This window comes from Struthio camelus, chromosome 1 (genome assembly GCF_040807025.1).
Source record: "Struthio camelus isolate bStrCam1 chromosome 1, bStrCam1.hap1, whole genome shotgun sequence".
Taxonomy (NCBI): Eukaryota; Metazoa; Chordata; class Aves; order Struthioniformes; family Struthionidae; genus Struthio; species Struthio camelus.
The window spans coordinates 5,632,577-5,704,665 of NC_090942.1; the positions used below are offsets into that span (position 1 = coordinate 5,632,577).

Consider the following 72,089-nt stretch of genomic DNA (forward strand, 5'->3'; position numbering starts at 1 on the left):
CTGTCATGCGAATAGGAACTGCAAGGCTGCATGTTTGAGGCGACAACAAGAGAGTTGACTAGGCCTTTTCTCAAGTCCCTGAGCCACTGATACTGGGGGTGATAACCTCAGCTCTCCTATAGCCTGTTCATCTTACACAGGGCTGGAAAAATAAGAGACCTTCTTGCAGATGAGACTGCTTAGCAGTAGCTCTGATTTTGTATCTATATCCCTGCTCTCTCCCACCTCCCCTCCTACGTCCCTTCCTACCCTTGGCCCCTGGAGATGAAACACACAGCATCTAGGCCAACTCTACCCCAACCCCTGCGCAGCTGAAGGAGTCAGTTAGGACTTGCCTTTTTGCCTCTTGCTTTGCTATGGGGTAAATCTCAGAAGCTCTCTCCATGAGCCTCATTTCTCTGCCAGGCCCTATAGGACTAGCTGCAACCACAATGCTGTGAAGGGGAAAAGCTGGGCCACCTCTCCCCATCACATAAGGAGCAACACACCTGGCTTGCTCTGGAACAACTGCTCGGTTCTTGGCTGGGTTTGCACAGGGGCTTAATAAATCCATCCGAGACTGCCCCAGCTCCCACGTGTTTGCAAGCTGAACAGGGAAGGGAGGAATTCTGCTTTCTTTTTGCATTAGGAGAAATAGGATATAGAGAAACAAAGGGACCTGCCTGAAGTCACATCCCAGCCTAAATCTCTATGCCACAGCCAGGAAATCAGCATCTGAATTCCTTACATTTATATTAATCCATCTGGGTCAGACATACTTGGTGTGTTTCTACAGCACCTAGCACAATAGGGCTCATATCCTGAGTGAATGCTGATAATACACTGGAGAACAAAGTAATCCTCCGTAATACTATTGAGGTTAATGTGGATTATTTTTCAGCTGTTGACCTCATTATCTGTGAACGTCTCCCCTCATCATGTGTATTTATCTAATATTTCATTTCAGCTAATTTTTGTCAAGGGAAAGGTTCATTCTTGGCTGGAATTCCCTGTGGGCTTAAGGGATTTAGGAGCTTGTTTCTCAGTGCACCTCAGTGGGATCTGTGTACTCCTAAATCATCCTGTGTGCTCTTGTCGGTCTCCCAGGGTTGGATCATCCATGTCAAATATGAGTAAAATCTATGTACGATTGAAATGACCATCCTGCAAAGAAATACCCCTCTATTTCATTTAACCACTTGTTTTTCCATTTCATTTTTTGCATTGTTAATCATAACACTAGCAGGAAATAAAGTGTGTCAGAGAAATAGTTATATCACTTGTCAAGGAGGCGCTTGTTAAGAACAACAGGGCTCTCCAGCCGTTTCTCTGAACCTTTCCTATACAGCATCCTTCATCTGGACTTCTATCATGTTACCCAAGCTCACAATATACATAAGCCCTTTAAAAGACTGGTTCAAAACATGCTTTATTTTTTATTTGTCATTTTATTTTGAAAGGTTGAGAAAGATTGCCATGAAAAAGGGACAGCAGAGTCCCTGAGCCATTCTGAAAACTCTTGTTTTTTTAATTTTCTTGCATTTGCAAAGCAAAAGCTCAGAGTAAAAGTCAGCTTTAGGCCACCAGCTGGAAACTTTAGTAGCGGTGGGTACCATGCACAATAAAATGCTGCAACCCAAGACTGGAGAGGGACCATCTGTGGTTGTCGGACTATTTCCATTCAGCCTTTAAACAGCCCAGCAGAGATTTGTGGGTGTGCGTGTGAGGGCTCTTTCCTTATCAAAGAATATCCTTGTAGTGTGTTTGGGGCTGAATAATAATAGGCTGCATTGGTGAATGCTGTTTTTTTTTTTTTTTTTTTTTTTTAAGTGCATGTCTTCTAGTGCGTGATTCATCAGCTGCTGTTACAGAAAGTATATTGGGAAGCTTGCAGCTGTGGGCTTAGGCTGCTGTTTCTGTGTCGTTGCTAGGGATTCTGCATTAAATATCCCAATTCTCCGCACTCAAAACTAGGAAAAATTGACATTTTGACTTCCCATAAGAGAATGGAATACGTGATTCACAGCCCTTCTTCTGCAACATTAATCAGGCCCTGTTTACAGGGAAGAGAGCCAAAGGGGGTTAGAGCCAAAGAGGTATACTCAGAAAGCCAAATGGTGATGTCATTTAGGGCAAAACAGTAACGGCAAGCCACTTAACTGGCTTAGATGGCTTGTAGTGGGAGCAAATCCCAGTTAAATGATGGAGAAGCATTAGGATTTCTTGGCCGTGCCATTGACGGCTCTGATTTTACTATGAGTTGTTTATGGAGGAGCATAACCAAGCCACCAGCTGGAGCGGCGAGCACTTAAAGTTCACGCTGGGCAACTTACTCCTGCTATCTTGCTGTGAAACCAGGGGCTGAAAGGTTCGTAGTTCACGCACTGGGCTTTAGAGGCACATCAATTTCTGTGCATTGCATCAAGTCGGATCAGCAGTTCTTTCCACAGAGGTGTGATGCTCCATTTTTCTCCTTGTGGCAGGCCCCCTCAGGATGTAGGTTACAGCTGCAGGTGGCAGTCAGAACTGCTTTCCGGCAACTGGTGCTCCAGGTCCTACAGATGCATGAGAGATTGCTCCTGATCCCAGGCACTTGCAACCCGCACAGGGAAAGGAAGAGTTATGATTGCCTTTTTGCAGATGGAGAACTGCGGTCACACAGGAAAACAAAAACTACATGCCTCAGCTAGGGAAGCAACGTGACTTTCCTTGCTGAGCATGTGAACTGGAAAACAATCCACCAGCCCTCATGTAAAGCCTCTTTTATACATGGACAACACAAATTGTTTCCAAAGTTGGTCTTTGATATGGTTTTCTGCTCCCTGTCAGGTTAGAAGCAATACTGGGGCTGAACCTGTTGAGGTTTTAACAAAGCACGGTGATATTGTCTGAGGAGCTCCATCCAGTCATTGCAAGTTACTGGGGAAGGTGGCAGCAAAGCTGTCTCCCTTGAATTTGGGTTGCGTGCCGGGGCATCCTTCTTCTTGTCTGTCCACAGAGATTTAAAAAGGAAAGCCTGAGCATCCTGTCTGCACAATCAGATGGCATGGAGATCTCTGGGCAAGCTGAGAGCGAGCTGTTGTGTCCACAGGTCTCAGCTTACACCCAGCCACCTGAGGTTCCCTTCTCCAGCCCAGGCAAAACAGATCATTGCTGAGATCAGCAAACATCAAAAATGACAATGCTCTCCCTACTTCCTTGGTGGCATGCCTCCTTTCCAAGGATTTCAGGTTTACAGCTTGAAGTAGAATTTATTGGTCCTCATAGCATCACCTTACATTTTGTTCTGCTCAGTCTTGGGGGATCCTCTTTGCAGCCATGATAGAAGATCCCTCCTGGACAAACAGTGCCTCCCCATGCCATTACTTCAATGCTGTCAGATAGAAAAGTTGTCAGCATGATTTAGTGTGATTTACCCTTAAGCCAAATTATGTTTTTGGATCTTAGAGCCATTTCTAGGCATCACATATTGTCTTACTAACAACTGCTTTCTCCTAGGCCTGCGTACCAAAATTATTAAGCTGTGGGAGACCCAGCTTGATAAGGAAGGGAAGTTCATTGGTTTGCCCAGTGGAAGTTCACATCTAATTCAGACCTATAGTTTAATCTTGGGTTTACAGGGATAGATAACAAATAGCCAACCAGAATTTAGGATGTCATGGATTATCGATAACACGTCTACTGCTCCCCTGCCTGAGGGCTGAGAGCTCACACACTTAGAACATAGGATTGAGGAGCTGAAACGACCTAAAGGGCCCAGCCGGGGAGAAGAGGGAGTTAGTTTATGTCACCCAGTTTCAAGCTGTAGCACCAGGATATAACCCAAAATAGGTATTTTTCTTCATACGTTATTGAAACTGTTGGGCATGTAGTCGGAGCTGAAAATACTACAAACTGTGTGCCTATCGGTGGAAGTGGCAGATAGTTCCTTATACTTCGGGAGTTCAGGCTTACTATGGTAAATCTGAAAGATATCTGTAGGCTTCTCGTCGGGTAGAATTATACGATAATAATAATATGAAAAAATAATATAATAAATTAAAGAGAAGAACACAGAAAAAAAAAGCCACAGTGTCTGGGCTGCCTGAGGGTCACTGAGGGCCTCAAGGGAAGTGCTGTGGGGCACTCACAGTGAGAGAAATGGAAAGTGAGAAGGTCATAGTCTAAACTCTGTCATTAACTTACCATATGCTTTTGGTCCCTTTATTTCATTTTCTCAAATTTCAGTTTTGCTTTTATTCATGATAAAAAAAGAAGAGGGTGGGTGGGGAAACTTAGCGGATAGCAGCAGGGCATTTTGAGCTCTCTGGTAGCACAAGATACCATTAGGAAGCCAAGTCCTCAGCTGACAGCTTTTAGCTTTACTTAGTGAAGACAGTGATTTACACAAGCTGATGACCTGGCTCCCTCTTTTCTGCTATGTCAACACACAACCATCTCTATGCCAGCAACATTCAGGACCCCATTGCAAGCATTTAATAAGTTTAAGGAAATTCCTGTTTTCATCTTTTGTTATAATCAGTGTTATTATGAATACAAACAATAAGTAGAACAATTGTAGTCATCAATGGAACTATTGGTGAAGAATACAGGGCTTTCCTGCTTAGACACAACTATGAAGAGGACTGTTTACTTAGCTAGACTGTCCTTTTATAGTTACCAACAGGAAATGTTTGCAATGTTTGTGTAAGAAGGAGACTTCGAATTATCCCACATGATCTCTTCAAAGGGATCTGAGAACAGAATGTATGTTTTAAATCAAACCTTGCAGCCTTTTTTGCACCTTAAGAGTGAGCACATTTGGTTTTGATGCACTTGCCTACCTGCTGGCTATGTTTTTTACAGCCCAGGTTTGTCACACTCTCACCTCTAAATAGAAAGGCTTTGGATGAAAATCCGCTCTTGACTTTCGGTTCCTCCTGAACTACTTTAAGCACTGGTAAAAGTGTGATGAGGCAAACTTGACTTAAACAGCCTCTGTTATCAAATGCAGAGGCTTCTGTAGTATCTACTGAAGACTAATAGACCTTCACAGCTGGGGCTGGGTGGGACTGGTGGGAGTGAGGAGAAGGCACAAGCACATGTGCCAACATGGTGTCGATCAGATGTGGGAGTGGAGTACAGTGGAGCTCACCTGACCGCTAATAGACTAACCAGGATGTCTCTTTTTAAACAGTAAAGTATTGTGGCAAGTCTAAATTAGGGCCTAGCGAAAAAACTGCTGAGCAGAGTGTTATGGCCTGCGTTGAGGGGGCCATCCTGGCTTTTGAGTGTTTTGAACTGTGAGTATTCTATTTGAATGGTCTTGTTTTTTGTTATGCACAATTGTATAACAAACAAAGCATATTTTCAAAAAGTCTCTTAGCCTCTACCTCAGTAAGGCAGTTCTCCACATGGAGCAAATATCCCATCTGTTCAGACCAAAAGGATTTTGGCATTCAAAGCTTCAGAATTGCCTGTTGAAGCCTCCCTCATCGTTGGTGGGATGAAGCTTATTGCAAAATAGATAACAGAGTTCATTTATGAACATTAAAGCAGTGACTCTTTTTGCTGATCACATGCAGATAAGTAGGGATTGGTCCACACACAACTATTCTCTTGCTTTACAATGGCATTCATAAGCCAATTTAAGATCTGAGTCCCGCCAAGAGCGGGAGTTACTTTATCCACCTATTACACATGGGGGAAGGGAGGCAGAGAGAGAGATTAAGGGACTTGCCCAGGGTCACACAGGAAGCCTGTGGTAGAACCAGGATATGAACATAGATTTCCTGAGCCTCCATTTGCTGCATTAACCGCGAGCTCTTCCTTCCTCCCTTGTTTGGGAGAAGTGACAAGTTTTCTTCAGTATGAGAGGTGCCTTTCAGGGAACTTGACTATAAGGTACTTCTCTGCATGTGGGCAGGGTGATAGAGGCAAGTGATGCCCTTGCACTTTAGCACATCTCTGCAAGTATGTGTTTGTACCAGAAAAAAAAAATCATCACACCTGCAGAGATTATCTTCTTTCTTTCTAGCACAGTGCTTTTTTGGTGAAGTCAGGCTGCTTCTGCATCCTGGATCTGTGTGATCGGATGAGTGGGGACATGCCTTTGAAGACCACAGGCTCTGGCTGCTGGGGTTTACCTATCTGCCCACTTGTGGACATCTGCCATGTAGATAGGAGCTGGTTGCCTGAAGCCCATAGGACATGTGCTTAAGGAAGGGCAACAGGCTAAGTTAACAAGTTACATAAATCCTCCAGTGTGCAGGTGCTCATGTCTTAGCCCCTGCTTGTCCTGATGCCAGCTCTGGGACACTGAGAACTAGGCAAAATCTTAACTTACAATTTCACATGAAAATCTATTCTTTGATCAGTGAGTTCCTTTCTTTCCATATTTGGCTGAAGTCAGACTTTTATCTCCCAGACATTGGCAGAAAAAGTGTCATTTTGTGTAGACAATAGGATATAGAATAGAGAAAATGCTCATGCTGGATGAGCGCTTTGTGTATCAATGAATAGGAACGTAAACACAGCACCTCACTGAGACGATGAAATAACCCCGTTCCCCCATCAGAGAGGTGCTGGGGAAAAACAGGCCAAAGACAGCAGAGACAAAAGAGACAAAGAAAATGCGGCCAGATTCTTCTCAGTGGCGCCCCGTGACAGGACGAGAGGCAACAGGCACAAACTGAAACATAGGAAAATCCAGATGAACATAAAAAAAAAAACCTCTTCACTGTGAGGGTGGTTGAACATGGGAACAGGTTGTCCAGAGAGGTTGTGGGGTCTTCACCCTAGGAGGTATTCAAAAGCCATCTGGACAGGGTCCTGGGCAACCTGCTTTAGGTGACCTTGCTTGAGCAGGGGGGTTGGACCAGATCATCTCCGGAGGTGCCTTCCAACCCCAACTATTCTGTGAGTCTGTGAACATGTCATCATGTCTATGTAATTTTTATGAGATCAGAAGCTCTTTTAGATGGTGCTGACTAATCTTTCATATAATTGCATATCCAAGGAAGAGATCCTTTTCCCCTGGGGTTCACTGCCATAGCTGTATTGGATAACGAGGAAGAGGCAAGCAGCAGCTCCCGTTTCCTTTGTCTGCTTATGCAACCAAACCACCACCGATACAGAATACTTTTTAACTTACGTGCGTGCAAAAGAAATGATATTGTCAGTGGCGTCAACTTTGATTATAAAGTCCAATACACTAACAATTTGTTATTCTCTTGTGCTGTTTCAAAGAAAAGGATATTCCCAAGTAAATCTTGGTGGTTATTTTTTGTGGTCATCTACTCCCTTTCCTATCATATTGCCCCAACATTAGCAAAGGCATCAGGAAGAGCCCACATGCCTTTTGTTCTCTAGGCATCGTGACAAACAGGTAACTGTCACCACTTCCAAATTCATCCAGGTAAGGACCAAGCTGCTGTCCTTGGCATAGCTTTGTGCTGAGCATAGGATCTTTTTTGCTCCTGGGTAAAACAGAAACTTCCTCATCTCACCGCGATATCATCGTTCCCTATCTATCCCTACCTTAAACAGTCAGCAAATGCATCTGGTAACCAACCATGGTGATTTTCCTTCTAGGGAAACATTGATGGAAGAATGCTGCAGTCCCCAGGAAAGAGTGGTTAGAGATGTAATCACCCAGGTAATCACCACAGGCAGCAGTGGCAGAGTAAGAGCAACAGGGACGGTCTAAGAGGCAGCCTGAAAGACCTGCTGCCTTTGTTTCATGATCTGCCTTCATCTGGTCCTGGATAAGATGCTATTATCTGAAACACTGTGACCAGTTTTTCTGCTCAGTTAATGGCAATGTCCTTCAAATAGTCTTATAGGGTTAGCATATGCTGTGAAAGTGCAAGCAAGGAAGTTGTAGATAGATAGTGCTTTGAATAGGTTTTGAGGGTGGAAAGAATATCAAGCATCCTGTTATAAATTAATCTCTAGGGCTTTGGCAATACTATGTGAGCATTACTTCAGTGTTTTCCAGATAGTTATCCATCTCATAGGCACACCCAATTATTATAATTTTTATTGAGCTAGCAAAGACAAACCAAGTTACTATGAAAAATATTTTTGAAAATGCGTCCTCCTCTAGCCAAATGTTTGTCTTCCTTTGGTCAGATGCAGCTTATTCCTTTTTTGCTTAAGGTTTTCATTCTTTTCTTCTTGGGAAGACATTAAAATTATTTCTTGAAAGTTTTTATGCATTTAACATATGGAGTCTAAAGTTTAATTTCATGTCATATTAATTTACATCAGGTCACATCCTAGTGATTTGGGACTCTTAAACGTGAGTATATAGAACTAAATTGGCTGCTAAAATTTTCATGAACAATCATGATAGCCTTCCTCCATTGTTATTCACACAATCACACTCAGTTAAATCTCAGTTCTTTCACTCCAGCTAAATTTTATTGTCTTCAATAGGATGTCCTTGTGGATTTTAATATTGCTAACATGTGCAAGCATAGTAGAATCTATCTCATTTTAATTGATAACAAATTTTCAGACAGCTGCCAATGTGCTGAAACTCTTGCTAAGTCCCAAAAGTTGATTATATTCCCTTGTAAAAGTATTCTATTTGAAAGATATGTCTATACGTTCCCTGGTATTTGTCACTGGCCATGATGCTTGAAGAATTTGGTCAGCCAGTCACAGTTGTGACATAAATGACAACATAGGTTGCAAATATTGATCAGTGAACGGCCTACATTCCTTGCTTTTAAACAAACCCAAAAGAATGGAAAATTATTGGTGGATATTCATGACTGGTTGGGAAATAAGAAATCATGACTTTCTTGAGTTATGGAAGTCAGATGAAAATATCGAAACTCATTTGTTGATTGTGACAGTATAGGATAGCCCGGGTTGTAGGCTACGTTTATACAAATTCCCATAAAAATCACTCACATTAAACACAACAGAAATCCTGTGATACTGCTGCATACATGGTCAGTTGCCCCGTACTGACTATTTGAGATCTCCGAATACACCTAAACGAGAAACAGGGAAGTTTACAGTTGGGGTGCTTTACTTAAGGCCACAAAGGCCATTAGCGTTGACTTCAGTTTCATTCTCCTGAACTTCAGAGCAGGACTGTACAAGATTGTCTTCTCTCTTAGGGGAAGTACAGCTAACCAGTGGCTCTGGAACAGCATGAAGCTCATGAGTAGTTGAGATGGCCTCCCGTGAAGGGCTGTCATACTTGATGGCAGCAATTTGTCATTGGAAGGGGGTGGTATATGGGCAGCTGAGTAATCTGATCCTTCAGGACACAAGGTGATAGGGACTGCTAGGCCCACTGCCCCTGGGGTACCATTTTATACTTATAAAGATATCACTTTTAAGAGGAATCATCCTATGTCAGATGTCCATTTGGTTCAGATAAATCCCATCTATTGAAGTCAGTCATGTTTTAGAGTAGGCCTACACAGCACAATGTAATCACATATGGCAATATAGATATAGTTAGCTACTTGGGTCCTGGAAACAACATTCCTTTGTTAGCATGGCACTCTTGACCCTACTGAGGAGGAGAGCATGTTCACGGGGCTCTGCTCCTTTCAGTACCCAAGCTAGCACTGCACTGTGTAGATACACCTGGTGTTTTTGTGAAAGTCTGGTTGGATATGATAATCTAACAATCCTAATTGTGAAGGCAATTTCCATTCCCCCACCCTCCCCACAACCCTTGACAGCAAGTCAGATTTTGCCTTTTGAAAGGAGCAGTTACTTTTATTCATGTTGCAAAAGATTTTCCAAACTCCACATATATTGTTATGTCTCTCAAATGCATTACATCACACGACCCTTCTGAAAGGTGTCCAAATCCTACATTAAAGCACTTGTGGGAAAAGTTGAAAAAATAAATGGTTTATGTTAAATGGGATTTGGAAAAGGGAATGAAATGTATTGCACCAAGACAGTGAAAATGTAATGTATTAATGGATGCTTCAGTTTTGAGTTAAGTGTTACGGTCCCTCATTAAACTCCATTCTAAAGTTGTACAAACTTACATTTCCCCCTCTTTCCTTCTTCCGTTGGACAGCGTGTAACAGGAAAGTGGTGAATTATGTGCTCTCTGAACATTCTGCCATGAAAAATGTAACCAAAGCAGGTGGTTTCACATTAAATTAGGAGAGAATCTGGTCTGCTTGTATTTCAGATATTGAGTTGGAGAACTCTGTAAAGTAACAACCTCAACCTGTGCCTCATACCTGAGGGGTAGCTGATGAGAGCCATTGTGTATGGCCTCAGGAAGCCATTGCTGATATAGGTCAGGTTGATAGGAAGAACAGTTCTTAATGTTTCTATCAGCACATTGTTGCTGAATGTGGTGGACTTGTGAAGACTGGACTTGGGGCCAGTGAAGATTGGGAACTATTGATATTAAAGATACTTACTAATGAAAATTTTATTCTATAAAGGTTTTTGCATGTTCTTTTATAGGGCTCCCATGGACCCCACAATACTCTGACTATTTGCATTATGGGCTTGGGACACCCTGGAGACAACATGATACACCTTCTTGCACGTCATGGAAGGAACTTTAGGACCTCTTGGTCTTCATAGTGTCCTCCAGGACAGCCTAATATGCTATCTGGACAACTCCACATCTGCAAAGCTACCTGTCTGGAACATCCACCTATCCCACAAAGCCATGTGTAGCTCTCAGCCCTTTTCAGTGCCCCGCATTTCAAAGGGTTGGAGAAAAACCTTGTGCAGATCCAGCTTTTGTTCTGAATCAGCCAAATCCAGAAAAGCATAGGATGATTACCTGACTGCATGTTGTATCCCAACCGGACATATGATAAAAGTACTCTGCTGGCTTTCCTTTGGGGAGAAAAAAAAAAAAAAGGCAAAGCCAAAGCCAAGCTCCCAAAGGTGTGGTCCTGAGATGGGCTAATAACCTAAGCATTGCAAGCATCTGCTGAGCAGTGACCGTGTTTGAAGAAAGGCTTAGAGGCCCAAAAGAGGATGTTGGTTCACTACCTCTAATTTAGAGTTCTCTTTTATGGGATGGATTGGGCTGACTTTAGGAAAGAAAGCAATGTGACTGCATTTTGTGAGGGGTCTGATACTGCTAGCTTGATTTACATTTGCCCTGACCACGTATTTGGGGGATCTGCATCTTCAAGGGATTCTGTCTTTGCTCCGTCCACTTTCAGAGTTTGAGAAGTCTCAGACAGAAGTCAGGCACCTCATTGCTCAGGCTGGGCAATTCTGATCAAGCTAACTCGTCAAAAAGAGTAAACCATCCTCTGAAGGTGCCTATCTCCCAGGAGTTTGCTGGATGGCCTGCATAGACGAAATGCATAACTCACAGGTGGATAAAACTAAGTAAGTTCCCACACTTACCTACCCTGCGCTTAGCTGTTTGGATATTCAAAGTATATAAGAATCCTAAGGTAGCAGGTGCTGGTTCAGGCTTGTGCTATTGCAGGTTCATAAGCATGCTTTATTAGCTGCAACCACTAATTCCTTTACTGATTAATTGAAAATTTGTAACAAAAAAATCTAAAACGGCAAACCACCCTCACAGAGTCCAAAAAGACAATAACAAAGTTGGAAGGTATCCTCTAATTTATTTCAATATAAACACTATGATACAAAAGCCGTTCACACGCAGGGCTATGTGTGCAGAAATTAAATTGCTACCTGCAGAAACCACAGGGGTAATCCAGTCTATCCTTAGCGATCAAACACTTATGGACAATTTCAACCTTTGTCCCAGTGGAAGGCACAGATCAAGGTAAAGTGGAAGAAGAAAAGTTGTGACTTTCTGAAATGACCAATCTACAGAACAAACAAACAAAAAAACCCCACAGAAAACCTGTTTTGAATCCTGGATCAGGATTTACCACTGACAATTCAAGAATACAGGTCACAATCAGCTGCAAATATGAAATGATTAATTTTCCTCTAAGTTGTCCTTTAGCCAGCAGTCCAGCATGCATGCTTTCCTATTGCATTGCTAGAAAATTTCAATAATAAAGTTTTATAGTATGAGTCTTCTTTATTTACTATAGCCTGGTTTCCTCATCAGTATTGATGGATTTAACTGTTATTCATAGTATGCTAATGAGAAAAGGAGCAGGGTCCCAGGTTGTTTGTTTAGTGAAGAACAAAGGTTCATGGATCCTTAGGGAAGTGGACAGCCCGCTGAATACCTTTCAGCTTGAAAGGAGGGTCAGAACTTTTAATACACAAATATATTTTATCTGAAAAATAATGATAATGATGACAAGAAACAATTATTATTCAAAAAATACCAAGGGGATCACTTTTTTTTTTTTACATCCGAGATACTTCCTGGGATTGGCTAAATAAGGAAAGAAAAACCCTCAGAGAGAGATTGTAAAGGTTTACATGCCAAAAAGAGAAAAAGAAATTCGTTTTGGCATTTACTTTTGGCTATGATTCAGAAAGATTCTTTTTCGAGACAAATGTATTCCTTTCTACCTATTGGCATCATCCAGAAAGTTTTGTTGCTGTTATTGGAAATGAGGAATTTTTATACATCCCAGTTACGCCGGGAGGTACAACGAGGAAGCATTCCCATTGCATATCCCCAGACTCAGGCCATCTGAAAGTTAGGGAATTAGTCCAATCTGAATGTACTCCTTAGTTTTGTGGGGGGGAGAGTGATTTCAGGGACATATTAGCATATACATGTCCATAATTGCCTTGTAGGTGTGCCTCTTTCCCCTGACCATAGAGGGAACGCAGACAATTGTCTTAGACTAAGTCTAAACAGGTGAAGCTATAATCTTGCCTTTGTTTCTTAATTTCAATGTATCTTAAATTAGAGAACAGAAATCCAAAATATTGTAACTACTGCTTGTTCAAAACCATCCCTTGCTTTAACCTACAGAAAGTTACCTTTGCTTTGTCTCTCATCAAAACATCTCTTTGAAGATCTCACTTGCTCCTGGCCACTGCATCTCTTTCCTTGTCTTATTCCTTTTTTCAGTGTAATTCCAGCTCATCTGCACTGTTAAGGCTCTAGCTGATACTGCCCGCAGTGATTTCTGTTATCCTCTTTTCATTCCACGTTCCCTGCAATTCTCTAGGCTCTTGGTACTTTGTTGTTGCTGTTGTTGTTCTTCACATTCTACTATCTCTATGCTTGGAGAGATGCATTTCTTTCTTCTTGTTATTTGGGCACTCACCCAAAACTCACTAGCGTGAAAGATTTCCTAGAGATTTTTGTCTTCCCCTTCTTTGAACCTCCACCTCCTCTTCGCTTTACTGTCCCACACAGATACCTTTAGGACTGCTTTCTCTCCCAGCTTTGCACATAGTTTTCAATTGTATTGAGTTGATATGAGGTTAACAGCCACTATGCTGGTTTTGAAAATGCTTCTCAGATTCTAAGTATACTTCTGAGATTTTCCAAAGACAAAAGGGCCTAACTGAATGAATTCTTGCACTGTCGCTAGGCCTTTCAGCACCGAGGGACCTCCTCTACAGAAGCCAGCGAGGAGAGTGAAGGTTGCGATCAGGTGCCTGGGGGCATCAGCCTGCCTGCATCTTCTGTCTAGCTGTCAGGAGGGATTCGGAGGCAACTGTCACAGGAGACAGTTGGTCACGCTCAGAAAGACTGAATGCTGTTTTCAGCAACTGAAAGTATTCATTGGGATTTATTACTATTTCCGTATTATAGCTTTTCATTTTTCTTTCCAGAGCTATTTCCCAACATAGCGGCAATAGCTACTGGTAGCCCACGAGGCACCTGAGAAGGTCAAAAAGATGGACATTTAAAAGAAAACAGACAACAAATTCCTTTTATTTTATCTTGTAAACACATTTGCAGTCTAGTTAAAAACAACAAAGTGAGACATTTCCTACATTTAGTTCCTGAACTGAATGATGGGCCAGAGCCTTGACTGTTGTGATTCTGTATCCTTCCCTTGCAATCAATTTAATGCCATGGGAAATTCACTTTGGAAATCTATTTTTCATGGAAAATATAGACATTTTTTATGTAGTTGCTATCAAGGCTTCTGCTGCTGCTGCTGCTAACGTCATCCCATCACTTGCAGGATCTCTGGGGGCTACAGATTCTCCCATTTTGCTTTTGAGCACTCTGTTAGCGATTTCACTATGACTGAGAACCTCTTCAGCTAGCTTCATTTGCCATGTATGACGGAAAACTTTCTGCCAAGCAAGGTTCAGCAGAGTGTAAGGTATGGCAGGCCATGTGACTGGTTTGCAGATGAGGTTCATCCTTTTTTTAATTCTGATAAGGTAATTGCAATACTTTTTTTTTTTTTAACTGTTTGTATAGACTTTGCAGCAACTCAGCTGGCTCAAGTACTTTTTTTTTTCTTTTGAGGAGACTTTAACTCACTTTTAAAGGAAGTTAGCACTGTTACCCAGGACAACCTTTTGCAATATTTTAGGTATGGTCTTGTTCACAAACGCACACGTTTCCTTTAAGAGATATATGCCTAAACCACAGTGCATGGACATGAGTCAGTAAAGGAAGCAATTCTTGTAAACCTGTAGGCTTCTATTCAGTTTCTTAAAAAAGAGGTAATGACAGTAGGATTCTCTGACAAGACGCTGTCATTTGAAAGCAGGTACTGGTATATCATACTGGAATGTCATGTTGGATCAGTGAGAAAAGTGGTAAAACAAGTCTAAATGCACTGTATTAGTTTCTTTCAAACTTCAGAGTGTCTGTAAAAATATCACTGAGTTTTCACTTTTCAGTAGAAAATCAAAATAGAACCACCCTCCTTATTCTTTTAACTTCATTGTTTCAAGTAGAAGTTGAGGGTTTGTTTGGATCCGTGTAATTTGAACACCTGTGCAAAAATAAGAAAAGGAGGATGGAGGAATGAGAAAAACCTCATAATTTTTCCTCTCCTGCTTTTTGCAGCTATCTCTATCTGTACACAGGTCTCCAGGGAGCTTGAATATCCTAAGGGTGTTCAGACAGCACAGTCTGGCAGATGACTTAAGGGAATGCACCTTTTGGCATAAGAGTGTAATTCTAGGGTGATTTTTAAAAGTTTCTCGGTGGCTGATTTTTATCCTGTCCCAGCATTATGTGATGCAGCGGCAGTATAAAAATGAAAAAGAGAAACAGGAAAAAAAGGGAAGAAATCAAAAAAAAAAAAAGAAAAGGAAAAAAAAAATAATTCGCAGCCTGAAATAGTGCCAAGAAGGGCATTTTCTGCAGGCTGATATAGGGCAAAGCAATCAGAGCTACACCTTGGTACAGTAAGCGGAAAGCACAGCAGCTGCACTATGTTTTACCTCTTTGAAACCTCTAACAGGAAGCAGCCCTGACGTGATGCAAGGAACCAGTCCCTCAAATGCGCGAAGGCTACCAGTGCGCTCAGCGCTGAGAGCTGTGCAAGAGGTACACACAACTTATCCAGGTCGGCAGCTCACTGCGCTTTCAAAAACAAATATCTGCAAAAATCCTGCCCCTCTACATGGCATCTCCCCTTTCAGAGCATAACGCCAGTGGGTGCGGCATCAAAATGCTGGTGCAGGGATGGTGCCCAAGCACCATATTTTCTTGGCTCAGGTTCTTCAGTGTTGGCCCGGAGGAGATGATGACGGCCTCTTCTAAGGATCTCCTTCTCACGGGGTTGATTTCCAGCACAGCCAGCAAAGCAGCTCAGCATTTTCAAGGCCAGCCTCTCTTGTAACACGTTTGGGGTAATCTGAAAATTGCACAAGAGAAAGGGCTAAGGAATTTCTTTGCCATATGCAGCAGCAGCGTTAGTAACGGCCAAGTCACAGCCTCGTGAAAGAAGAAAGCACGCAGACGCGTGTCAGGTGAGATGTGAAATTCAGGCTAGCGAGGTTAATTTATAAGCAAACCAAAGGCCAAACTGTAAGGGCTGCTGAAGCTGTGTTTACATGAGCCGAAACCTAGCTGCATGCAAACACACGCATGCACAGCTACCCATACACATAGGCTTACACATACAAAGAACTCTTTTTTTTTTTTTCCTTTTTTTTTCTTCCTCTTCATATGCATGTTATGGAAAATGTGTGTCTCTGTGGGTCTGGTGACATGCAAATGTTTATGTGGGTGTTTAAAAAAAAAAAAATGGAGAAGGTGTGAGGCATGTATTCAGAGAGCCAGAAAGCCACACACAGGCTTCTATTTATAGCACCCTCGTGGTGAAGTAGAGAAACCAAACTGTAGCTTCTACCTGCTGTTCCCAACTGAAGTTTGACAAGAACGGATAAAAACCTTTTTGGGGTCTCTTTGTAGTTGTAACTGACAACAAAAAGTGATGAGTTAGCTGTTTCCTCTGCGACCCTCGTAAGCAGGTGAAGAAGGCAACCGCTAAGCAAGAGGAGGGGAACAAGCTGACGCGGCTGCGGCGCCTGGAGATGGACCGCTTCCCCCTTCAGAGCAATCGCTGCCGAAAAGCAATAGCAGCTGGTCTCAAAGCGAGGGCCAAGCCGTGCCTCTCAACCTGGATTCCCAGCCCCAGACGCAAGCCTGAGGCCACCTGAAGGTGTAGGGACATTTTGACGTCTTTCTAGTTCCACCCATTAGAAAGAGAAACAGAGAGATCCAGAGTCCCAGTATCAGGGTTGAGATCTGAGGTTATGGTTCAAACCCGCCGATTACTTTTTATGCTAATAACAGAACGGCTGCAATTTTGCCCTCACCCTTTTTTTGGCGAATTCTTCTAATATGGGTTCAATTAGACCTCCTGTTATTTATGCTTGCCTGTTCCTATGCAGTACCTATTGCAGCTTTTACTCTCTTGTGTTCCTGAGGGCACTAATTTATTCAAATATTTTCATATTTGAACCTGAGATGCTCAGTAAGTCAGAGACCGAGGTGAGTAGGCATCTTACCACCCACCTCTTTCCACCACAAAGATTGGTCTTTGCAGTACCTGGTACTGGCCACGGTCAGAATAACTGTTCTGACTCAGAACGAATGTTTTTATGCTGATAAAGGATTTTTTCTCTTCCTCAGCTCCTCACTTCATGTCACCGCTTGATCCTGCAGATCATATCGCATCTGTGCAAATCATGTATTGCTCCAACTGTAATAAGGAGTTGTTGATTTTCCCTTTTCTTGGGTAGCAAAGGTAGGTCCGGCAGTCAAACCAGGATGGGGCTGGGAGCAGAATTTTGAGGTTGTGCCTTAAGTCCTGAGTTTGGCCCAGTGCTGACGAAGCAGGTAACTTAAAGCTCAAAGTTTTGTTTTTTAGTCCCAAATATTTTATAAGACGTAAAAATGCAGCAAATATTCTGTGAACTGGTATTGGCTACAGCATGCAGATCTCTCAGAAGAAATGCTGAATTATTCAGCAGCATAAACATTCTGTTTTTATACTTAAAAATGAAGTATTTTCATTTTTGCTTAAAAAAGGTTTTGATTTGAAATTTTATGCCAGTGTAGTTTTAAAAAGTAACATCTAAAAAGCTGAGGAAAATATACACCTGGGTTCATGTTAAATGAAATCACTACTTTTGGAAGTAAACTTTGAAGTCTATTGACTCACCAAAAATTCAGAATATTTTCATTTTTGAGTCAATCATCTGAATTGAATTTTTATCTCACTCTGCATTTTAGAAATTCAAGTGAACCAAAAATTAGTTATTTGCACAGTCTGAGCATAATATTAAGCAGAGAATTTTGCCTACTTTTATCTCATCTGGAATTGCTAGCAAAGCAATTATTTGGAATTTCTATTTCATTCTAACATTTCTTTGTTTCATTCATTCAATATTAAAGCTATTTTGGTTGAGGAAATTGGTCACATGGTATAGTGTCTGTTCCTGGCCTGGAACAGAGCTTATCTCTTAGGGATGATCAGCCCTGAAGTTTTTTGAAACATGATTATCTCTATTGTTTAGAAACATGAATGTTTAAAAGCAGTAGACCTCATGTTTGGACAGAGGCATAAGAAAACAAAGATTCACGCATTAATATGGACAGTGGTCATAGATGTAGAAATAGAAGCTCTGCTGATATAAGGCACTTTTATATAGCTGTAACTGCAACCCTCTGAAGACCACAGTCCCAAATGGAAATTATGAGATCGATGTTACAATTGTTAGGGATAAAATTTGGATCTAGCCTCTTGGCACAACCATTAGTTCTGATACATTCACTACTAATAAGTTCTTGCCTTTTCTTTGGTGCCTATTCCTTAGTATTTGTTTGAATTTACGTATTTTCTTGTCTGTCAATAAACTACTTTGGGAGATATTTATGGGGAGAGATTACAGAGGAGTGACAAATGCTGCTAAGATGGAGAAACTGAAGCAGAAACTGAAAAGGCACTATTTTCTTCAAAATTCTTGTTTACTCTTGACCACTTTTACTTCTGCCCCTATTGTGTTACTTTCCTTGTGACAAAAATGTGGAAAAAAATGCCACTCTAGAAAAAGCAAAGAACCAAACAGAAGTTTCTTTAAAAGCGTAGGTCCCACGTTAAAGATAAAACTCAGCAGTCAAAACTGCCTCTGTTAGGGAGGAAGCCAGCAAGACCTTTAGAAAAAAGGGTGGAACATGTTCCTCACTGCCACTTCACCACTCACTTACGCAGAGACCAAAAGTCCCCATGAAAAGTGAGGTGTTGCCTTGAGCCCCAGGTCCATGGGGCAACCAACTGTAGACCCAAAGGTGTGGCAAACTGTCTCTGTGGGTGTGGGTGTAGCACACACTGACATTGACTTACACCGTACTTCAGAGACGAGTCTTGCTGGACAACTCATCCCATGGCAGCAGCATGAGAGGCCTGGTCCACGTCCCTGTGCTGAACTGAGACATCGTCCTCACTCCAGAGAGCTCACAACTACAGGTACAGAGACAATGAGGGGGGACAATAACTGAGGACAGTTGCACAGGGTCCTAAAACAGGCCAGCTCTGGAAGACCCACATTTCTCACTCCTTCTACAAGTCCACACTGTGTTGGAGAAGATGCTGTAAAGACATGCCAACTCCTGCAGGTTTTTTAGACGCATTTTTGCATTTGTTATTCTAACACAGTAGTGAAGTTTCAGGTCAGGCACGGTGTAAATGTTAGTTCCTAGCCTAGCGTAAAGCACAGCTAGGTGTCCTTTGGATTTTAAATTTATGTTAAGTAGAACATGTTAGAACAGAGCTAACCCTCTACACTCACTAATCAAGGCAAAAATATAAGCAAGGGAGGTCCCTTGGTTTTGCCTCGAGGCAAACTCAAGGAGGTCAGGGTGAGGTGGGGTTCAGGGACCAAGAACTGACCTCAGCAAATTCACCCCAGTCAAAATAAATCGCTTTCTCTTTATTATAAATTTACTGGGGGATAACCCAGGCACTTCAATCATCCTGAGGTTAAGAAAAAAACCCCAAACCCAGCTTTTTTAGCAGTGACGGCAAGCCCTAACTGTAGACCTAGCTTAAGGGCTTGCTTTCACTAGGGATACTTGGTAGGTTGGCATTGCCAGTTAGCTAACTACTACAGAAATTATCATGGATATTCCTTCAAAGCCTCCCCATCTCTTCTTCTTCCAAACTAAGCTCATCTTTAGTGCAAATCAGCAAGGATTTAGCCTGAGGCAAATGCATGTGTATTGAGGGAGAGGAGAAGGTATCCATTCCTGAGATGAATCGACAGTAAGTAGGAACATATCATCTAGAGCTGCCTTTGCACAGAGTTTGGTGAACTCTCTCTAAAACAGGAGCAGGGAGGATTCGTCGCAAACAGCAGCTTTTCTATAGTCTTCAGGTGCGGCATTTAGACTTTCTTTTTTTTTTTTTTTTTCCAATACAAAAAGCCACCCCTCCCATCCCCCAGCTTGTACTAGATTGAACCAAGCCTGAGCAAAAGCTGGGGCTGGCAAAGCTCCAGCTGAGTGCAGAGGGTATGCTCAAAAGCAGGAAGCTGTGGCAAAGCTGAGTCGCTAAAAAGCTGCTGGAGCTAATATGTTGTGGTCATGGGGATAGGCAGCAGTATCTGAGTAGTGATGGGAAGACTAAAAAGCACCTTCAAAACAGGCTTGAAAAATACTGCTGATCTTCGCACTTTGACTGGGCTTTTGTGCTCACAGTTACGCTTGAAGCGTTTAGACTGACTTTTGCATTGACGGTCTGACATGCTGCGTATAGCCGATCCCTCGCCTGGGAAGGTTCAGAGCGGCGAGTGCCTTGCAGATGTCTCATTTGCTGCCTGTGCACCGAGATGCAGAAGAATGCTTTGAAGGTGAAGGGATGCGTAGGAGCCGAGGATTGCGTTCATCTGGCAGCATTCGTGACGGCATCTGGGGCAAAGCAGGTTGTAAACACTCCCTGGTGAAGAGCTGTCTTCGCCCCTCTTTCTGTGGCAATATGAAAAGCCAGACCAAAATGCGAGGACTGACTAATTAACATTTTTATGGGATGGAAAGAAAGTTACTGGCTGTGGAGCTAATAAAAAATACCAGGTGGTCAACATATCATGGAGCCCCATTGTTCTAGGAGTTTGTTTCATTCATTAGTATGAACTACAGTGATGAGAACAGGATGCATAATATTGCCATGTGAGATAGGGAGCGAGGAGATGGAAGGGGTGAGGTAAGATGTCCTTTTCCTTCTCTAATCGCCCTCGGGAGAGGGTAGGGAGTGGTCTGGTTTCAATTCTGAAGAACAGCTTCAAGTAGAGGTAAAGGGATGACTTCCACGAGCTTCTCGAGCTTCTCGGTGCAGAGCTAACTAATATCAAAATGCTGTAGTTCATTAGAGAGCTGCAGCCAGCACATCTGATAGCAGGGATGAGCAACTGTCTCCACACTTGAACTGTGCTCTCTATCCCTCTGGGTCACACCTGGTAGGCTCCTCTTTTTCGGTACAGCCTGGGAGACTGTTTCTCTGTCTGGAGACAGAGTCTGGAGTAGACACAAGGAACCACTAGTACACTAGTGGTACTACACCATTAGTACAAGAAGGTGGCACAGATATAATTTCTGTGGTTCCTACTCTACCGAGGATCGGAGCATACACAAACATCTAATGACACTGCTGTCCCACTTCTTGTTGTCCTCTTACTGATGTGTGGAGCCAGGACAGGCAAAGCAGGATTTACTGAGAACCTACATGATGTTTCAGCATGTTTTGTGGCTCCTCAAGAGGGCCCTGCTCTCGGGTGGAGGAAACTGTGAGAATGTGTCAAGTGGATTAGTTGAGCTGTGTCAAAACCCTCTCTCAGATCATGCTCATTGCTTGCCCATCGTCTGGGCTGTAAACCCTGAGAGCTACTCTGAGCCCTGACCCACCTAACTGTAAGTGGGATCTAATTCAAGGAAAGAGCTAGGTGCTCGGGAAAGTGCCTGAAGGTGGGTGGGATGGATCTGGAACTAACAGGCCACCTCAGGGCTCTGTAACGGGTGATGCTTTGAGTGTGCTTTGTGTCTTGATGTGGGCTCAAGGCAGGAACGAGTGAGGTGTACGTGGAGAAGGATATCATAGACCCCATCTGCCAACTTCGAGTTTGTTTTTTTCTGGGTAGCGTAGATCCTTTGTGCCAAATCCACAGTCAGTAAGGTGGCCAGGAAGGGAGTAGTGATGGACCTGTTGTGTTCAAGCCGGCTCTTACATCACAGCACAGAAGTAGCCTTGTCCAGCTATGTAGAGTGCAAAACACACAACCCAGCCCAAAATGCCTTCCATGCTCTAGCTCTGTTATGGGGTCACATTCAGCCTTGTACTCAATGTTGTTCTCAGATGGTGGATGGAGGCGACAGCGAAATGAAGAACAACCCTTCCTTTCTTTTTCCTAGAGAGTATACTCTGTATCTTGTCCTAGAAGCAGAGTTAAAGGAAAAAAAAAAAAAAAAACAACACTCATCTATGTTGGCCTGAGCTGTGGTTTGGAAAGAGAAAAAGAGAAAAGAAACAAAACAAAAACACTGTCCCACAAAGAAGAGAAAACAGGAAAGGAAAAGAACAAAACATCCTGTACACAGCAGCCAGTCAGTCGAGGAGGGAGGGTCCATGTCATCTGCATTCCTGTGCTGAAGTGGGCATAGGCAGCCTTGACAGTCTGCATCGCTCAAACTTGGTGTCAGAAAAACGATGTCTCTTATTTACCTCCAAACTGGATCAGAAGGTCCAGCGGTGGCTTTAGACCCTTTCTCAAGGCCTTTTCTTGAGGTGTGAGAGCAGTTTAGCATCTACAGGCTGTCTCATTCCTGGTGCATCTCCTGGGATGAACAAGAAGGAGCACAGGTCTGCAGCTGGGTGCAGACAGACATAAGCTCTGTCTGTCCTGCTGCAAGCTGGCTGGATGAGCGACAAGTGCTGATCCTGAGGCGGTGTAGTTTGTTCAGCACCATATTTCGACAGAATTAACAAAATCAATATGTCTGAACCAGAGCTGGCTCAGAATGCGGGCAGAGAAACTCGGGTCTCACTGCACCTGTCTGTGCAAAAATGCTTCTTGTTCTTCATTACAGCTGCTGGTCTGAGAATGAAACTAGTGTGGCGACGTAGCTTTGGTGTCAGGAAAACCTCTCGCTTAACGGATCCTTTACTAAGCCCAGTTGAACACTACTCAGGTTCCCCTCTCCCGGTCATTGCTTGTGTGGTTGTGCTGGAATGGCTGTGATTTCCTCCAAAGCCCATAAATGTCACTTTTTAATCAGTTCCAGAGTTACTGCCTCCTCCTTCAAGCACACTGCATGCATGAATCTATCAGTGAGCTGCTGGAGCCAATCTCCTTCGCTGCTTTTCCTTCTAGAGAGGGTAAAATTAGTTTTTGAAATAGAGGCAGAGCATTTCCAAAGGGTGGAGAATGTGTAGCTGGGAAGTCAGGGCTCACTCATTCTGCTCCACCATGGATGGAAGGGGAGGATGGACAACTGATGCACTGGCAAGAGGCAAAACCCAAATGAATCCCCAAAAAACTGATCCTTGCTCATAGCGTGGTCCTTGAGGTCAGTTATACTGGTGAAAAACCACACATAGCTGCTCTTTAGATGGCTGTGCTAAAACATAAAGGCAAACTACGAGAGGTGATAGTCAATTCAGCTTCTCCCATGCATTTTTCCATTGTTCTCCGTGGAAAAGTATTCCAGGAGAGTGCCAGGAATAATTTTTTTCCTCTGTTTTTCCTGTTGAAATTCAAGACATCCAGCTGATTAGCCACATTTGGGTGGCCCTGAAATCAGTGATAGAGCCCAGGATAGACGCTGTGTGTCTTCTTCCTCACACGGCAACTACAATGACACCAAAGTTCTCTCTGCTGAAAGACTGAAAGAAATCTGCTAATTTAAGAGGATTTAGGCTTATATTTTGAACTAGCTTCCCTATTTCCCAAAATCACTTAAACTTGAGAAAGGGAATTTTTATGACATTGAGGCAAGGAAATGCCTTGGCACATACGGTGTTTGCAATGATATATTAGATATCGGGGCATTTTAATAGGCACTGCCTTCAGATAATATCATTCATTGTAACTCCCTCCTATTCCCTGTCCTCTCTTTTCCACCCCTCACCATACCATACCTTTTCTTTTCCAGCTTGTTTATTTTAGAGCACAAAGCTACTTACAATTATTTATATTTGGATCAGCTACCGATTCATTTAGTGACTAACTCATTTCATCACTCTATGCCTCATTTTACCTATACATTAAGAAGGATTAATAATACCTGCTTTTCAAGGCTGTTAGAGCCTTAATTCGTTCTTATCATGTTTATAAAGAGCTTTGAGATCCTTGGCCACTGGAGGCTAGGGAGCTGCAAAGTATCTCGTTTTTACTTACTAATGTCTTTTGTGTAACTTTGTGTTATGAAAGTACAAGAAACCTTGCAATTACTTGAAGAGTCTATTATTCCCAGGGCTTAGTTTATACTGTAGTTCAGATACGGGCATTTTGTCTGCGTATCTTTTTCGCTGAGGTTTCAATCAGAGTTCACATTCTGATCCACTTTGCAGAGAGATGTCAGGTGTTCGGAAAGACAGCAGTGGTTGTTACAGTGTGGGTAACAGAGCTGTGCAGTGCTGTTTGGTGCTTTTGCAAAGCTGATGTGTAGTCAGAAAGGCAAAAAGTTAGGCTTAGCGTTAGAATTTGTGACAGTGTGGTGCATTCACTCCAAATATTTTGTCAGCGTTGTGGGAGATCACTGTGAATGTATGAGGAAATGTGAAAGGGCAGCAAACTAGGCGAAGGCATGAAGGAGTGTCTCTGAATGAACCCTGAAATCAATTTGCAATTATCTCACGTTTACTGACTAATCTACCAAATGAAAGTGCCAGTGACTACATCTGCTACTGATACCACGTTCTTATGCAAACATTACTTACGGAAGGGATGTATTTGAACTTGAATGCACACAGATCATCAGATCAGTTTAAAAAAAATAGCTCCACTGAAATCATTACAGACTTCTTATTTCATCACCTCTTCTTTTATGAATGCTTTTTGGCTGCTTTGTGTAATGCAGAAAATGTAGTTGTGCAGCAAATAAACAGATGGAATACCCTTCTCAGTGAAGTTAATGGAAGTTTTGCCTTCAATGTGGATGGGAATAGGTTTTCTCCCCGGTCTTTCTCCTACTGGACTGATGTCAGTATCGTAAAATCCAGCACCACCAGCCTTATGTATAGGATCTTCTCGATGAAGGGGCCAAGCAGAATGACAGATCAGCTGATTTATCAACAAAGCAGAACAGAAAGAGAAACGTGGTTTGGGCTGTCTAATCCAAGGGCCGTCACACAGGCCCATCTTCCAATGTTGTTTAGGAGAGCCCTGGTGTGAGATGAACCAGCTGCTGATAGCCACTGGGGACCACTGTCTGTGAGTGCGGTGGGAATTGCTTCTGCAGGAGCTATGGGTCCCCAAGGACCCAGTTCTCCCTGACAGGAGAATTGGTGGGCTTTCTGGATGCTCACATCCAGCCATACAAAGCACAGCAGCCAGAATATGGCCCAAAACAAAGCCTGTCTTTCACAGGACTTTCATTTTCTGGACTCAACCTGCTAGCTGCTGTGCTTTTCTCATCTTGGCAGACCTTAATAATTATTCAGATGACATATATAGGGAGGCCACGAATCATTAGCAATTAACCCAGCTCTGCAGCTGTGGAGTCACTGCCAAATATTTGTTGGTTCGTAAAGGAAGTTTAAGTGAGTAAACTGTACTGAGTGACAATGGCTCTGCTTCCCAGCCAGACTGAACAGCTCATAATGTAACTCGAACGTTTCCTCTTTCTAAGCCTTCTTATAAAGGAGCAGACAAGGAAAGGGCAAAAAGGACATTTAGAGGAACGCAAAACTGGAAAAACAACCACTGATGTAATGTACTTTCTAAACTAAACACAAGGCATGCACTATTGCAGCTATTTGAATCATGATTAAAACGAAAACTAAAACAAATGGACACGTAACTTTGCTTAGTCCTGAACATTGAAAGAAAAGTGTGAACAATTCCATGTTGGATCTCTAGGAAATATTTGCCTTGTACTAGGCACTATCTGAGTCATCTTTGCTTCCAATAGAGAGAAACATCAAAAAGTAGCATGAGGCACAAGGCATAGAACTGCGTGTGGGAAGTAGGGCACTCATGGCACATAAGCAATAGAAATATCATGGGCCCCTGGCGACCATCTTATATGGTCCTACAAGGCCCAGCTGAGATCGTGTCTTCCTTGTGGAAATGCACAGGAAAGAAGACAGTCTTTGGAAAGGGCGTAGAACTAGAATCAATAGGCTAGTAAGAGGAGGATTATATTAGAGCCACATCTTACAGAAGAATAACTCAGGTATGGAAAGATCAAAGTCTTTTTGCTGCTGAGGCTGTTCCACATGTCTAATGTGGTCCATCCACTGACTTCACTTATGATAGCACAGTTAAGTGTCACAGCATTGCTGTCTTCAGACACAGGACCTATGTGACTTGCCTAAAATCACAGAGGAAGTGTGTAGGAATAACAGCCTGATCTCTTGAGTCCCGCATCACTCTCTCAACCACAAAACCATTCTTCCTGTATCTGTATAAAGACATAGCTGAGAGAAGTGATTTTTGTGTACACATGCATATATACAGAATGCCTTATAAGGAGTAAAGGCATACTAAGGTGAAAGTTTCATTAGAAATCAGATAAATTCATTAAGCCTCAGAGTGAATCTTTCTGGATAAAAGAATCCTGTTTCTATAAACTCCTCCAGTAGCTTTCTCCCATTTCAGACATCACAACAGGACTGTGTTATATAAGTTTTCTGGCTAAGTTTCATGGAATGAAAACAAACCCACAAGAATCTGAGCTGGAGCAATGCTATAGAGCTTGCTTTCATAATGCAAGTTGTTACAACTTTGGTATATCTGGTATGGGCTGCAGCCACTGATTTATTTCACAGATTTTCTTTATATGTAAAGTGAATCTTTTTGCACGGGAAAGCGCAAAGCAAAAATGATGAAAAAATGGTCCTCATTCTGCAGTGAATGTTTAGGTTCAATATGCACAATGACGACTTTGATAAGTTAGCCAGCAGACTTTGGCTAGAGTTAGCTGACCAGTTCTGTATTAAACTGGCACACAGCTGGGCTATATTTCAAGATATTCCTCAATAGATAACGGTTATGCAATTAGTAGGTGACAAGTTCAAAATGTACAAAAGGAAGTGGTTCCTCTTATGCTGTATCGTTAAGCAGTGGAATTCCTTGCTGCAGTAAATTGTCTGGGTACTAAAAAGTTCACACGGATTAGACAAGCAACTGCACAAATCCATGGAAGAAAAGATCCCCTGGACCTGTCAGATATTAAGATACATTCCTGGCTCAGGAAGTCTCTGAGCCACAAATTGCTTGAATCCCCCTTCTGGGGAAGGGTCACTACTAGCCCTGTTCTTCCATGCTTTGTTAGTGTGACCCATAGAGATAAGACAGATGCCAGGGCAAGTATGTAAATGTTCACTCCTCCGATTCCCTGGACACGTCATATTTGTTTATGTTGCAATGAACCATGTGAGAAGCTGAGCCCAGTCTCTAGGTGATGGAAGTGAAGGACTACATCAGTGAACTCCAAGGTGTTAAAGATGGGATTTCCAGAAATGCTTGTTTTGTCTTTCCAATCAGGTACGAAGAACTGATTCCAGTGAGAGCAGAGAGAAGCCAGTGAAGAGGGTGGGCTCACTTTACATCAGTTCTATCATCTGAAATACAGATAGTACACTTAATCTGGTTGGTTAGGCTTGCTCTTTATTCATTTGAGATATAGGCACTTCCAGAGACTGACTAATCCCATACTAAGGCAGAAGTCCAGGATAAGCGGGGTGAATCTCCCACTGCCTCAGTTCATGATATCAATAGAAGTCTCCCCCTCCCCCCCGAAAAAAGTTTATGCATCTAAGACAGGATCCAGCTGCAGGCTGAAATTTTGAAATTCTGCTTGTGAGCTAGGTGCTTAGTCTCTTGTCATAATCAGTGGAGATGTAGCAAAGACAGTCAGTAAAGTCTGGAGAGCTCTTTCATCTTGCCCTGGAGTAGGCACATTTGTTCAGCTGCATACCTCTAGGTGTGCAGTTTATTTGATGCTTCTTGCCATCTGATTTAGGCTAGTATATCCTGCTTCGGCTCCAGGAGATGCTCCAGAGGAGTGCAGGAACCACGTCATACCTGCAATGTGGAAATCTTGGCTATTTTACAGCATCTCAGATGGCACTATCTGCTTATGTTTAGGCTATTGAATCACATTCCTCATCTCCATTTACTATCGTAGCAGTACATTCACAGGTACCTCAATTCAGTTGCCCTGAAATGGTGTCTAATGCCCTTTTTAGGACCTCTATGGTATTTTTTTTGACTTCTAGATGCCTCTCCAGAAGGCATCCATAGGTTTCCCATAGGTTTCCCATAGCTTCAGAATCATGTAGGGATGTCTTGGTTAGCCTAGAACATCTAAAATGATAGTGGACATCTATATCAGCAACAGAATAAAGCTCATAGTTCACATATGAACACCTACGCACAGGCATCTAAATCTTGGGGTCTGTGTCTGGATTCAGCTCCAGGCTCCAACTTGTCTAGTTTCTAGATGACTGAACTGAGGTCAGATGAGTTCCAGCAAAAATGATCTTGAAAAATTCTACCTTAGGAATAGAAAGTGCACAACATCTAGCAGTGAACTCATCATGTTGCAATAAAGAAATCTTCCTTTTTATCTCTTCTCCTCAGCTTTTATTGCTCCAAAAGCCTTGCTTGATAGCAGGTGTACAGTTCCAAGCCCTGAACGAAAGGCAGTTGTTCACAATGGGCCCCTCCAGAATTAGTAATAAAGGTCTCATGCCTACAAGTAATAATTTTTACTTTTAGAAACACATAAACCACAGAGGTTTTTTTTATAATTTAGCATTTTACAATAGTGAAAAAAAAAAGAGGTTCTTAAATTTGTAACACGATGAAAAAAGCCAGCTGCTACTTTACACTAGCTCTCGGTACGTTAAATGGAAAGTGGCTTTTAATCACTGTTTGGCCATTAGTTTGACAGACCCTCTTCATCACAAACCGCAAGTCACTCTTACACATGGAAGCAATTTTAATTTTTCTTAGAGGGGAAAAAACCTCTGCTATTTCCACAGATCTTTGACAGTTAGGACAGCTTAGCTCAAAGCTTCTCGGTCAGGGCACATTGACATAGATGGGCACAAATGGATGAAGTTCATTTTGCCTATACTCCAAGCTGGCTGGAGGTAGGCCAGCTCTGTACAGGAAGCCAGGAATCATGTTAGCAGGGAGCTCTGCCCAAGCTAATAAGATCTACTGAAGGCATATGCTGAAAAGCAAGACGTATTTATTTGAGCAATGCACCATGTCCATGTAGCTGTACAGCTTCCACGTAGTTCAGCATGTAGGGATGCCTTGTTCTGCACACCTGTGTGCAGTGCCTTCAGCTTCACTAACGGCGGTATCTAAGGAGAAAGAAGCCTGATAGAACTACTCTAAAGTCCACTGAGAATCTCTGTTGGCATATTAGATGTTGGATCAGGCCCATGGTCAAGAGAGCTTAGACTGTTCCTTTCTTAAAAAAAGGCTAGGCTTAGGGAAAAATATCATTTGACAGATTCCTACTTAGCAACTTTTTATTTTGCAGCTATTGAGCATTTCTGAGACCCTCATCTACTCTCCAACCAGTCAGTAGCACAAGACTGCGGACTGGCTGGTCATCAGGACAGCCTGCCTGTGTTCTGCCTCATGCATACAGATAATGCTGACTTCTACTATGTAGTCTTGACACACAATGACTCAAGGCTTATTTGCTTGTCTCCACTGAGTGACAACCCAACAGAAATCCCCTGGAGACTTCAACAAGCTGCACACTCTTGGTGCTCAGATCTGAGAATGCTGTGTGGTCTTCCACGTGAAACAGGTATGCTTGAACACGCTCACCTTTATGTTTTGTCAATGCATGAGAAGGTGGGATGGGGGATGGTTTCTTCTATTATACATCCCTGCGCACACTTGAAGGCATCAGCACTGCAGACGCTGAAGCCCAGGCATGTGAGAAACCCTTCTGAGCTTATCAAATACAAAATTAGCACTGCTCTGACTCTGCCTGGTGTTCAACTGGGCTCATGTCTGTAGCCCCCAAGACCTCATGGAAGATGTTTTAAACTGCATCTCACTTTTAAATAATGGTAATAACACAAGCACTGAAAGATAACATGAAAGATTGCACACATGGGGTCTTTTTTCTCTCCAAATATTGATCTAATCAAAACAAGGGCTTGAAATGAAAGTGCCCCTTTGATGCTAATTGTGGTCCTGAGGTCACAGTTAAGTCACAGTTAAGTAGCAGTGCACCAACAGTTAATATGGAACCTTATTTTTCCTAAATTTGGTGTGAATTGATAGGAAAGCTAGAGCTGATAGCTGGTTGATAGTCTGGTGTGAATTGATAGTAAAGCAAACACATGAGACTGATGTGAAGCCAGTGGAGTGGGAGCAGAATCAATCCTCTAGTGAATTATCATTACTCTGAATTTCTCTGATTTCTGGCAGGTTTATGGCACGATCTCTACATTATTTTAGCTTTATGTTTTTGTGTGTATGTTTAACGTCCTGTCTATTTGAATGCTGTATAACCACAGTGTGTTCCCCAGGGGCATCCCTCCTGCATATACATGAAGTTCTGCTTAGTGTTTCACTTGGAGTTATTTGAATCTTTTATTATTACAGTATTGAATGAATACTTGCATTGAAAACACTTGTCCCAGTAATTTCACCAAAACTTTTTTTTTGTTTGCTTATTTATTAAAACGATTTAATCACATGGAGGCATTGGCACATGGGATCATTGTGAATACAATACACTACTACAGATTCTAAAAAACTAAAGCTTTTTCTACTCACAATACCTGTAACGGTCTGACTAAATTTGTACAACAGTAAGTGCTGTTAGACACTGCATAAACACTTAAATTTTTTAAAAAGCATTCTGTATTGATTAGATTTGTTTGGGAGAAAAAAAGTCTTTAGAAATACTTTTTTTAGAAAACCCTGACAAGATCAGAAGACTTAAAAGACTTCACAATTAGCCCTCACCACCTCACAAAAAAGAACTTTTTAATTTTTCCCCGGTGTGGCATAGTTAATATCAGTACGTTAAATGTCGTATTGCTATAGGTTATCTTGGGAAGGACTATATGGCTGCTCTGGTTGAAGTCTATATATCTTAATTGGTGAAATTAAACTAAATTAAACTCTTCTGCATAGATAAGACCTGTGTATGAACTGAGGTATGGAAGTCTTGTGCTGGATCTCTAATGCTTCTGGAGGTCCTACAGTAAATATGGGCCGTTTCCATGAGTACTGTCAAAGGTATTGATAGGGTGAGGACGTATCATTGTGTATGAGGGTTCTTGATTTGGCCCATTGATCCTGCCATGGGACTTCTTTCTCCATCATGGACAGTGCAATGCTGTGGTTTCTGCACTGCTCTGAGATCTAACTAGTACACGTGGCTGATTGGGTAGCTGGCTAACCATGTCTGAGGTTTTGAGTCCCTGGAGGATGAGGGGAGAGAGGATGGAGAACTGCAAAGCAGCCTGGGAGTTTGTTAATCAGGCTGGCAAGTCTGATGCGTTTGACTTAGCAAGTTGGGCTTCTCTCCTGTGTTATTTTGTCCCAGTTGCTGGTTTATTTTTTTTTAGTCTAGTACCATAAAAAACCCCACAAATTATTCAATTTCACTGTCAGTGAGCCAGTCATTCTTAACCAACTAATTTAAATTAAGCTGGGGGAGAGGAGGAGGGAAGAGGACTGTTAACTCAAATATAGGACATTCCTTGCAAAATTTGAGAAAAGAGTTTGCCAAATTAACGCCCTCAGTGAGGCATTCCCCCAGAGAGAAAAGCATTAGCCTAAACTCAGCTGTGTTATTAGACCCTGGAGAATTCACATAAGAGGAAGTAATAGAAAATCAGGCTAACATGCATTTCAGTTTTCACTGGCCGTGACGGTGAAATATTCTCAGCCCAAAGAGAGTTCATGAAGGGCAGGGCTTTTACATCAGTTTTGGGCAGCCTGTTTTCATTCAATAGTGCAGAGCAAAACAATAGTTTTGCCACAATCACTTGGCTTGCTCACAAAGACAACTTTAAGTCTTACTTTAGACTGAACCTCATCCAGCCAGGTAGAAGTTTAGACTAAGGTAGATGTCTAGATCCTCTCTACAATCAAGGGAGAGAAACAGTCACTTCCCCAAGGTGACTGACCCCATCCTAAATGAAGTGGCTGGGATGAGTAGCCACCTTCTAGGGCAGCCACGCTCTCCATTGAGTGCAGAGGGATCTGGTGCTGCTAGCATACGCCCAACAGCTCGTAACCACCAAGTGAGAGCAGCCACGTGGTGGTTAATTCACAACCAACGGCTATTGCTCCCCACCAGCTGAGTGAGAGCACCTGGAGATGGTGATCTGAACTGTTCACCTCTCCCTTCACCACTTGCCACCATGGTAGGTGCAGCGACTAAATTAAGCACCTATATAAACTGGCCTTCTGTGTTTGGAGCCGGGCAGAGTCCCAGGACCTTGTGGTGAACACAGGAAAAAAAGGCCTATTCTTGTCCAGCCTCGTCAAGATAAGATCCCTGTGAGAGTTTTCACTTGTAGGCAGAGGGAGCCTGAAGTGTATTTTGAAAAAAACAGTTTTCCGCTCCAAGCTCCGGGTCTCCACTCAGTCAGTCATTGGATTTCCCAACTGCTCTACTAAAAATAAATTGATGAAAATGAAAACTTTCTCTTGGCAGGGATTTTGACAAGTGTCTGATGTAGACCTGTGCTGATGCAGTCAATGAGTAATAATATCAGCATAGTCAGCTATGGGAGAGGTTTCTATTTTTCCTTTTTTCTCTTTCCTTAGGAAGGAGGAAGGCTGCACTGTAGCACATTATTTACAGTACAACATGATTCAATTGCCAGAGGGGGAAAAAAGTCAACCCATTGTTCAAGGAGCATGCATGGATTGAACACGAAGAAGTAAATTTCCCTGCCTGAAAAACGTAACCCCTCCTTTTCACCTTTGGCACGGCCTCATCTGGAAGCTTTACATCTGAAACTTGGTTTCAGAAGGCAGATCAAAATCCATGCCCAGGTCTGATATAAATGAAGGCCATCTTTGTTGCATCCTAAAGAAGGATTTTTTCTGCCTTATGGAGCAGGATTTTGTATTATAATTATTAAAGAATGGATTTGATACACTCATAAAGAAAGCCGCAAGACCAACTGAAGCACTACTGAGTTACACCAAGATCTCGTATAATTTTTTAAAAGTCCACTTGATTCAATATTAAAAATAGCTGATGTAAACCCAATGGGCAAGGCCAGCTGCAGCTGCAACGGGGATGGGAGTGTGCTTAGCCTCATGACTGCTGTCATGTCCTGTCTCAAGGTCTGTGGGAGCTGCAGTGATTTGACTCTCCGGACTGTTGAGAGACCCATAGTTTAGCAGACTTGGATAGTTAACCCTGAAAGATGTAACAGTTGCAAACAGAAAATGCTAAAGCCTGGGAAATATTTAGCAACCCTCTCAACTCTCATCTTGTGAGAACATGCATCAACGAGCGCTCAGGATAGACAAAATGAGATTGCTTTTATAATTCTGAAATCCCTTTGAAAGACGAGGAAAAGTGTCAGAAAACTTTTGTTAACTGATTTTCAAGATCAAATTATGACTTACCTGTAGCGTACTTCATTGTGTTAAGTAGCATAACAGCTTAGTTACCAGTTGGAAGAAAATATTTCTTCCATCCGTTTATAGAGAGCATTGTGTCTGCCAAAATGAATGAAACATCATATACAAATACTAATATATTGTTAAAGTATAGGTTGCTGAGTTTAGCTGTAAATTCTCAGAGAGCACTGATAAAGTATCTATCCAGGAACGTCCAGGCCTTGCAGAAACAGCTCACTTGGTACTGCTTGTCACATTTACTGAATATTTGCAAAAAAAGATGTACAAATGGCTGCATGTAGCAAGCATTTGTTGTTTGCGTAGCCCTAAGAAGTGTTTCCAGACTTATTTTTCTTAGAGTGTTCCTTTCTTTAACTGAATTACCAGCGCAAAAACAAGGTTGTGGTCATATCATGTTTAAACAGGCAAAGTTTCAAACATGAAGCCACATCTATTATTCAGCACCATCTCCTAAAAACATTAAAAGATACCCTTTTGAACTTTGTGGTTATTTTTGTCAGAAGACAAAGCTTCTTCAGGTTGAATTCTACCCTGAAACCAGGGTGTGAGTAACAATTTCATTGCTTTGTGCATGATTGAGGGTTACAGCTTGCTAATCTAACTGCTCAATGTTAATTGTATTCCCTCTCCCCTTCTCTCCCTTTGCTTCCTTCCTCCCATCTCTGGCACCATCAAACGGGCCAGGCCCTTCGCTTACTGATGCTCGCAGGACCCTTTGCTGGGTTAATTCACTTCTCTAAGCTGGCAGAAAAACGCTCAATTTCTATTGCCGTGGTTTCTGCCAGCTCAGTGACGTCAGAAAGACGGCTAAGGTGTCACGGAAGTTGGTGGAGCAGCAGCGGTGTGGGGATGTAGTGCAAACTGAGAGGAGAGGAAAGGGAGGAGGAGCAGGACAGCCACAGCTACTGCCGGTAAATTAATTCAGCTGTATTGTGCACCTGCACTACGTGTAGCTATGGGGCGGTTTGCCTGACTCAGCCTTCTCCTTACTCATGGCAGAAATGAAATAGAAGATGCGCCTTAAAATAAAGGGTGAGAGGTTGCATTGCTTGCATCTTCAGGCCCTTAAAAACTTCTGTAAATCTGGCTGGATTTGGTTAGTTTCAGACTAGTATTCAACCTTAAGGAGGAATGAAGTCTTCCAGAGTCCAGTGCATCTGCTAATCTGCTTCCATTTTAATGTATACTTATGCTCTTTGCTCAGAGAGGAGGAAAGGACACGATAAAAAGCTAATAAACACATATTAGCTGCAACAATTCTTTTCTGTGCTGTATCAGCAGCCTTGGCTCTCCATCTTTCTACCCATTATCAAACACAGTTATCTCTAGACTGTGATAGACATGAATTCAGAGAAGGAATTCAAAGGTGGATAAAAGGCCTGAAAGTAGCTTTAAGGATTGAAAAGTATTCTAAATAATTATTTCTCTACATGAATCACAATTAGATGTAAAGTTAAGAAAGTCACTCTCCTTATTTGTAAGGTCCAGCATTCAGCTAAAAATAGTGCAAGAGCAGAACTGCTGGAACTGGAAGTTAAGATTATTGTACTACAACAGATTCCAAGAGGTAATTTTTTTTTAAATGTCTTTCATTGGTAAGAAAATGAGACAAAACACCTGCACTGCCAAAATTCTGAAATTATGTTTAGGATAAGTTGAACTGACGTTTTCATTTTGACTTCATTGACTTCCTTGTCCATTTTGATTCATAATTTAATGCTGGACTAAAGTAGGAATATTTTATATATGGCAACAAAGCTTAACATAAGAAATTGTCATCATCATAATATATTTATATTTTATTACAATTACTTTTTCGGGAAAATATTGGTGAGATGAAATCACAATTTTCTGACAGAATAAAGTAGGTCATCCTAAGTGAAACATTTGGCTTGAATTATCTCTGATTTGCATTTATTTAATGTAGAAATGGTGCCACAAAGCCAGTTGGGAAAAAATCCTGAAATGGAGAGGGAGGTATGAGTGGCAAAGGGATCTCTTAATTTTACCTATTAGTATTGATAGGATATTAGTCTTCTAAGAGTGGCAGTAAAAATTTACAGTTGACAGAGCAGCGCAGTTACTTCTTGCCTTAATTTGTGACCTCATGTTTTCCACCAGCCTGTATCTTTCAAAAGTCTTTCTGCTTATTTATCGACCCAATGCCAATAGATTTCAGTGTTTACCCATGCAATTTGGGATAATCACAAAAGAAACGGACGCAAGTTCCACGGATGTGATCACTGGGTCTTTGTGACCGTATTTTCTTCTTTGGAGAAGGTCTCCTGTTCTTCGTGACAGGCATGACAGGAAGAATATTGGGGCGGTATATTGGTTTAGGGGGAATGCACTGGATAGAGATTGAGAATATCTAAGCTCAATTCTAGATGCCTGAGTTGGCTTCTGGCGCTGCACAGTGGGACCTGGAACGCTGAAAGAGCACTTCGAGGGCTTCACAACTTTACACACCTGAGCTTTTGTGTTGCATTCCCCAGATCTACAACATTGCAGGAAAGATTTTCTCCTTTCACTTGTTTTACTTATTTCATTAATGAGTTTTTCCAAGGCTTTCTGCTCATGTATGTGTCCAGTATAGAATATTTTATGGTGCCTAGTTAACCCTTACAAATACTAAAAGCAGGAAACGATGAGAAGAACCTGATTTCTTTGGCTAACTGTACTAATACATATTGAATGACCTATTGCCAAGACTCTAAGGTTATCCATCTCCTGCAAAGCCCAGGAGGGAAGAAGTTATTAATTTCTACTGGCAGAAGCATCCAGGGTACTTCAGGTTTAAGAATGAGGATCACCTGAATATAAAGAAAAAAGTTAGATTCCATCCATACAAGGCAGGTGACCTACGTATCTCATTTTAGAGACTTTCTGGGGTTGCAAATGTGCATCATTTGAGATAGAAGAAATGGAGGTAGACAACGAACCAGGAACATACAAAAAAAAACCCTAAAGCTGAGTTCCTTCTGTGAGACTGCTTTCTGGACTGCTTGATATGTAAATAGCCTTCACTGAGCACTGAAATTAGCACCTGTCTTAGGCTACTGGTATGTGGGTGGCAGATTTCATGCTTTTACTACTCTTGTTATTATCTACTCAGAGAGAGGAAGACTGAGCAGCAGCATCTTGATAAAACTCGTTTCTGAGACGTGGCATAGGTCTTTCCAAGCAGAGTCTGCACATTCTTTTATAAAGGCTAGCCCCCGCCCCCAATAAAAATAAATAAATAAACAAACAATTGATTGAAGACCTGTGGCTTGTAAGACATTGGATTTCTTGCTTTCACTTTTTTGAGTCTCTCTCTTTCTAATTCCTTTCTAACACTGTTTCTTGTAGGAACAAAAGCTGAAGGTATTTGCTTTCTCTGTGTGTACTCATATGTTCCCCTTACCCTCTTTCTCCTCAGCATGAGCCTTCTTTTAAACCAGGTTTGTCAAAGGGCTAGAGGCCTCAGAAACAGTGCATCTGAGCAGCCAAGTAAGGGAGAAAGAGCCCATAGGACTATCCCCATAAGTACGAACTCGACACTACTAGAGGACAGAGAATTCATATGTTGTGAGAGCAGTGTAACAATTGTCCAAAGCATGCCAAAAGCCTTCATCAGAGGAAGTATTGGTCAGAGAGTAAACAGATATCCATAAGCTTCCATCCCTTGTTTTGATGCTCATGGAGCTGCTTGTTTTCTTCTTTCTGTTCTGATTCCCTGCTGAACCTGAGGATTGGAAATGGAAGATGCAACTGTTCCACAGTCTTCATCTTGCTCTATTTAGAAAGGAGTGTTTTTGGACACACAGATGGAGCTGAGATCAGAGCTAGAGATATGTAAGTCATCATCAGCCGCAGTTTGACCAGTAATTCCAAATGTTGTTAGACTACCGTTCATCACTCACCAGACTATGTCAGAAGGTGATTATTAGATGCCTCAGAACCCCAGTGATATAGATTTGTATGTCTTCTTCTGTTAATGAAGGTACAGTTAAACCATATTTCATGAAGCAATAGGACCTCCTCTGCACCAATGTCTCAACATTTAAAGTCTGCTAAGGAGATGAATTTATCTGGTTATGGTCAGTAGTAATTTCAGTTTGATGGAGAATTTTGGAATGCAGATACTGGGCTCATGCTCTGACAAAAAGGTCTCAGTTTGTTTTTGCCTAGATTTTTGTCAAGGACATGGAATTTTTCTTGTCTGCCCATCTCAAGCCAAAATGAACTGAGCAGTTCACCAAACAAAAGGGCACTGTTAAGAAGCTCAGAATGAAATTTGAAAGAGAGCTGAAAATTTGGACCTTCATTTGGTTTTAGGGGAAAACCTACTTGCAGTACTCTATCCAGCTCTGAATTTCCATATTCACCACAAGACAGTCACCGAGGGCTGCCACCTCATAGGTGAGTGAGGCCTTTCAGGGTGAGGTTTGGCAGCTACAAAGCAGGGTAGAGTCCAATATATGGTAGCATACGCTGTTGACATCAGTCTTAACACCTCTATGGGATTCAAGTGCCTGACTGTGTGCTACACAAAGTTCTTACTTTGTGAGTAAGTTCACCAAGCTGTATGCCACACAAAGTATGTGGGATGGCCCTCCCTTCCTCTGTCTCTTCCAAATAGCTCAGTTTCCACTTCCACCAGGTATGTAAGACCAATGGCCACATTCCCTGTGAACTAGATCTGAGGAAGCAGAGTCTCCAGGTATGTCACCATGGCACCTTTTTGCTGGTGTTACATTCCCATGGAACTGTGATTTTGGATTAAAAACCCAAGTGAGCTGCATCTGCCTGAGGAGGCTCAGACAGAGACATTAGCTGTACAGTATATGGGAGACTTTGGAAATTACATTTGCAGACAATTAAAGGTCACAGTGTTTAGCTAAATCATAATCCATCACTATGAGAAAGGCATTGATTGCTGCTCTGGACTACATTCATTTTTAATTCCATTAGTGGAATAAATGACAGTTTCTGTATTTGCCTCTTCTCTCGATACATAGCAAAGAGAATGGCAAATTACCTCTGAATTTGAAATAACTGAACAGATGAGTGCCTTTCCATGCTCTTTGGCAAAACAACAACAACAACAACAACAACAACAACAACAAACCAAAAAGGCTACATAGCCTTAGCTGACCAGAAAACATCCTGGCAATCTTCTGAAATGAAGCATCAATGGACTAGAACAGGGTTATGATTATCTGATCATCTGAGGAACATTTATAGGTGTAGATATAACTGCATAAGCCAAATTACAGCTTCCCTATCAGTCCTCATGTGACTGACTTGGTAGCAAAAAGAGTGGACTTCTGCATTAGGTTATCTGTGACTTGTTCTCTGGGAATCAGAATTTTCCTTAGCTCCTTGGAAGTCGGGCATCTAATCTAAGCTACCTGACAGCTGCCATGGGAGGCTCATAAAAAGAGGTGGATATGTGAGAGACAGTCCTTCTCGACGAGCTCCAACCTTATGCTGCCCTTGTGCAGTTCAAGTGTGCTAATGTGACTCTTTAGGGTAGCCTGAAACCATACAGGTTAAGGAGAGCAACACGATTTTTTGTTGTTTTTTCTTTTCTTTTCTTTTCTTTTTTTTTTTTTTTAAATCTCATTCACTATTCATTAATTGGTCCTCCTGTTCTTCTCCCCATCACCCACAAGTTAAGGGGTGGCACAGCTGAAGAGTTGGGGCAAAAGAGGGAATCAGTCACCGGTGAAAGAAGAACTTCTTAACCTGGAGAAAGAGCACTTTTGGTTGGCTAAGCTATGTGACATTAATTCCACATTAACTGATGTAGAGCTAACTGCATAGCGATTCACAACAGAAAACTTCATGACTCCTCTGTGGAGATACAGCATTTTATGGTGACCAAAGCTGTCTCTTTAGACCTGGGAGCTTCCATGTTTATTTTATTTCTGGACTCCAACTGCAAGCTCCTTGGGTTTTAGGACAGTGAGAGACATATTGCTGCCTTCAACTGGGTGTGGCAATAACAGTATATAAGAAAAGGATCATCCATTATTTAGGTGATAGTTGCCCAGTAGGCTCTGCATGTGGGTTCAAGTACTCACTTGACGCTGTGGCAGTTAAATGCTCAATAAATTTAGGTGAATTTTTAAAATTCCCTTAGTGCCTAGTAGCAGAGTTTGTTTCTTAAAATACCTCAGTAAATCTCTTTGCAAATTAGAAGAAAATGACAATCAATCAACATCATTAACATTTGTGAAATGCTTTATGATCGATAGGTGTATCACCTATTATTAGCCCAAAGGCACAGCAACTCTTATCACTCTCTCCAACATCTAGACTAGTTTTACTTGACAGGATTTAAATCTAACGGTTCTTATCATAAAAAGAGAAAGAAAGTGTCATCAGAACTGATTGAACTATATATTGGCTACATTATGTTGTAATGGCTGTCAAAGATAAACGTAGGGGTGGCTTATCTTGCTTCCTAATCGTCTTCAGGTGTAATGTTGTCACTCATTTTGTTAACTCTCTCTTTGTATTTAAACCCAGGGGAGACCACAAACTGAAAAATACGCATTCAGTCTATTTCTGCTTTCTATTGGTCTGTTTGTGGGAATAATCGTTTCAAACTCGGTGACCACAAATGAGCTTGTGTTTATACAAAACTTCCTGAGAAAGTACGAAGGCAACCTGCCACCCTTTGCTGACGGGTTAACAAAATCTGTTGCTGCACGCCCTGCTTTGGGTCTGGTCTTGCGTAAGTCTGAGCTGCCCTCGCTTTTCACGGATTTCCACAGATTCTTAGGAGCTTGTCTCGTAGCTCTGCTTGGTCTTAATCACCCGGGCATCCAAATAAGGTCCCTCCCTGGTGCTCTCGTATAGATAAGTAGAGGCTCCTCTGGCTGCTATGGAGGCAAGCAATATCCTTTAATAGATAAGTGAGCAGGGATGGAGAAGAAGCTATTCCAGCTCCGCTGCCTCTGCATTCACCAGCTCTGAGCAACGAGCTGGGCCTGAAGAAAGAGGACAGCAAATTCAGTGAAGTGAAAACAAAGCAAAGAAAGAAACCCCCTTCTTCTCCTCCCAGAGCAGAGGAATTGATTTCTTTCAAGAGCAGCGCTGCTTCTAGGTACTTAATAACCTCAGCCCAACAGTATGAAAGCAACTCTTAGGAAGGTTTATCCGAAGAATAACCCCGTGACGGAAGGAAGTCATCTTAGTATTCTCACTTCGTAAATAGGGAACTGAGACACAAACAGTGAGTGTATCTTACCTAGTTATACAGATTTGGTCATTCATTCTAAGCCAGTTGTTTGGGGTCTCCCTGTAGTCAATGGAGAAACATAAGCAATTGTAGATAGTAAGTGTCCCATTTTTCCTTGGCCACTTCTTTCAGCATTGGGAGAGTTGCTGTTTGTGTAATCCCCCTTAGGATCCTGGGCTAGGTAGAGTAGCATTTTGGTGTTCTGCCAGTGTGGGTGTTCTCAGAGTTTTTCTAAAATATTTTAATAGGATTGGGCCTTCACAAAATGCTGTTTTGGCTGCTTTGCTTTGAAAACCCAGATGGTGGTATATTATCTTCCTTACTTAATAGCCCACTGGTCTGAACAGTCATTTAGGAAGTGAAGCTCTCAGTTCAGCCCTGAGAGAGCCTGGTTTTGTCCCTCCTAGAAACATGACCTAGATACTTTACAGCTCTGCTGAGTGTGCTACAGATGTATAACAGACAAATTTGAGAGTGGTGCCAGAGACCTTGGGGGATATGAACCAGCAGAGGCGCTCCTGAATTTGTGCAGATAGAAGAGAAGCAGTGTCTCTCCAAGCTGAGTGCTCATGACTCCATCCAGGGAGCAGTGGCAGGTATCACTGGAAGGATGCTTGTGGAATTAGCTTTTAACAGCAGTGATTTCCTCAACACCTTCTGCTGTCCTGGGCAGCCTTAGCAACTGTTGTGTCTCTTAGAGCTTCCAGACTGCTTGACTCAGCATTGTCCCAACAGTTTGTGCTCTTGCTAATTTTTTTCTTCCTCTTCTAAAAATTTCGCATTCCATCTGCCAACCATCTTTAAGTGGTGAAATCAATTGCTGGAATCCCACATAGTAGGGAAGTATGCTTTCCAGCCCTCCCTAAATGGACATCGAATTCCTCTTAACTAAACTTGATTAGACAATTTCTGTGATTTTGAAACGCTTGCCCTTTAGACAAGAGGCATGAAATCTTGCTGAGAAATAGGCACACACTTTCTGATTTTGCGGAGAGATAAGAGAAGAGAAAAGAAGAGAAGGGGAGAGAAAAGAAGAGAAGGGGAGAGGAGAGGAGAGGAGAGAAAAAGAAATCTGTAGTTATTGAATAGAAGGTCACAAAAGAAAAGAATATTGTAACTGGACTGATAACCATGTCCCTTAAATTAATACCGAATAATTGGAAATGATAATTTGCAAGTGACATTTCCTGCCTGGTTAACCGTGGTATAGGCTTTATTGTTATATTGTTAAATATGAATAAGTTGCCGCACAACTGCTAATAGCATTTGTAGCTATTGAAGATAAGGCAATAGTAAGGGGTAATCAAACCACATTCTTCCAAGTATAAAATGACCATGTAAAATGACATCTGTAAATCAAAGCTTAATAGCCTGATGTAACTTACAACGACTGAGCAGCTCCTAAGCTTGCCGTGGTGGAGCTGGCTGTTGGCATGGTCAGATGGCTGTAGCTGAGATGGGTGAGAGGCTGTTGCCCTCATCCCTCAAGTGAAGCACCATGCAGATAGCGTTGCACCTACAGACTTGCTGGCATAACTGTTGGTGTCGTTGCTTCCCACCCTGGTTCTGTCCAGACCATCTGGGTTTAACAAGCCTGTCTGAAAAAAACGCTTAAGCAAAAACAGATCCTTTCGACAGAGTCCGGGAACACAGATCATCTGCAGCCAGAGCAGCGAGTCTGTGCATGCAGCGCGGGACTCCCTGCCTGGCCCACCCTGAGATAGGTGCTGTAAACTTGGAGGAAGTGCAGAAGAGAGTCGCTGAAAGGATTAGAGGGTTGAAAGAAAATGCACGATGGTGTAAGAAGTGAAGAACTTGATTTGTTTAGCTTGTCAGAAAGGAGGCTGATAAATGCTTTGATTACATTGCATAACAGAGAAAATGCAAGATATTAAAGGGCAGTTGAATCTGTCAGAAAGCAGATAACAAGAATCTTGGAAATGGAAGCTAGGCACGTTCATCCTAGAAAGAAGGCACATGTCTTTCTAACAAGGCAGATGATTAAGCAACTACAGAAAGAAATGATGGAGTTTCCATTTCCTGATGCATACCAGTTAATTTAAATTGAGTCACCTTCCAGGGAGAAATGTGTTAGTCCAACACAAACTACTGGACTAGATACAGGCCTAACTGGATGAGAGAACAGGAAGTCAAATCAAATGATTTAGTTTTTAGTAGTAGCTTTAAAATATAAGAATTAAAAACACTTAGTACTACAGAAGCATGTGTAAATCTGTCTCATAGCTCATCTCATCTCATCTCATCTCATCTCATCTCATCTCATCTCATCTTATCTATCTCATCTCTCACAGCACTTTAATTTAGTGTATACAAAGATTTCAGTAGGTAATCCAGGTAGCTCTCCCCTATTTCATAGCTATACAATTGAAAGCATTATTATTATCACCATTAGGGCTTAAGCATGCATTTAATGTGCACTTAAACACTTTTTTGAACTTGTGGCCTTAATCATCACAGTGCAATAAGAATTGAATCATTACAGCGCGGAAGATTAGTACTTGGAGCTTCAGCACCGTAGGAGGTGATGGCATTAATTCATATAAACCAAGCAGCCCTGGGCCTGGCAGGTGTTTGGAAAGAAGACCTCCAATGCAAATGTATGCTATTGAAGTTAACTCATGTTGAAGCGACTCATGTACCTACTAAATGCGTTCACTGTATTTAAAAATAGAGATAGAGAATAATTTAACAAGAAGGTAAGAGGACAATAATATAATAAGTGCAACTGGAACCACTGTAGGAAGTAGGTATGACATGAATGAAGGTATGAAAAGAGAATACAGGAGGTATGAATCATATTGGAATGAATATGCAGTAGAGGTGCATCTTTCAATAAACTCTTCAGTCCCTTTAATTTTTGCATCTTCTAAGTACTGCAGAAAGTATTTTCTATCTGTATAAGTTGAATTTACTCTATGAACATAACGTCTGCTGAACCAGAATACCTCTGATGTTTTTTGGAATTATCCAAAAAAGTCTCTGTCCTCTGTCATTAGTCACATGCTGTGTAACTGGGTGGAGGTAGAAGAGATTTTTTTTGTAGTGCAGGTTTTGCACCAATTTTCTGTGGACATTTTGGGGATGCTACCTCACTGGAACGAGAATCCAACTGGCCCCTTCTCTTCCCATACATTGGAAATGCCTCCAGGATCATGCTTATCCTATCAATTTGCAATTAAACTGTGGAACTACTTGCTATCAGACATTGCTGAGCTTGAGATATAACAAGATTATAAAATAAATAGCCTGTCAGAGACAAAGCGAAAGAAGGCTCTTTGGATTTAGTTTCCTAGTCACATTCTCTGATATATAATAAAGTCCAAATGTTGGTCCATGTTTGTGGTAGCTGGACATTTATGAAATTTTTCTTCCATGCAGTTTTCCTGGAGTCTTTCATTCAGTGGTGGCTCTGCTCTACTTCCAGGCTCCCCTTACAATTAAACTTTTCAGAACTTAATGTCTTTGTATCTCTCATTCTCTGTCAAATCTGATTGAAATTGGCCTAGGGACGAAAAAGTTCTTATTGTGGAACAGGTATAGAGACAGAAGGCACAGAGACAGTGTGATTTCACATACTGTTCCCTAAGGAAACCAGACTGAAAAAGGGATTGGCTATTTATACAGATACCAAAGATAACAATATAAACCATAATTAAAGACAATAAAACTATTGGAAAGCACATTAAATGCTGTACTTCAGGGTTTAAGTTAAACTCAAGCTGTTAGAGAGGATTATAGCTCTATATTAGAGCAAATAATTGATTTTCTGGGTCACTTCACATGCATTACCCCCAAAAAAAACCAACACACCTTTCAAAAATTGAACCAGTTGATTTTTCTTTCTGCCTGTTTTTGACTTTTTCTAACTAACTGAAACAATTTGTCAAAAGTAACCAGAGTTTTACAAAATCATTTGATGAGTCTAAACTTGCTCTTTTGTGCAGCAAAAAGATTTAATGCAGAATTATTTTGTCCGTCTTTCACCAAGAGGGAAAGTGCATATGTGGGGAGGTGAGGTGGGAATCACAGAGTATTTAACTCGTGGCTGCTGTGAAGCTTTTTATTCCTTCCTCACAGTGCCCCCCTCTTCTGGCTTTGGATTTGATGCGAGAAGGATACCGGACTAGATGGAAAGGGATCTGGCCTAGGCTGATAAAAGTCCATGGGCCATGGGCAGGACACCACAATTTGGAAGCCTCCCTTACCTATAATAACCAACATCAAATAATCGACTGAGATGTTCTCACTATTTTTTCTCTGTTAACTATAAGAGGAATGAAAGTCTGACAGCTCTGGTAGGAGGTGATCTGAATTGCTCATCATTCTCTTGACCTTATACCCTGTAAGAGGTGAGATACGTAAATTAGGCTTTTGTGGTGGGCAGCGTGAATATGACTTTATGTTTCTAAAAGTGGAGGTAAAATTCTCCAGGGTTAAGGTTACGCTTGCTGGAGGGAAAATTCCTGCTGCAGGAGCAACATCTCTTTGGCAGTCTGCCCACTCCTCTTTCTCCTGAGATTAAAGGTCCTGTGACAACTGTTTACTTACCTGGGATTGCATTTGATTTAATGATTTTGGGTGGAAATGGCTGCGAGTTCTACTAGGAAATTATTATGAGAGACGGTTACTGGGTTTACTTCAATGCCATTTGTTAGTAGGGTATCTTCCCTCCTCAACAGTCCTGGTGTCTGAGGAGGAGAGTTAAGCCATTGCAGAGTTGTGTAGAGATGACCATGCCTTTGGATATGGAAAGCCAGGAAGCACTAGAGGATCTTGCTCCAGCCAGGTTATGGCTCTTTTTTCTCCGAGGAGCTCACTGGCCTACCCGGAGCATTGCATTGACTTAGCTATGCGGCTTCTGTTGCGTGGAGCAGCAGGGGACTCAGGTCTTTCCTCTCTCTGTGCCTCATCTCCTCATCTGGGAAATGGCATAATGTTTGTGTGCACTCGGGCTTGGATCTTTGAAAATATCAGTTTGTTTTGAACTTCAGGTGGAACTGATGGAGTGTCAGCAGGATTAGATGCCTTAAATATCCCTGAGGATCTGAGCTTAGCTGCACTGGGATGGCAATAAGAGAATCATTCAGGGCTGCAGAATATCACTTCGGCTGGTGCTGGTATAACAGAGCTGGTAAAAGGCATTCTCCATTGGGGAAACCCAAACGGCTCAGCTGTACCATGGACCTGCTGGCTGCTTTGAGATGTGGTAGTCCTGTAGCTAAGGTGTTCAGGGCCTGTGCTTTTTGTGCAAAAGTTTTCTGCCACCTCCCCACCTCGTCACCAGGGATCATGGCATGTCTGTGGTGCGCAGCACACTGACAGCCGTGGAGAATGCGTGTAGCCATGGGGTCATTCCAGTTTTGACAGTGTACTCTGGCGTGGCAGTTTGTAGGTTAGCATCTGCTGCTTGATTATCTGAGACAGCTTCTCACACAGCTGTGGGCCTTACAGCTAACATAAGGCATCTCTTTGCCACTGCTCCTCTATGAAGAAACTTGAATATGCCACCACTAACCACATAGGAGCCCCCTTTGACCCATCACCTCCCTTGCCTGATGTGGGAGACAGCTTCCAAATCTCACTTCTTCCTCCGCAGTGTTTCTGAAATCTAGTTTTTCTCTCTTCAGTTAGATCCAGCTTGGCAAAGCCAACCTGGCATTCAGGAAGGAAAATTCAGTGTCCTGAGAGGGCCGACGCCTTTGGCAAAACTTCTACTTGGTTGCAGATCCCAGCAATAACTTTCCTCTCCAAGGCACAAGATAGAATTGTCTTCTCCAGGGCCAGGAGTGAGGGCTGCATGTGACATGCAGACACATGAGATGGGCAAAGGGCTGCTTAGTGAGATTGAAGCCAGGCAGCTGCCTCCTACTGTGGCTCCTCCAAGGATGGGACTCCTCCTGGCTGCTGCTCCATCAGGAAACTGATGCTCTTCCAGCTCACTGAGCTTGCACTTGGCTAGGGTGCCTAAGTTAGGGCCATGGTTTGCACAGGCTCCCTCCATGGCCAAGGGAGAGAGAGGCCAGCTCTCTGTTGGCCAAAGAAGGACAATTCATCTCAGACATGCATCACTCTCCGGGGACTCCTGGTGACTCCAGCGGGAACTGAAGGGGGCTTCAGCCTAGCTAGGTACCTTAGTTAAGTGTCCAAAATTAAGAGTGCATGATAATGGGCCCAAGCCCTCACGTGGAAAATGTGAGGTAGGGTGTCAGGAGACAGAGGGTAACCCACAAACTACCAAACCAGCTTTTCCTCCCTACTTTGCCCAGAGTTTCTCATAGAGTTTAGGGGTAGGCTTATTTATGGAAAATAAGAGACTCACACGTCTCTAGCAAAAGGAGAAGCAAATCAAATTCTAAAGAGCCATGGTATATATATTTACATAGAAAGCAGTCAGGTCGTACATATTGGACTCAGGAATATAAAGTGGAGATTCTTGATGAGCATTTTATCTCTCTTTTATTCCACTACTGAAAAAAAAGGAAATTAAAACGAACAACAACAACAAGAATTTAAAGAGACAACCTATAAATAGCAACAACAACAAACCGAGAGAACTAGTGCTGCAGTTTGGACATCCTCTTCACCAGTCTCCACAGCACATCTGCTACTAAAGACTCCAACAGAGAGGATTTTGCAGCTCTAACCACTGTTGATTAAGATGCTGTCACCTCCGCCCACCCGTTTCATGACAAGCAAAGTCTGAGCTGAGTATGTACCTAACTGAGATGCTGCAGTCACTGTCTAAAATTTGTTGGGATGAATTCTGACCCCAGCAGATCGGTGGCTCATCTGTAAAGAAGGGCCAAGAATCCCTCCTGGTTGCTTTGTGCTCCTGTGCTCTTACGAACGTGCACTGCTACAGAAGCCATAATTTAAGAGAATGGATAAGCCCGTGGGCTATTTCTTTTACAAGAAAATGGGTATGCATGAGTATATACAGTTCGTTTCATCTGTTGCCGTTGTAGTAGCTTAATCAGAAGTAAATGCACTGAACTCAACGTTTTACTCTCAAATTCGGAGGAAATAGGAAGCAGCTTCTTTAATAGAAGCAAAGTTTTGTTAAATACAAGGGTGCGGACACTCAGTAATCCCTGTAAATTACTTCCTTGACGTTAGTGATGCTATATTGATTGATTCTAGCAGAGAATTTGGCCAACAGCATGGCAGGATCATATTACAGTAAATACTGTTCTGTACATCTTCGTGTAAAACTGGAATATACCTGAGCAAAATATCAAAGAGCAACTGCTTGACGCAGGCCAGGATTCTGCAGAAAATGAAATGGACTTATAAAACTGGAGTTGAAGGTGTGGTTCTGTGGGAACTCCACTAATACAGAACCAGTTCAGCTTTCAGTCCCTGACATAACTGTGCTGCGCAGGAGGGAAAGCCATGCTGTTGGTGTGGAGAAGGCTTTTTTCTACTAGCAAAGGCACAGCAAGAGAGTCCAGGTCACGAGTCTTAGTACAGGCCAGAACTGGGTTATTTGCTGTTAGGAGAAGAGCTGGAGGGTTCCTGTCAGTGCCTCACCACCTCAGTAAAGAATCATCCTTGTGCTGATTGCAACCAAAGCCCAAAGCTGGGGGGCACTAGAAGCTTCTCATCAGGCTTTCTGCTGTGCTGTCGCCTCTTCGCATTTCAAAAGAGTAGGGACAATGAGGAGGCATTTTGCTTCCTCATATCCCATTAATATAGAAGCTCTGAATCTTCACTGTTCACCTACAGTAAAAAACCCTAAAGTGTGAATTTTTATTTTCTTTGGGGGAGGAGAGACAACAGCAAGGTTGGTTTGCTGCTGTTCTCAGTATTTGAAATCCAAAGGGACCCTTCTGTACAGGAGCTTAATTTGGACTTGATGGGAACCCAGTTTACCAGTTTAAGTCACTGTTGGATAATACAGCTTGAAGCTGTTCCACAATAAAGCACTACGTTCAGCCATGAGCCTTATCGCTGGGACTCATCTAACCTTTTCCAGGTAAGCTGGAATTGCTTAACACTGTGGCTACCCCAAAACTAATAGAACCTTTCAGCATGGCTTAGGCTATCACTTCACTTCCCTGACATCAATTTCTGAAGTAAAATAGAAGGCTAATTGGTAAATCAGGTGAGTTTTCTTCCTTCCCATGGGATATACTGGTCAAATGCATTTTCAAATCTAAACTACCAACGATACGAAGGTACGACTTAAATGCACAAACAAAAGGGGAAGCTCAGTAGGAGCTAGAATTGACCAGGCCAAACTCATCACTGTTGGTGGGGAGGGGTGTTAATTGCAGTCTGCAGACCAAAGATCAGCTTTAGTCATCATTGTTGAAACCGTCAGGTGACAAATGGATGTGTAGCAGATAGACCATAATTCCCAGGCTTCTGGCATCCTAAAGTCATGCTTACCACATCGTATCATGCTACTGCACTGAAATGCTTTTAGAGTAATGCGAGACTACATAAGTTGACTAAAGCACAAATTCTTCAAAAACTACCTGGCATGTGGTTCTGAAATTCAAATTAGTCATTAATAGGATGCTTGCACTGGATTTTGAGATGGGCTGCAAAGCCAAGCCAGAGGAAATAACAGAAGTTGAACTGCTGATCCAGATGAGTAAAGGGCTAGACCATATGTCTTGTTCCTCGGTAAGTATATGTTCTGGATAAGGAGCAGCAGGTGATGTAAATGCTGGGTGTGAAAAAAGCTCTTTAAGATGTTTGAGGACTATAAAATAAAAAGTAAGGTGAAGAAAAAACAGCAAGGAAACTAACTAGACTCACAGTATCAAATCTCTACTAAAAGTCCCAAAATCATGAATTCATCCCAAATCAAGAGGGTTCACAGACCCCACAGAATAACGTGTTTCAACAGCCAATCTATCTGACCCTATGGGAACTATTAGGAATGGTAAAGAAAGAAGGGAAATATGGAAGTGTTTTATTCATATTATTTATCTTACAGTAGTTGCAAGCTATGAGCACCCATTGCGGAACGTAGTCCCATGCTGCTGCTTTCTGTACTAAAGCGGATGAAAAAAAGGAGAGTTCCTGCCACAAACCACTTCTAATCTCTGCTTAAGGTACAAATATCGTCTAATCACCACCCACGGTATATGAGCTGGGGCTTTAGCTCCTGTTTAGACTAGCAAAGCGTGCCCCTTGGCGTGGCTTGCCCGGTGACCTGGCCTGGTGAAAGCATCGTGCCAGGTCCGAGGCATCCCCACTTTGGGTTCCCATCTGAGCTATGCCGTTGTAGGAAGCAGAAGGAAACGGGAGGTATCCAAGAAGGCTCTTGATTGCTATCACGAAATGCTGTGTTGGCTGACTCAGGCCAGGGCAGCGCCGTGTGAGCAGTCCTCCGGCGCAATCCCCAGGAACGCTGCCCGCTGCCTTCCCGGCCGCTGCACGTGGAACTTCCTCCAGCTCTTGGCGAACACACAGGAATCCCATGTTTAAAAAGCCATTTTCCTGTCCATATAAACAGTTCGACCACAATAGCCTGATTCCTGGCTCGGAGGCCTCATTTAAATGTTGGTCAGTTGAGGCCCACAATTAGCATTTAATTAGTAAACTCATTACAAAGGCAGGAAGTCTCAGACTTTCCCTTCATTCTCTTTCAGGTCTCGGAAGGGAAGGACCAGGCCCGTCTTTGACTTTCAATTTAGCAGACAGATATTTTTTTTGTTCCCTCTCCTTACTTCCCCCTTGCCCCCACCCCCTCCACTTCCGGGATATTTGCTTTCCCTTAAGCAGACAGGCGTGACCTGGATATGTTGAAGGTTTGGCTGGAAATAACCCACTTAATATGGGTATTTCTTAAGTGAATTTAGCCTCAGTGGGTGGCTTTCTCAGCATTGCTGGGGGGTCTGAAGGAGCAGGAGTGGAGCTTAGGTGGTGAGGATGCAGGTCATTTGTATTCACAAGCCTTTGTGGTAGAGGAATAGCCAAAAAAAATCCATTTTATGCATGACTGTGGAGGGTTAGATCTATTGTCTGTGACAGCCAAGACCATATCAGCCTTCTGACAACAAAAAGGGTAAATGGTGAGGGTTAAAAAGAAGAGAAAGCACTAATGCAGAGGGTGAGAGTGGTGCGTGCCCATGGTGAGGTACCACACTGGAGAAATGTGTGATGGGACTTGTATCGTGGCCTTTTCACAGCATGATAGAGGGACCATAGCAAATTGTTCGTCTGTCCAGATCTGAGAGGACAGAGGACCTCTCCTTTGGTCATCCAGTTGCTTTTCATGCCATAATTCCTGAACATAAAGTGCAAGTAGATCTAGTTTTTAGACAACGTTAAAAAATCCATGTGATCAACTGAACTCACTGATTTGGAATATGGTAAGATACACCATAGTGCAAGTGCACTACCAATACTTATGCTATCTTAGGCCAATTTATTCATCTGATCATGCCTAGAAGTAGGGATAAAAGTAAAGAAGTCAGTGAAAAAAAACCTCAGAACTCTAAAAGAGTTTTTGAAAATTGTTTCTCCCTTTTCTCTGAGTATCAATCCACCCTCTGTTACAACACAAAGTAGACTTCAAGGAGCACGCCAAGTTGGCATGTCACATTTTTGGAAAGAATTTCTCAAAATAAAGTTTATATTTCTCCCAAAATGGAGGTCTGTGGTGCTAGCTGTACCAGCACTCATATAAGCGTTATAACCTTTTTTAAAGAGGGACTGTGGGGAACAGAAGATGCTCCAATTGGGACGCTTGCTTAATTGTTAATCTCTTACCTATCTTTTTGTCAGAGAGGATGAAACTACTAGCCTTTTCTTTTTTTTCATGATATTAATGTCTGAAATTGCGATTTACCCTTTCACATTGTGATCTGGCTGTCTAAGCAGCAAGTTGGCTTTGGATTCATTGTTTTATTCGATATGATATCTGTAATTCATTATTTTTATTTAACATTTTTTCCACTTATGTATGTATGTTCACCAAGTTAGAAGGAGATCGCTGACTTGTAATGATTTATGGGAGTGCCTAGCTCTGGTTTGTTTTGATTTTGCACAAGTGTTAAAGAGCATTTATCAGGCAAAGAACTTCTTTGTGTTAGGACAAGGACTGGAGAAAGCCTTCTCCTTCAGACTCTTCCACAGGTCCATATATTCGACAAGTTATGGGGGCCGCTTTTTTTTGTATTAGGTGTCTAGGTCAACGTGTAGCAGAATGTTATTGGAACATCCTGTTTCCTCTATATTTCTTCCACAGGGAGAGAAGGAATCCCTTACAGAGGATGTGTACTCCCTTCCTCATCCACATCAGTTCCACTTACTTGGACAGCGTACAGAGTGAGCAGAGCCACGGCATTAGCTACTTTTTTCATCCCTCCCAGTGGTGCTTAGAAATTTACTTTCCTTTCATACCAAGACTATCAGCTCTGGTGGCTACCCAGAGGCTCCTGGGACAAGAAGGACCTTACAGTTCCCTGCGGATCCGTGTGGCTTCGTAGGGACTAAATGTGGGCATCCTGTGACCAAAAGTGCTCATCTATAAAGTAGATATACACGTTTGAGCAAATCATCTTGGATTCCTTGCTAGTAAGTGGAAAAAAAGCCAAAGGGTCAGTAGAGACGAGGGCACGACTCATTTCCTCCAAATCAGAAAGAAGGTTAGATATTTTCATAAACCCCACTGACTGCACTGACTAGATCTCCTCAGACTGTGGTGGGATCCTAGACACTGGCTCAGAGGTAGACACCTGCATTGCAGACATCTAAACTTAGACGAGATGCAATCATTCAGCCTGTAACACATCCAAAGGTATGTCATTTTGATAGTTCTGCGTTGTATTGTTGTGTTTGTTGTGATCCAGAGCTCCAAGGCCCACCATCAAAAACAGTCATACAGGCACATCCTAATTAGGAGATTTTAGAGTTTTACTGATGTAAAACCTTGGAAGTCCCAGTCACTTCTCTGGTAAGCATCACTGGAACTAACCAGAACTGTGACATTTACCAATAAGAATATCAGAATTCCTATCATCGAAATGGTTTCTATTTTTTTCCAGTGGCTCCATTTTAGATTTTTTTTTTTTTTTTTCCAGAACTTCACTGTGATGGGCATCTTGTATCAGAGTGCACCCAGTAGGTCTTGGAGTATCCTCCTTTGATGTGGCATGAAATAGAGGCATGCCTCTGTGCTGGTGATTGAATAGACATTCCTGAAATAAGATATATTCCTGATATAAGAGCCCACGTCTCTAGACCCTCACTTGATTCATGGGGTCAAATTTTATCAGACCCTAGGGATGGGACTCAGGATAGGTCAGCTGAATGCCCCTCTGAAGTGTTCATTTCTCTCTGCTGGCTCTAAAAGGATTCTATATAACTAGCCCAGACTTGGACATTTGCCTTTTACAAATGTGAAATTAGACTAAAGGTATCCCACCCCTTTGCTGAGTGCCTACATAATCCAAAGGTTCTTGCAGGCATCTAATTTACTGTACAAGCACTGGCCGGTAGATCTATGTAGACGCGGTAAGACAATATGTCCCCACATTTGTGCATGTGTCCAGACCACTATAGAACAGTTCAAACAAAAGGTGCAAATGAACTGTGGAAAAATAATCCAGCTTGCAGACAGCATCTTCGAGAAACTTTGTCGCTGTACCTTAACAGTTAAAGCTTCTTCATAAATATTTTTCTTCTTCAAATTGCTGTTCTTGGTGGCAGAAATAAAGAAACGCTGGCACCAGATGACTAGCTAATAGACTGAGGCAGTCAGTTTACAAAACACATGGTTCTCTGAAGCAGTAAATGACTGGCCTCATAACATAAGCACTGCAAGTATAAGCATAGAGCCTTAGATGCATCAGTTTGCTTTTCTTTTACCTTTTTTTTTTAATTAAAATTAAAATCAGGAATCGAAATAAAACAGCCCAGAGTTCATGACCTGTTCAGGAATGCAATTAGCCCATAAAAATCATGACTGGGATTTGTTGCAAGGTAGAAACGTGATCCCTTAAAAAAAGTTGCCCCTTTGCGAAGTACCAAATGATGAGGAAGAACGAAATAAGAGAGAGATGAGTGGTTTTTATTTTAACCCCACTTCCCTCCCAACCAGAAAGAGCTGTAAAAGAAGAGACCCATCACCTCCTGTAGTCAAGTTTCACAGCAAACAAGAAGTCCTGAGTAACTCCGTGATTACTTTTATCTCTGTAAGACTAATCCTGTGATAAACCTCTTGTTTCCTATACTTGAGGTACCCCTATTTTACTAGTCCTGAATGCATCAGGCACATTGTGGATGGCTCACTATGAACAAACAGAACCTGACAGTTTCCTTCCTTAAAGTAAACAGAAGTGGTGCTTAGACACAGTTCAAAGAGTTTAGCACTCCCAGAATGGCTATTATTACCCCTGAGGTGGGCAAGTGGACCTAGTTTTTCATTATAGTAAAGGGACCTTTTTTATTTTTCTCCCCTCCCATTTTTTACTGGCAGTAAAATGACTATTTAATTACCAAGCCTGCTTTTTTACAGTCCCCTACTTCCACTTTTCCATGCTAGGTGAACCATCCATTTATACCACTGTTTGTTTACTTCCACATCCTTTTCTGAGAAAAAGAAAAAGATTATGCCATTTGAACCGCCCAAAAAAGTGTTTTAACAATGCTGCTTTTTACACTTAAAGTTACACAGTACAGGAATGTTACCTACAGTGGGAGAGATCATATTTTAATAATAATATTGCAGAGACCTTAGGGAGGCCTTTGCTCCAAAGATTTCTCAGTTATCAGTGATGGGGAACAAAGCTACCTATTCCCTTAGAAGCTTTAACTCTCTAATGGTCACAAATTCTGCGGCACCTACAATGGCTTTTTAAGAGACCTTAAGTACCCTTGTCTCTACAGAGAGTTCATAAAAGAAGTAATGTAAAATGGAGTATAAATTAAAGTGCAATAGCTATTCTGAACAGAACCCTCGTTGGGGAACTGTCATTCATTGTGAAGGCCCTTGTCCATCCTACGTGAGCGTAAGGAACCACTCACAGTGCCTAGGTTACACGCCAGGAGGACAGGAGGAACGGGATATGCCTCCTCTAACATCAGATATCAAATACTTGGCTGATATACTGAAGTGAGTCCAGTGAAGGGTCACCAGCATGGTTGGGGCCAGAGTACCTGGCATAAGACGGGAGGGTAAGGGTCCTGGCTTTGCTCAGTTTTAAGAAGATAAGATTCGGGGGTGATTTTATCGCTTATCTTATGCTATTAGGTATTGCAACTACCTTCTGGGAGCATGTAGGGAAGACAGAGCAAGAGCTGCACAGGAAAAGGACTATGCAACAGACACAGGGAAATGCTAACCTAAGAAAAATTAGGTATTTGTTTTCATCATGAGGGTGGTCAAACAGGGGAAGCGGGGCCAAGAAAGGATGTGAAATGTCCATCCTTGGCAATATTCAAAACTCAACTGGATGAAACTCTGAGCAACTTCATCTTTGAGGATGAATCTGCTCTGAATAAGGGGTTGGACCAGATGATCTCCAGACGTCTTTTCAAACGTAAATAATGATTCTGTGACTTACCAAAACTGAAACTAGCTGTCTTGGTGCTGTCTGTAAAGTGGGCTCCTCGGTCCTAATAAAGGTGTCTAAGATATCTGTGTTGAATCATCCTGATGTGTCTGTCTCCTTCTCCATTGGCTTTGGGGGGACTCTAGACAATTACCTCAGCCTCGAATCTATCAAATGTGCAAAGTTAATTGAGATGAAATAGGAGAGTATGTGAATATAGTGAACAGAAAGAAGTGCCTGTTTCTCCCTGTTAGCTGCAGCAGGAGCTGAAGGCGTGAACTCTTAACACAGACATCGCAACTGAACGCCTAGGGACCTTTCAATTATCTACCCATAGGTGTCGGGTGCTCCGTGAGATGTCTTGGGGTATCTGAGTCATCCACAGGGGCTGGCAAGTATGACATGACATTTCACGTGACACTTGACACTCAGCTGTGGTCAACGAAGTCATCAATGCTGTCAGATTAGATAAACCCAGGCCCAAGTGTCCTCCTAGTGAACATGTACGCAAAAGGTATTCAGGGCTAGCTGTTTCCCAGTGGCTATTTTGACATTTGCCTCAAGCAAGCAGGTTCCTAAATATCTAAACAAAGGCAGGCATTAATACACTGTTATGTACATTACACATTAATAGTGCCCTGCAGCTCCCGTTGTGATATGTATGATTTAATTTTCCCAGGAACTGAGAACTAATTAGGCTGTTTTTATTGCCATAACCTCTATGGAAAATGTTGAATTTCTGCTGTAACAGGCTGAAAACTGAAAGTTTTGGTTTTCAGATGGAATGCTTTCAGCACTTGTGGGGAAAACGTGAAGCTTTTCAGGTTCTTGATAAAAATGTCCTTTTTCCACAGGAGAGAGATGCCTCTTCTAGCAAGATTTATGAGAGTCTGCATATCTCAATTTAGCAATGGTAAAGAGAGAAATGTTTTGACCAGCCCTGAGGAACGCACTAAAGGAGTGAGATCTCTGGAAATAAGCCTCTTCCTTTGGAGCTTAGAAATCCTCATTCTTAATGAGATGCTACAGAAGGGTCGAAGATTCAGAGAGATGTAAATAGTTAAAAGTTTAGGCCTATAATTCACAATATGCTTAAAGGAGAAGTTAAACATTTGTTGGCACTGCTGTGCTTGTCACAGGTCAGAACAAGGTGACGTGTGACCATTGAGCCCTGTTAAGAAATTAACTTGTGCAGACACCATAGTGTCTTAGTTAAATCTTCAATAAATGTTGCAGGATTAACTCTCTTAGAGAGTGCAACAGAGTGAGAAAAACAAAACAAACTGAAACAAAACTAACCCCCCCCCCCATATCTAACCAACATAAATGAGCCAGCAATGCTTTCCTCTTCTGCCGTGTCAAGGATGTCTTTGTGTACATTGCTGTTACCCACTGCATGATAGTATCTTCAATGTGTGAAGTGGCATTGTGTCGGGTTTAGTCACACAGGTGACAAAAATAGGGAAGAGCCATGCTGGGAAGCTGCAGCTAGGAGAATGCCTCCTGACCGACCCCCTCTGCAAGGGGATCGTCTGGCAACAGACTCATAGGATGCTCTGCCATGGCCTTTCTCTGGTGCTTTATTCAACTTGGCATGCGGACTCATGGGGCGAGGGGTATTATCATATGCAATGCACACCTCTAAATGCTTGGAAAAGACTGGTAGGAAGGAATGGTATTAAGCTCATGTTCAAAATGTGATGCTTGAGAGGGTTTTCTGTACCGTGTGCCAGCAAAGATGGGGCTGTATAAATCAACCTTTATTTTTCCCAGGTTGCCAAGGCTGGAATAACCTGTAACGCTGATCAGGCTGTGGGTGCTTTGGAGCCCTCCTAATACATACAGGGAGGATTAATCGCCCCCTTCTTATAGCTGAGTAAACTGAGGCACAGGGAGCAGATGCTAACCAAGGAGCATTACGGTGCTGCAGCCTGTGAGAGAAGCAAGCTCCCCTGACTACCCAGCATTTGCTTTTTAACCACCAGACCATGAATCCTGTTTGCTTTGTTTTCTTGGGTTTTGTGCATGTTTGTTTTCCCCTTTCATGTTCTTAATGATGCTGGTCCACAGTAGGCAGCGGACAGCTGACAGATAAAAGGGAGTGCCTGGCTGAAACGGGAGGCAGGACGCTTCACCAGCTCTGGGGCTATTTAACTTTTTCCTATAGTGTGGATCTGCATCCCTCCCACTCGTGCTCATATAACATCCCTGGGGCAAGGACAATAATTGCCTAAATGGAAAAAGGAAACATTTCCTGTGTCTTTAACTACTTTTAGTGCAGTTCAGCAGCTTCAAAGAAAGCAGTGGGCTTACCTAACTGTCACCCGGGGCTCAGTAGTTCTTCAGAAACGAGTGATTTCTGGGGACAGATCCATCAGGAACTGCACTGAAGGAGCATAATATCGCAGTACCAGAGAGTCTGGACGTATCTGTTGACGCCTCTGATATCCATGAGCCTGAGCTGCAAAACAAAGTGTTTTTAAAAAGACCGCCCCGTTCAGATTGTTTTTCACTCTCACTTTGCCTAACTTTATTTTAGACTCCCTCCATGTGGTTCGTTATAATCTAAGCACACGGGTACTGATGAGTCATCTTCACTTTCGTACTTCTCTGTCCTTCCACTGAAGGCTCCAGTTAATAGATCAGAGAAAAAGCGAGACGGAGAGAGACCAGTCTACCAGCGCAAACGCCTTAGGAGCCACTTGCTCTTTCTCTTTACCTCTGCGCATCTGCAAAACTGTTAAACCACAGTCTTGCCTAGTTTACTGGCAGAGAGGATTGGCATAAAGCAATGAAGCAGAGCTCTTTTGCAGCTGCTTCGTGTGTGTGCAAGGCATTGCAGCTTGTTTGTTCCATTTTTCCTGCAGGAAACCCGGATCTTGTTTTCAGTGCTAGTATATCAGACAACTAAATTAATAACTTTGTGTTCATAGGAAGCTGGTTCTGATAGTATTGAGTGGTGCTTTAAATCCTCATATGAGAGGTTTTTTTCCTGCTTTGATGTCTTATGAACTTGAGTGTCCACAACTGGCCTTAGCGCAGGTTTGATTTCCACTGACAACACATTTCATGGAAGACAGCCTTAGAAATGCCTTTGGGTGCAGAAGGCTAAAATGTCTTAAGAGTGGTACCACATCACCCTCAAGAAACTGCCTCAATATATTTTAAATATCCCACTAGTGTATCCTTTCAGGACAGCAGCAGATAACTGATTATTACTGGTGCTGGTATCTGCTAAATTAGTTGCCAAAACTCCACTGTGCTATGCAAAAAAACAGCTGAGACATAGGTCCTACTTCCAAAAGCTGAGACTGGAAGCAGTCTCTTTTATATCCAGGCTGTATAAAAGGGTTGAACAGAGTGGCCTTTCCTCAGAGACCATGAACCTCTGCCATCCCAAACAGAGGGCTACCCATTGCCTGGGCAGCACAGAGATCTTGCTTAACCTGCCCTCATCCAGTTTTCAGCCTCTTACTAGAACAGCGTCCTTACAGGTGCAGGTCCCAGGTAAGCTGACAAGTGTTTGAGCACAGTTATGTCCCACATCTTAAGCAGCATTGATCCTTGAGTTCCTTGAGGGGCTGGGATTCCTGAATAGTCTGCAGAGAGAAAAGCTCCTTCAGAGGAGCGTTTACACCAAGTTCCTTCACTTAGTCACCCTCTATGCACTAGCTTGCTTAAATGTAGGCAGTGAGATGGCTATCCATGACCACGCTCTCTTAAGGACAAACATTCCCTCTTATGCTTATTTACAGGCCTATTGCCTGTCACATTTAGAAACCTGGAGCTGATGCTGTAGGACAAAAACAAAATAATAATAAATGGACACAGATAATCAGGGAATACCTGAAGTCAGTATTATCTCTGGATGCCAGAAGCAAAGCAGTTATTGGGATTATTCTCATATTATTTTGCCATTAGAGGTTCTAATTAAAATGCAAGCCCTGACTGAGCTGGGCACTGCTAACATACAATCCTCGACCTAGAAAAGTTGTGATTGTAGGTCCTGCTGTGTTCTGCAGGGTTATCCCCGAGTGAAGCGTGTGAATGAGGCCGCATGGTAAATGTCACGAGAGCTGCCTGTCGGCTTGGCAATGGGTGCTGAAGAACAAGCGTGAGGACAGTGGTGTTGAAAGGAGATCCTGTGAACGAGGTGTTACTGAAGGGCTGCGTGCCCTGTGGCAGCCTCCTGCTATTTAATAGGCAGTCAGGGAGGTGCACGTGGCTTTTAACAGCGTGAGTTGCATTTTAATTCTTTCACAACCTCAAGAGGGAGGACGAGAAAGTGCTGGGTCGTTTCGTCTCCCGAATCTTAGAGGTGAATAGTTTTTTCATGTCTTTCCTCCAAAAGCTAGTTTTGATGACCTCCTATAGCCAGCATTTGGCTCTGCTGGCCAATTTTATTGGTCTAGTAGCAAATAAAGAGCTGACATCTTCATCAACCTACTAGGCTTATTTGATACTGTTCTTGGTGCAAGACCCATCAAAGTCTGAATCTTCTTTTTTTGCACTGCTATCAATCAGAGGAAATTACATGTTTGAAAGGATCGTGTGTTTAAGTGCTGTACTTCTATGATACAATGGGAAGAGACCCCTGGTATTAAAGGAAAACTTCTTCAAACATGACCTGTCCCATCGCTTACCAGGACTGTCTGATGTCAAAGGCATCAGAACCAGCATCCTTCTAGAGTAAATCTACATATTTTTTTGTGCCTTGTCTTCCCTGGGAGACCTTCACATATATTTGTGAGAGGATCAACCCTGAATTTGAATAAGAGCCAATGACAAATTTCTGACTGGGATTTTTTTTTTGGAAAATGTATATTCATTGAAACTAAAATGTTCTGGCAAAAAAGGGCTGCTTAGGGTGAATTTTCTACTTCAAATTTTTAAAGTAAGCTTTCAGAAGAAATTATTTTAATCTTTCTTTTTTCAAAGGCACGTTAAAATGCAAACAACTTTTCATTTGAGTTGTTTAATCCCCAGTAGCTCCAAAGTACCTAAATCATCTCTGAGAAGGAATCCAGATCCTCAGAAAGACAGCAGTGCTTCTCTGCCTTTTAGGATGCCACACGTGTGCCAGTGCCTAGCCATTGCCCAGCAGGGCTTCAGGGGTGATCCCACAGACCTAACCATAGATCCTTGGATGTCTCCTGTCCCACAGGGAAGTTCTGTGCCTGTGACAGGGGCAGAAGTCTGTGCAAGATGCTGGGATGGCAATGAATGAGATGTCTATAGTCCCAAGGGGAAGATGGAGCAGGGGCAAAGAAATGAATCTCATGTTTGGTGCGTGAAGCTTGGCAGGTCCAGCCCTAGGTATGAACACCCTCAAGCTGATCCCACTGCTACAGAAGCGTTCAGGATTTTTCGGAGCCAGGGAACCCACACTCGCCTTCCGTGAGTGAGTGACCCTGTGATTAAACTGCAGGACTAATCCTCCTCTGGCTCTCCTGTGATGTGGGAACACGTCTGAAATTTCTGTTCGTGGTCACTTTTTGCTTTGTTTTTCAGATTTAAGAAATGTAAGGAAGAAAGTAGAAATGCTCCAATAAATATTTATCCTGTTTAAAAAAAAAAAAATCAATGCTAGGAATAAATAAGGCAGCTCTTTAGAAATGACTGAGAAAGGGTCAGGCTGGAGTCAGCTAGGGAAAGCGGGAGGTGTGCGAGAGTCTGACAAGCTAGAGTCTGGGGGTGGAAGCTGTAGTGAAAGAGAAGGTCATTTCATCAAGGCAGGGGAGCTATGACTACTTACACCAGCTGAGGATCTGACTGTCTATAAACAGACGCGACGGCGATGATAAAGGTCACCGAGGACACTAATGAGGCCTGGTGGATGGAAACACTTTTCTTTCCACTACTCATAGAAGTAGAAAGTGAAAAACAGAAACCAAGCATATTTTCTCTTGATTCAGTAAGTCTGCTGCTCACTCCATCTTGCTCAAGCCCTGTGCTCTGACAATTCCCTTGCAAGCTGTGATCTCTTATTTTGCTCATGTTAAATGTATGAAGAGTACAGACTGCGCAGCAGTTTGAAATGGATGCTCAGAGGCACTGCACATGATAACTTACTTTTCAGACGAAGGAGGCAGCATTTGTAAAGCTCTCGGAGTAGCTGACCTGGAGCCGGGAGTGCGGTGCTCTCCTCCCAGGGAAGGGATCCCCATTGACCTGAAGGCTTCTTCTTTCCTATGCTTTCAAATCATCAAAGCCTGAGGGCTTTTGAGGGGGTTCTTTTGTGTGTTTTTTTTTTTTTTTTCTCCTCAAAATATTGCTTTCCTTGGCTCCTGGCTAGAGTATTGAGTGCCTGGTGAACCGCTGGCCATTTTTCTGGAGGTCCCAAAGCAGCTCATCTTTCTATCTTTTGTAGGTACCAGCTACTCTCATGTCCCTCACTCAAAGCTTCTACTTCTCTCTGGTCTCAATAACTTTTGAAAGCAGCTGATACTCCACCACCAGTATATTGGGTCAGGCATTAAAGGAGAAGTTTTTGGCAGGCCTGCTTTTCTCCTTTTTGACCTGCCACGGATGACATCCCCTCTACTCTCTCCAACATGCACATCAGCTGTTGTAAATGAACAAATAGAGCTTCATGCACATCTGCCAAAATAGCCTGCTAAGCCTTCTTTAGGCACTCTGTGACTTTAGTGTGCTACCGGCTGCTTTGTGCTGCTCAAAAGTCTGATTTGGGCATTGTTCATCTGTCTGCTTTGCCAGAGCGGCGCCAAAAAGGAATTTCCTCTATGCATTAGTTACATCCCCTCATTTTTTACTGCGCACCAAAAAATACCCATGCCCTGTCTCCTGCGTGCAGGAGTTTTGGCCTGTTACCTAGGGGCATGGGGAAAAAAAAAAAATTTAAAGGAGAAAAAATAAAGCTATAAAATTCACTTTTCTTTGGCCAGAGTTATCGCTGAAAAATGTGCTGCTACTTTTCTTTTTCCTTTTTTTTTTTTTTTCTCCAGGTTACAGAGTGATTCCTGTGTTGTGATGGAGTCAGTTCTCAGTACTGAGAGCCAGAGTCGTGGTTAATTAGTAGCCAGTTTAGGAAATCGTGTTATCATTACCTCATCCTTTCTTAGCTTAGCAGCTTTTCTCCTTTTCTACCTGCCCCCCTTTCCCTATCCCTTGCAACCTTCCTTGCCCAGGGATATTATTTTTTTAATGAATGACATCCATCTCACACATACAAACTCAAATCTCTTTAACACACCTCAGCATCTCGGGCCTCCAGCAGTTTGAAATCCCACGTGAATTATTATTATTTCTTTTCTGGCATGGCCATTGACCAAAGGAAACGAGACTCAAACAAAAATAAGTTTTGTTCTTCCCTTCCCCCTCACCATGCTGGTTTTTACACCAGCTCTTGCCCTTGCAGCTCCGCACCGGCTGCAGAGTCTGACATCAGGCTGACGTCCACCAGCTCTGTGGTTGTTGACAACGAACACTTGCTTCCACCCTCTGCCATCCTCCCCCATGCCAAAAGCGAAGAGCAAAACAAACAGCAGAAGGGCCCTCTGAGAGCAAACAACCAGGTCCCGACAACAAGTGGCGGCAACTTGGAGAATTAAAAAACAAAATCAGAGGGGAGATAAAGTGAAACCACAACATAAAAGGGGATTTTCTAGCGGCGTACTTCAAAATCAAAGGCTTGCTATTAATAGCAGAGGAGGAAAGGGAGCAGGAATTTCGAGAGGCAGACCTTTGGTTTGTTAATTTTCTGCTCTACTCTGCATTTAGCCAGGCCTTGCCTGAATCAAAAAAGCACCTCTGGATGAAAACCTAGGGTAGATGCATGGGAGGAGCACTCCTTTATGAAACTTTGGCCCAAACTGGCTTTAAATTGGTCTTCTGTTACTTCCATGCAGGACTTAATCTCCACTTTTGAATAACAGATCTATCAGTGATGGGATTATTTACCTTGCTGGCAATTCCCAGCCTCCCTGTCCTTAGAACTGTGCTGTCATGCATGGTGAGACCCATCCCACCTCGGAGAAGGGTGCTGATCTGCAAACTTCTGTAGCACAAAGCTCTGATGCGCCCCAGTTTGAACTGAAGGTCTGGGTCCCTCTAGCTGGTGTGGTCACTGACACATTCACCGCTAATCAGGCACAAGAAGTGTTTGCATCACTAGGTTACTCTTACTGTACAAAATATAAGCATTTCACACACTATTTTTGTTCCCCTTTTTCACCTCTTTTTTTTTTTTTGAGTTCCCTCTGCCTAGGTCTCTCAGACTACACGATAAGTCATGTCTACCTATTTTCTCCTCCTACCATATACCAATTACCCCTTCTCAGCGTTCACACCTTTCAGGCATTTGCAGACTGGGTGGGGCTAGCTCACAGGTTACTCATTTCTTCACCAAGCTGCTCATGTTTTTTTGCGGTTTTTGCCAGCCGTAAAAACTTGCACTGCTCCTCTCTGCACCCCTCCCACTCAACACAGAGACTCTGGAAGTGAGAGGCCTGGAAATGCATGTGATAATCCGCACACAGTGTCCCCGCAGCCCGCTGGAGGAGGACTTTTATTCCCTGATGGTGATCACACTATAGAGACAGGCCAAAATCGCCCGGGCTTTTGCCATATCACATTTCAAGGCAGAACTATCTGTTGCCTCTCAGGCAGTTTTTAGGCTGGGGAAATAGGTTGTGTCTAGAAATAAATAACTGCATTACTGAATTTTAAGCAGGACTTTGCACTAAGGATAAATCAAGCTTCAAATCATATGAACTGGCTGTAGCCAACCCCAGCAGTGGGGCATGTGGGAATGACTAATACATGAATTTCCTCCATGTGCTCAGCACTAATTCCTCTGAAAAGCACGTGAGTTAAAATTTGTCTAGAAATCCGCCCGTGCCTCATCAAACATCTCTCCCCAGGTTTTACCTTGTCTGACACTGAGCAGTGACACACTGAACAGTGTGTTTTGAAGGCTTTTATCTGTAATTGTATTTTTGTCTCTTTTCCCTGGGGAAATCTCATTTCCGTCTCTGGTGCCCAGGTAGTAGGTCTCTCAAGGCAGCTCTTGCTGTTTCTCTGACCCTACTCACAGGTTAGCGCTATAATGGCTCTAGAAACAGGACCTGTGAGACACCAAGGAGGAAGTAGAAAGGACAACATTTAGAGGACTCTCACGTTGCTCATTGCCAGCGCTCTGCTTGTGCAGAATGAGGCATTTGGAGCACCCATCCAGCTCCTACATCCCTATATTTTCAGTGGGTGCCTAATTTCTGGGATCCTTCTTTGCCCTGAAGGGTCCTGGGTTTCAGCCTGCTGGTTTCCACTCTATCCCAACCATCAGCATGGCTGGTGACACTCAGTGACTAAATGAGATTTGGTCTCGGGAGCCAAGGGCTGTGTTTGAGCTCTACAAAGTGACCTTAACTGGGGAGAGGACTCTTTCTGTCCCTGTTTGCTATGAGGAGAGAAGCCATGGGAGCCTTGGTCAGGCTGGTAGGTGCAGGATGGGGTGGGCCAGGACCTAGGCTGGGAGCAAGCTCCAAAGGGCAGCAGGAGCCATTAGTGGTGTCCAAGCATGTGGGCATCTCCTCAGCTAACACACCCGAGGTAGCATCCAATGTGTCCTCGGGACATGGCTGAAAGCTATCGTGAATCCCTAGTGTAGATACTCTGCAACTATTCTAAGGTTCATGTGAAAAGACCTAATTTTTGTCGGGTAGCTTGCCCTATAAAGATCAAAAGGTGTTTACTCCTGTCTTGAGCCGTTAAAAGAAAAAAAAAAAAAAGATTTTTGCTGCTCTTTTGTTGAAATTAGACTGTCTCGACTTTTCCACCCTGGGTGGCACCTCTGTGCCTCTCTACCCTCCTGTATGAATGCTTTCTCCTGTCTTTTGCAATTTTGGTGTCCTGATGCAAAAAGGAGATAGATATTTATTTATTTACTTACTTACTATTCAGCACAGGAATTTCTTTTGGGGGCTGCTATCTTTTAAGACTTTTCAGACGTTCAAGGGATGGCTGTACTGTGGTCGCAGCTTATTTTGCACATAGCAGGATAAATTTCAAGGGGTTGTGTGTGTTCTTGCTTTAAATAACACTTACTCTTCAGACAGTTGCACTGATGTCAAAGGGAATCTTTACTGAGTGAGGCATTATTCCAGGAGAGCATGGGGCCAAACATATCTTCATCCTGTTTCAGCTTATTTTGTTTTAAATCCCCTTATAAATACCCAGCTGCTGGAATCAGGTTATCATGTGAGAATTTCTTTTTGTTTGTTTGTTTGTGTATATAAGATATTTTTAATCCTTGTGGCTGTGTGAAAAGTAGAAAAACTAACCCTATCCACAGAAAGCAAATTAAAATACCTTCAAATTTTATATTTTTCTTCAGGACTTTTAGGTAAGCTTGTGATTTTTAGCACCCGACAGCTACACCTTGCAGATAAATACCTCAAAGCTCTGATGCCCAATCCCCTCTCAGTAAGTCCAAGGCCTGGAAAGCTTGGCCTTTTCTACCCAGGCTCTGAGGGCTGACTTTAAATGAGTTTAGTTTAGTCAGAGAAAAGTCTCTCCTGCAGGAAACATGGGTAATCTGAAGTAAGCGTCTGCGTTGACTCCGTGTTGTTCATTTGATTGAATCTCTCAATAAATGGGTGAGTTGGTCTGACACTGTGCAGAGACCATGCCTTAGGTAGCTTCTCACTGCTTTTCCTGGCGCCACTGTAGGTCAAACGTAGGTGTGACACAACTTGCTCGCCTCGATCAGCTAATATTACTAGCGGAGAGTTTAAAAAAAGAAAAAGAAAGAAAGAAGGTGACATTAAACCAGCTAAAAAAATCTCAAGAGACCTGTCAATCAAGAAAGATATTTACCGAAGCTTCCATTGACCCGTATATGCTCTTATCTAGAAACCTTGATCTTCTAAGACAATGTTGACTAACAGCTTTTCCTTTACTCTTGTTTCTATCTTAAAAGAATAACAAATAAGCTTAATTCTTCACAAAATCTTTAGCAAATGCCTTTTAAGCCCAACACAATGGTTGTTATTTTAAGAAGGACAGCTAAGCACTGCAACACTTTTCTATTTTTCTGCCTTCGTTTTTCATATTGGAGCACTTAATCACAGTTAATCTTTGCGCACAAGGAAGACACATTAACTTTGTTTGCACAGGGCTGATATAAAAGCTTTCAACTCCTCTGTTCCCTTATTCATCTCCCTGGTAAGCCTTACCATTTTAAATAACAGATAAAGGAAATGCTGAAGATTCGATGATACAGTATATCCTCGCTCAAGTAACTGCAGGGACTAGACTCTGCAGGCAAAGTTGCAGCCAAACAGATGAGGCTGAGCATTTGCAAATCCCACCAAAAGGTTTGAGTCAAGGAGAAGGGCAGAGTTTATAAAGGTACATCAAGAGTAGCTACTTGAGAAGATGCCAGCGCTTAGGACAGGCAAACAGAGGCCACCTCCTTGTACAGCAAGGGTGCTCGGAAATCTCTGTTCCCTAGAGGCACACATAGACTTCATTCACATTGCCAGGGTTGCCTTCATCTCCTGACATGTCCCCTCTCTGTCTTTTGCTTCAAAGGCTGTAGTAATGGCTTGCTTAAGGTTCTTATTTTAATGTGGCTGTTTTCCAAGGCTGTGAAATTAAGGGCTAAATCTCAGCTCCACCAAAGTCAATGAGCCTGAAATGAATAGAATTTCTTTTGGACTGATTCTGAATTTCACTGCTGAGGGGGATGGTAATTTAAATGCCTTTTCTGGCTTTTTCACTCCGTCAGAGCAATAAAAGGGGGCTTAGGCCTTGGTTACACCCAAAAGCTGTGCTGCTTAGTTATCCCAGAATAGTTAGAGTCGTAAAACACTTTGCCTATTTCTTGCCTCTTGCACACCTACCAGAGCAGACCTGCTGGTATAAATGTACCAATGTGGGATATGAAAGAGGCTTGGGGGTTTGGCTGGAGGGAGGCAACTGTACATTGATTCATTAAGCAAGACCTCATTCCTGGGATTTTTTTCAGTCTGATTATGTAAGTATGACTCTAAACTACTGAACCCGGGAGAAATTCTGAGCTCTTGGGGCTGGATGCATGCCATGGCCACATCGTGATCCCACATCAGGGGAAGATGTGGATGTGCATGGAAACCCATATGCCTTTACTTACACAGGAAAGAAGCTTGGGCATGTGTACCAGAGGGAATGAAGGTGACCAGTCCCTCGCCTGGGCATCTGGGAATCAGGGCTACAGGGCACAACATCATGTGCATCCTCAGCTTTCTATAGGAAAATCAGCAGGAAAAAGAAATATAGTGACTGGAGAGAAGACATTCCATGGCAAATTCAAGAGACATTAAAACACAATTAGAGATCCATCTTTGCTTGCTCCTGCCAATTCTATATCCTGTTTTGTGTTTGTAAGATCCAGCAAAATACGAGGAGTAGGTGTTGTTCCAATTTTTCCCTCTCTCTCTGTCCAAACATTTCTGGGAGTTATTCATAGAGACCAAACTAAAAAACATTGCGTATTCTCCGGCTACAAACCATTTTAGTTCTCTATGAAGTGCTGTAGTATAAACAAATATATATTGTGCAAACAAATGCATAAAGAATGTTGTTTGGTGGTCAGAAGAAGCCGGGCTGTCCTTGGCCTTTCATCCCAAGATGAGAGGACATTAGATCAAACTGACAAGCATCTAAACTGTTGTTTTTTTCTTAAAACTCTTTTTCTATCTGTTACATTTCAGTTATACTGTTTCATCTTAGCAGTAGTTGGGTATAAGAGGACTACGCAACCGATATATTAACCAGAGGGGTTCCAGCTCAGACGTCTGAGACTTAAAAGATTACACTCCAATCACGCATCTATGACAATAAATAGACCGTGGGCCTGGGAGCAGGTGGCACATTTTGAAGATCCCTTCTGTCCGCCATTGCCAAACACTTTGGCCTCCTCTGCAGTGCTCCTTTTCCACACTTGTGTGCTGAGCGTCCTTTGAGGTGCTCTAGAGCAGCTCCTGATGCTGCTCCAGAAGACCATAGGTCTTCCATAGATCCTAAATCATATTTGGTAACTCAGTGCAAATATGATGGATACTTTAGGATGTCATTCCTGCTACCAGATGTTGGTATGTGGCTAACTGGACGAAGCCTCTAGACAGTGCAGTCACTAGACTCAGGACAGCTGACCAGTTGGCCAAATGTGCGTGTTTGCTTTAAGGTGAGCTGAATATAATTTTAGATCCCACTAAAAACACTGCTAGATCTTCACTAACCACAGTGGGAGCTTGCAGGTCAACATGTAAACACCTAAATTTAGAAACCTTAATCTTTGAAGTAAATCTCATCCTAAACTCCTATCTGAATATCTAAATACCTCTTGAAATGCATGAGCTTATTAGTGGGTATGATCCTGGCTATATCTTACCTCCTTTGCGAAAATGAGAGAGTAAATACCAGCAAATAGAACAAAGCTTCCATATACAGGACAGAGGAAGCCCTTTTTGCTATATATCTCTTTAGAAAGTGCCCTGTTCTGGTCCTCTAGGATGGGCAACTTTCTGTCCTAGGGAAGTAGGTAAGTATAAAGTAATTATTATTGCAGATAATTTCTAATATTACACTAATTTCTAATATTACACTAATTTCTAGCACCGTGTCCTATTGGTTGCAATGGATGTGTCAATTGGTTCTCATTGGCTTTGTGCAAAAAAAAAAAAAAGAAGGAAAGAAAGAAAAGAAAGAAACAGATTCCTTGGGTTTCTTCAGATTCCCAAAGGAAGTTTTAGTTCATTGGCTCTGGGTATCATCCTACAGTGTCTGAATACTGGTGCTACTGGTTGGGTCTTGGAAGGTATTCAAAGGCAGTGCTGTACAAGAAAACTTCACAGGTCTTGGCATGTTAGATAGTGGTGGGTAGTGGGGTTGCTTAACAAAGCAGTTCAGTTCAAAGCGAAGGTAGAAGGAGTGTAGGCTCATAGATCATAGCGCACATGCTAGCCCAGAAATGCCAGGGTATTTCAGTTGTCATTAAAACATGCAGGTACATGAATTATTGGTAGAGCTAACCAGCCTGTGATGCCTGAGCATGGAGTGAATAGAGACAAAACACTTCCAATTTTTAGCAAGTTGGAATGCTTTGGCAAATTGTTTAGCTTGAAAGTTACTGAAAGCTATATTCATTTAATTAGCATTCCAGTGTACTGGCAACAGGTCTAGGAGTTTATCTGTGTTCAGCCCCGCTCTATGATAGGAGTTTTTCAGGTCCCACACACTGAATTTTGGAAGCAATTTCAGGAATTAGGAACATGAAGGATGGATGATACCTGCCTAAGTCAGGCGAGACATGGGTGGGCTCTTCCTCAGCTAACTCACACAATCGGTGCTTGCCAGTATCCCTCTCGTCCCACCTGCCAGTCCAGGGCTGGGTTTTCAATAGGATAGGATAAAGTTTTCAACAGAAAATATGGATGTCTTGGATTCAGAATATCTTTAAAGGACTCTCAGTTTTTAGGGGATGAGATGCTCAGCAAAGCACAGACCAGAAGCTCTGAGGGTCTTATTCAAACCACTTTCTATATATGCCCATATACCTCAGGACAAGAGGCCAATGAGTGGTTCACATCACCCCACACCCTGAACCATCAGTAGTGCGAAATACCTGCTATAGCCCAATTAGGCACCTCAGTAGACAGTTTGGAGATGATTAGAACTAATTTCTAGTTCTATAGCACTTGAATATTGGGACCACGATTAAAAGAACTGTTTTATTTTTCAGAGGGAAGCAGAAAGGTCTTGACCTTTTCCCTGACATTGTAATTTTCATTCTCTACCTTGGGATGTTCACGAGACAGAAAAACTTTCTAATTTTTTTGTGCATAGTGGGAAACTCCTTCCAATGAAAACAGTTAGTCTTTCATCATCACTCATTTACATCCATCTCATTGCAAGCCCAGGAATGCTGGTCTAAACAATCTCAAAAAACAGACAGGTAGAGAGAGGGAGTAACAATGTGGACTTCATTTTAGACATCAAAGCAGTCATTTACTGAGCAGTTCTATTTATAATGTTGGTAAATTTTCAATGTGCTTTCATAGAATGAGATAGACAATTAAAATATGGAGATTTTATGTCGATGAGTAAGTAAACATTTCATTTCTAAAACGATTTCTCTTAAATGAGTTGCTTAAGGTTCTGTTTGTAGTCCTGGAATGCTGGAGCATTGTCACACCTTGCTTGGGTAACATCTACCCTCAGGGCTCCAGGGGATTGCATCTGGCCCTGTTTTGTTTTTTTTTTTCTCCAATAAGTTGTTAGCAGCCTTTGCTTCCTCAAAGTAGTGCATTGCATTTTCCAGTGTCCACATTGCAAAAAGCAACCTTAAGTCCCACGTCTGTTAGTCCCTCTTGACAAAATTTTGAATGACATGATTATGACTTTTTTTTTTTTTTTTTTAATGTTCACAGGACTCTTTCCACACTGAATGTCCAGGACCGGGTTTGTGGAATAACGCAGGTCTGGGGAAGTAAGGCGATTGATCCCAGTAGGACTCCTACTCCAGGTATGGCCAAAGTGGGAAGGTGAAGGAGGTAGGGCATGACAGGGAGAGATAGGAGTTGCTCGTGGTGCAGCAGCTGAACGCAGCTTTGGAGAACATGATTTTGCTCTGGGGTTTCCAATGTGGCACGTTTCCCACCTGAAGGAACATAACTAACCCCGTCTGGGACTAATTAGTCAACCAATGAAGGAAAACAGGAACTATAAATTGATTTAAGAGTCCTGCCCTCTCTTGCTGTAATATTCATCCAGCAATGACTTCAGACTCACTACAGGGGAAAGGGGAGAACTGCTTGGAAGAAACGCTTTTGCCTTTGTTTATCCTTGGTGGCCTCAAGGAAATGATCAGACCAGCCTGGGTCAGTATCCAGGCTGTCCTTTTTCCTCTGTTTTCCTTCCTGATGCTCATTTCTGATAATACAAGTATTCTGAAGGTCTCATGTCATTCAATCCTCTGAATGTCATGAGATGTTCCCAGAACACGAGTTTCTATAATTCCTGAAGAAATGCATCTGTTAACGGTTCATGTCCTGCTCTCAGAGCGGTGAAGATAAATGTAATGATATGGCTACCTAAATGTCTGCATCAAAAAAGCAAATAAAAGAGAAAACGGTGTTGCTCCTTCGTGAACTCCCACAATTTTTAAGCCACCATCAGAATCAGGAGAGCCGGGTTCCTTCCTTTTGAGCATTTGACATCACCAGCATCATCTCAAAGTCTTTTTTTTTTTGAAATTGTAACCCAGCATTGAGAGGTACATTGGTTATTTTAAGGCCAGAAAGCAACTCAGGTCAGACTTACTGAACCTTGTATGTTGAATACAAGACTCACAGCATGTCATGCTTCCTGCAGCTAAGAAGAATGAGTACTTAGGGGTAGAGCAGTATATTATGGCTAACAGTGGCAAACAAAATACCTTGGAAAGAGGCTGGGAATAATCATGCAGTGATATTTCCTTAAACACCCTCCCAGGTGTCAGCAATTTGCATCTTCAGGACTTCCTGAGCCAGAGAGGCTACCTTTATATTCAATAGCCCTTGGGGGATTTTTCTTCTATGAATTTCTCTAGCTGCTCTTTGGACCCACACAAACTATTGGCAGAGGTCTATTACCCTGCCTCTGTAGACCAGCACTGAAACTTCTGTCCTGCTCTGCATTACCAGATGCTGCTGGTAGGTCTGGTCTGGTATACATCAAGCAGCAGCCTCAGATACGAGGAATCCCAGCAGAGAGAGAGGCTGAAGTGCTTTCCTGCAGCTGGGATATATCACCTGGCAGGGCTCTGGTTGAAGAGGCCTGGCTGAAGCCAGGCTCCCAGGGGCAGTCTAGGAGCTGGAGCGGTGCAGGTTTGGGAGGACTGGCCCTTGGGTCACCTCTCTGGGGATGAGCAGCGTGGTACCACTTATCAAGTTTCCCATGGAGATTATTTCCCACTGTTGCTGAGGTGGACAACATTAAGCTCAGTGAATAGAGGCTTGATTCATAGGGGAAGTCTCTACAGTAGGTGACAACAGGACTCCTGTCCTCTCTCCTGCTGCTAGAGCCAGCCCCCTCAGCTGTACCAACATAGCTTCAAATGGCAGGTGTTTTGGGAACCAGGCAGCAGGTTTGATTCAGCTTAAAAAAAAAAAAAACAAACAAAAACTCACGGTCCTCCCTTCAAATGCAGCAGCAGAGCAGGA

General features: G+C 42.6%; 1 protein-coding gene and 1 long non-coding RNA gene across 2 annotated transcripts in view; one reads left to right on the forward strand and one right to left on the reverse strand.

Annotated features, from left to right (window-relative positions):
- The first annotated feature begins 18,523 nt into the window (after positions 1-18,523).
- Positions 18,524-49,399, forward strand: LOC138065722 (uncharacterized). The gene is made up of 3 exons (XR_011138820.1): positions 18,524-18,773; positions 29,018-29,293; positions 49,320-49,399. It is a non-coding gene; the product is annotated as an uncharacterized lncRNA (long non-coding RNA).
- Positions 49,400-65,075: 15,676 nt separating this feature from the next.
- The window catches only part of LOC138065726 (uncharacterized), a 7,456-nt gene continuing 442 nt past the window's right edge, over positions 65,076-72,089 (reverse strand). The window contains exons 2-4 of the mRNA XM_068931137.1: positions 72,057-72,089; positions 67,019-67,131; positions 65,076-65,623 (exon numbers count right to left, since the gene is read on the reverse strand). The exon at positions 72,057-72,089 is cut by the window's right edge and continues 31 nt beyond it. Of these exons, the coding sequence (XP_068787238.1) occupies positions 65,400-65,623; positions 67,019-67,131; positions 72,057-72,089 (370 nt within the window). The 3' untranslated portion in view covers positions 65,076-65,399. The remainder of the gene's footprint in view (positions 65,624-67,018; positions 67,132-72,056) is intronic.